The 71131-nt window shown below is 45.0% G+C and overlaps 1 protein-coding gene, 1 long non-coding RNA gene and 1 pseudogene across 6 annotated transcripts in view; 2 read left to right on the top strand and 1 right to left on the bottom strand.

Moving 5' to 3' along the window:
• LOC309621981 overlaps nucleotides 1-869 on the top strand; it is a 4246-nt gene extending 3377 nt beyond the window's left edge. For all 4 annotated transcript variants that reach the window (XR_014240393.1, XR_014240394.1, XR_014240395.1 and 1 more), the window contains one exon: nucleotides 1-869. This exon is cut by the window's left edge. This is a non-coding gene — a long non-coding RNA (uncharacterized lncRNA).
• Nucleotides 870-11734: 10865 nt separating this feature from the next.
• LOC309621980 (myosin-13-like) lies at nucleotides 11735-25019 on the bottom strand (the record flags this gene model as incomplete). Its single annotated transcript, XM_082409223.1, has 9 exons — nucleotides 11735-12553; nucleotides 14132-14235; nucleotides 14340-14438; nucleotides 14530-14593; nucleotides 17134-17245; nucleotides 18046-18073; nucleotides 19899-20055; nucleotides 20141-20284; nucleotides 24759-25019. The coding sequence occupies 9 exons, from the start codon at nucleotides 25017-25019 to the stop codon at nucleotides 12434-12436; spliced, it is 1089 nt and encodes a 362-aa protein (XP_082265349.1). The 3' UTR covers nucleotides 11735-12433.
• On the top strand, nucleotides 21541-24101 carry LOC309621979 (UBX domain-containing protein 4 pseudogene; annotated as a pseudogene). The gene has a single exon. The product of its transcript is annotated as a UBX domain-containing protein 4 pseudogene (transcript).
• Nucleotides 25020-71131: the final 46112 nt, after the last annotated feature.

Here is a 71131-nt window from a genome sequence, read left to right as displayed (position 1 = left end):
CCCTGGCCACAAGCAGCATACAGCAGACCGTGGCCCTGCAATCCTCTGGCCTTCGGGTTGTTGCAAACCTTTGACATTCATACTCATTAAAAATCAAAGGTATGGGAGCAAGTGGCTTCCCAGCTGGTGTTTTCACTCTGAGGCCACGTGGTCTCCAGGAGCCACGTGCATCCGGGCCCAGTCCCTGCGGCCTCCGGAAAGCCAGCCAACTGTGGATTCCACGGTATAGAATCATCCTTGAGACACTGCTCCGCTGAGTAACAGTTTCCTTACCACCTACCGTTTGGTTTCTGTTCTCTGTAAAGGAGAGAGCAGAGACTGGGAAATGAGCAAATGTGTTCTGTGGAGGTGGGTGATTAATATAGTCAGAGGGCAGGTGTGACTCCTGGGCTCCCACCTCCCAGGGACACGAATGAAGTCTGTGTGCCTTTTGAGGTACACTGGCAATCAGGGCCAGCCTCTGATGTGAGGCCCCGATGCCCAAAGCAAGAGTCTTGAGTTTACCACCAACAGCAAAGTTGCTATTTTAGCTAGTGGAAGAGCTTCCTGCCATCAAGGGAGGACAGCAAGAGCCCTGGATGGGTGACCACAGCCCCTGACCTTAACTGAACCTCTTCTTTTCTGTTAAAATGGACATTGAGTGGGTGTCGCCTGCAGTTTCTGGAAGCCCTGGATGCAGTGAGAGAGAGTGTTCCTGTGCATGGGGCCACCCAAAGGCATTTAGCAGCACAAAGGATTGGAGGGAGACCAGATCACACTGCAAGAGAGTGAGCCACCAGAACTGCCAGGTCCAAATCCACTCTTAAACCTGTCTCTTGCAGTTATTAATTTATTTCTATCGTTTAAAAATAATGTTTTATTTTACTTTAGTAGGTGTGTCCAGTCCATTGGAATCAAAAAAGTCATAGCTGATACATCAGAACGAATAATCCCTGAGACTCCCTTGGGTGCCCTACTGGATGGGGCATGGCTGGGAGAGATGAAGACACTGAGCAGGGTCCGAACTTAGGGGAACTGCCAGACTGCTGTGTCTCTGTTCCTTCCCTGTCCCAGGAGAGCGAAATCCCGGAACAATGGAAGGACAAGCAAAAGGGGGAAGAGGTCTTTTGGTGGCTTAACTGTTGTGTTTGTATTTTCCTTTGTTATGTTCCGTTTTGTTAATGTGTGTTTTTACTGGGAAGTTACCCATTTCCTCTAGATTTCTAGTGTGATGCAATAGGTTTCTCATTCTAGTTTTCATCTGAATTGTCACTTATTAACTGACATCCATATTTCATTTGGGTTTCCTTCATTCTAAGTTTTTCTCTTCCAGGATGCCATCCAGTGTATCATGTGACATTTAGTCATCATGTCTGTTTAGGCTCTTCTGGGCTTTCACAGTTTCTCAGACTGTCCTTGTTTCTATGACTTTGACATTGGTGAGGAGTACTGGTCAGATACTTTGTTGACTGTCCCGCATTGGAATTTACTTGGTGTTTTTCTCAGGATTAGGCTTGAGTTATGCGTTTTGAGTAAGCAGATCACAGAGGTAAAGTGCTTTCTCATCACTTTATATCAAGGGAACAGGCTCTCAGGGCAACTTATCACTGTTACTATTAACTTTGGTCACCTGGCTGAGGTAGTTTGTCAGATTTCCCCACAATGAAGTTAAGTTTTTCCCACTTCCGTACTGTGTGTCTTCTTCAGGAGGAAGCTACTTTGGGAAGCAGCACTTATGGAGACAGGAGTTATCTCCACCTCCACAATCCATGAATGGCTGAGTGTCCACATCAATTATTGGGACTTCCACATAGGAGATTTCTATTCAACCTTATTGATTAAAACAAACAAACAAACAAAACCCTATGCAGTTACTTATTTTTACCAGCATGGACACCTGTGGACAGGTTTTTTTGTTTGTTTTCTTTGTTTTTTTTAACTTTTTGTTATAATCCAGCAGTCCAGATTTTGTTGCTAAGTTCATTCCTACTTTGGCTATTGAGAGCTCTTTCCATTGGCTCCTGTTTTCCTTTGACACCATTCCACTCTGTGGATTTTTTTTTCTTGATACTTCCTTATTTTCTGATATAAGATTCAAGATTGTCCTGGCTCATATATTTACTGTGTCAGTCCTAGTGTCAGCCATAATTTCAAAGAGCTCTGGTTCCTTTTACTAGAGAATGTTATGAAAAAGTTACATATAGGAGCTGAAAGTGCTCAGCTGATAATGCAAGGAAATATATGCATGTATTCCCACCTCTGTGTATTGTTGGGTCTCAGGGAAGGGTGCTCCACAATGGCATATCAATTATTTTGAATTACAGTTCCTTAATAAATGGCTGATGCAAGAGGGACACTCTGACTCTCTATCTCCTTGAAAGCAGGAAATAAGTCTCTCATGTGAAAGGTGCAGAAGCCTATATGAACAACACTTGGTACTTCTTTAATTTACTGCTCCAAGCCCAAACTCTGTTTAGATTCTTCACTAATTGAGTATCCCAAACCTAAGTTTCTTTGGCCTGTAAATTCCTCATAACTTTATTCTATGATGAAATTAAGCCTCACTTTCTGTTACAGTTGGGGAGGGATCTGTAAAGCACCTTGGTTTTTAAAGCAAAGGTTTGTTACTGGAACAAAGTGTCCCCCCAAAATAGTCTGATGCTCAAGATGTCTGTGTTCCCTTCATGTGATAGTTCAGGGCAGGTGGGGGTCGGGGCCCAGGCTCTGTCCTCCTTGTTTCTCTTCCCTGCTTTCAGGTGGAGGGCTCCAACCAGCAGGGGATGGGGTGACCACATGGCACCATGCCCTCCATCCTAGGACACAGGCTGGCCAAGGTCCTCACCACCTCCATCACTTCCATTTGGAGCTGCAATGGGTGGGAAGGCTGGGAGGTGCAGGCTGGCTGTGAACAGGAGAAAGGGACGTGGGTTCTGGTGGACAGCTGGGCGGCTCTGCTGTGGCAGGGTCACCCGGAAGCTGGCGCACAGCCTCTGGTCCTGTGAAACATGATTACACAGCAGCATGCAGTCTCTGATGCTTTGTGGTTCTGGAAATCCTATAGGAGGTGGTTCAGAGCAGATTAAGGTAATGCTCTCAGTGGAGGTGGTGAAGACAAAGGTCTGCCCTTGAGACTGAAGGTGCTAATGTGGGTGTATATACAGGACAAAACCATCTCGTGTGAATGTAGATCAGGCTCGTTTAAGATCAGTGCAGTCATGGGGCTTCCCTGATGGTGTAGTGGTTGATAATCTGCCTGCGGATGCAGGGCACACGGGTTCGAGACCTGGTCCGGGAAAATCCCACATGCTGCAGAGCAGCTATGCCCGTGTGCCACAACTACTGAGCCCCCACGCCTAGAGCCCGTGCTCCGCAACAAGAGAAGCCACCGTAATGAGAAGCCCGCGCACCGCAGTGAAGAGAAGCCCCCCTCGCCGCAACTAGAGAAATCCCGTGTGCAGCAATGAAGACCTAACGCAGCCAAAAATAAATTAAATAAAGATTTTAAAAATCTTTAAAGAAGGAAAAAAAGATATCAGTGCAGTCGTGTTATGCCTAAAATCTCATATCTTGTGCCTTTCCTCGGGCACACCTTCCTCAGTTCCTGAGGCTACTGTAACTCACATACAGGGGAATGGAGAGTGGGCTATCTAGTGTGAGACCTTCTTTACCCTGTGTGTGAGTCTGCTCGGGGCTGCCATAACAAACACCACAGACCGGGGAGCTTGAACAACAGACCTACCTCCTAGTCCTGGATGCCGTCTGAGATCAAGGTGTCTGCAGGCTGGTTTTTCCTTGAGGCTTCTCTTCTTGGTGTGTAGACAGCCATCTTCTCACATGATCTTCTGTGTCCTAATCTCTTCTGGTAGGACATCAGTCTTATTGGATTAGGATCCACCCTAGTGACCTCATTTTACCTTGATCACCTCTTTAAAAACCCCATCTCCAAATACAGCCACATCCTGGGGTCCCAGGGTTTAGGGATTCAGCATGTGAATTTGGGGGGATGTGACTGAGCCTATCCCATCCTCCTTAGGAACCAAGTGTGCCTCAGTCCTTCCTTCCCTCAGGTCCCATGGGGATCATGCGATAGCTAAGGGAGAGGCCACTTGTGCAGTGTTTGTGTCCCAGTTGGGGAACCCTTCTCTGCTCTCTTTGATCAGGCAGCGGCCGTGCCAGCCCCATCCTGAGGTGAGCAGTTCTGGGGTTTCCTGCCGTGTCTCCTGGCCTGCTGAGGTGCTCAGTATCAGGGAACCCAGGAGCCACCAGCCCAGTAGGGATGCCGGGGACTCTCAGGGCCTTGGCAGATGTCTCTCCCAGCAGATACCCTAGCGAAAGTGGGGAAACATTTGGGGATTACATGTGGGAGAGAGTCACAGTCTCGTTTATGCTTCAGAAAGACCACGTTGGGGTGGGATGTGAGACGCACTGTGGGGGCAGGGAGATTTGCCAGGGCCTGATGGAGGAACCAGGCACTAGATCGGGCTTGGGCCAGGGCTGTGGGTGTAGAGGGGAATTAGTGTGAATTTGGAGGAGGGGGTCGCAGGGTATGAGATCAGCTGGTGCACAATTCTCTGGTTGGTTGATGGTGAGGTAACAGGGTGGTGAACAGTATCAATGCTTAGGTGCCAGTAGGTCTGGGGGCTCTTGATCATCAAGTACAGTAGTTAATGTCTTCCATCTGGTAGAAGTCTGTAAAACAACTCAGGAAGCGTGCATCAGATGCTGTTATCCAGGTACTTCAGAGAGGAGCTACAGCAGAGGATATGGGGGGGGGTGGGTCTGTCCTGGGAAGGCCCCGTAGGGTCCTGCTCGGTTACACCCGGTGTCTGGGCTCAGCAACCAGGGAAGGTGGGGCTGCTCCTGGGTGTGGGGAGCTGCAGGATCCCGGTCCCCTGAGGGCCCTGTTAGCCCCCAAGGTGAGATGGGGGTGCAGTGACTGGACAGAGGCGTCTGGCCTGGGAGAGGGGTCCGGGCTGGAAATGTCACGGGACTCATCGCAGGGAGGGAGAGGAAAGACCAGGCTGGGGGAGGTGGGTTACAGCAGACTCCACGGATGTGTCTGTGGGCCTGACAGAAGCAACTCAGAGCCAGAAGAAGTGGCCGTCAGGAGCTCAGCTTCATTCCCCTGTTCCTTTGTAAAACTGCTGTGTCAGTTTGAAACACCACCAGGAGACTTCTGGGCCCATTGCTGCCATGGTTTCATCAAAGGGGCCTGGGTGGAAAACAGAACCACTGCAGGCCCCACCCATGTCCCCACTGGGGGTGAATCCGATCAGGGCTCCAGGGCTCACAGACTTGAGGGAACCTCTGTCCTCCGGACTGGTCTTCCTCCTTCCTCTCACCTGCTGGTCAGGAGCCCAGGCACCCTCATCCTGGCTCCATCCCCCAGGGCCTGGATTCTGGGACGGCTTAGAGGTAATGCAAGACCCTCACGCTCCTTTATGTGCCTGGAGGCAAGAATGTCTAAAAAGGTGCAACTGGCTGATTACAGAGGGCTGAGTGTTTGCAGCAGGTATGGTTGGAAAGATGGGGTGTGAGTTTCCAATGTCTTCACAGCCTTCCCAGTGTAAAGATCTGTGCATGTCCTATGGCCAGTGAACTCCCCACACCATCCTCCCAGGAAGCTCAGCCAAGTATTATGAGGGCAGAGGCTCTCCCCTTGCTTATCTGTAACTTCCCACTCCCACAATGAGGAGCTTGGTGCCCACTATCTGCCGTTTACCTATGCATTGCTCCTTTCCAGATTACATGTGCAGAGGTTTCAGAATTGTTAGCTGCTACACCCTGGAAAGAACTCCATAAAATAAAGTCCACTGTTTGTGTACATTTTGCATTTAGTTTAGAGATTGCGTTCATTTCCACAGTTAACTTAGGTCAGCACCTTTTATCCCATCCCCTACAGTGAGATTTTTCCATGCATTTCTAATACAGTTAGATTCGGTCACCTTGAGTATTCCATCCTGTAATACCCCTACACTGTAAATAACTAAATTTGAATAGATTATGATTGGCCCCTTGGGCTACACACGTCTGTGGGCTTAGACAAATGCATAGTGACAGGTATCCATCCTAGAGTGTCACATGGAACGCTTCACACCCCCACCCCATGATCTGCTTATCATCTGTGTAGCTTTGCCTTTCCCAGAGTGTCACCAATGGGGTCATACTGTGTGCAGCCTCCTCAGCCTGGATGCTTTCACGTAGCAGTACATACTGAGGATTTATCCATGTCTTTCCATGGGCTGATGGTGCATTCCTTTCTGCTGCTGAGTAGTAGTCCACTGCACGTGTATGGGCGGAAAGACAATTTTCACTCTGTCCTTCTAGGTTCTTGGTTGAGCCCCACCCCCGCCGTCTAATAAAAGCCAGATTAACAGTAGAAAAACAGAAGTTTAACAGCATGTATACCTCCTGTATACAGGGGAGCTACCCAGAAAAATTGAGTCAGTCCCTGAAATGGCCAAAGCCATCACCTTAAATACCAAATACCATCTTCAGATAAAAACAAAAGACCTTGGGGAAGGGGGGAAGCCAATAGTGGCAGGTTATCATGCAAAGCACAGTAAACAAAGGTATTGTATGCAGATTTAAGTCGGGACTTCTCCGTTGATAAGAGTGACTTGAGATTTAATCATCCTTCTATTTCTGGTGCAAAGAGGGACACTCCGTTACAAATGGAGATTTCCTTATAAATGTCCTTCATAAAAGGTCAGTCTCTACTCAGTTTTTTCTACCTTTCTTTTTTTGAATGAGACTGAAATAATCCTTATGCCAGAGAGACATATATTGGCGTGGTGTATTCTGCTCGCCTTGACATGGATGTCCTCCACTTTGCTTATGCAGTCATCTAGTGAAGGATATCCCGATTTCTTCAGGTTTTTAGCCATTACGAATAGTGCTGCTGTGCATAATTGCATCCTTGTCTGCTTTTGGACATAGATTTTCAAAGCAGTTGCCTATATACTGGACGCATAATTGTTGGACCCCGAGGGGAGGCTTGATTAGTTGTGGAAAAAGCTGCGGAACTGTCTTGCCAGGTGGCTGTGCCTGCACCCCAGCCATGAGGAGGGGTTGCTCCTCACCCTCCAGCAGTCGGTGTTGCCATGGTTTTGTTGGAGTTTAGCCATCCTAGTAGGTGTGCTGTGATGGCTCACGATTTTAATTTGGAAATCCCTAATAGTATATGATTTTTTGTATAATTTTTGTATGATTTTTATTAGCTGTATATCTTTTTTGGCCAGGTGTGTGTTCAAATCCTTACCCATTTTTAAAATGGGGTTGTTCTAGAGGTCTGTGTCCATTTTGAGTCCAAGTCGTTTACTGGATATGTGGTTTACAAGTATTTTTCTCCCAGTTTGTGGCTTGTCTTTTTTATCTTGGAGAGGCGGCAGTGAGTGGTGGCATGAAGCGAGATCTTCATTCCCTGCCCAGGAATTGAACCTGGGGAGCCTGGATGAAAACCAGGAATCCTAGCCACCACCCCCACTAGCTCTTGCCCCCAGTGAAAAATGCATTTCTCATAGAGGTAAAAACTGTAAAAACAGGTACAAAGTTTATTATTAGAGACATAGCACAGCAACAAGTGGGAGAGCACACAGAGAAACAGTTTGTTTAGTTAAGACAGAAGCAAGGCAGAGATGCACACCCGGAGAGAAAGGGTGTGGACACCCTCCCTAATGAGGAAGAGTGCAGTAGAGAGGCGGTTAAGTCACTTATATAGGGCAGTTCTTCCGGGTCTCTGTTCACCTCTGGCCAATTATCTGGTTTCTTTTTCCACACCTTCCCTGCCCTAGGACCCTCCCCAACATGCGTGTGCAACTTTTTTCCAAGATGGATTACCACCCAGAGGCCTGTGGGACGACCTTAGCATCACCTATTTTGGGGTGGTGCCCCTTCCTTTTTGACCCCCAAGGAACCTTTCTGCACATGTGCAATGTTTCCCTTGCCCCAAGGATGAGAAATGTATGACCTCTTGATCTTTTAACAGGGTTTAGTCCCACTCTGTCCCTCCCATAAAAATGTCCAATGTCTGGTTATTTACCCTATTTCTGTTGCTGGTTTTCATATCGAGGTGCAGACCTCGAAATATAGACAGGAGTCCGGTCATAAATATGTAGTCCTAGAGCCCGTTTGTCTCTTGTTTCAGGAAAAGTAAACAGGGGGTTGGTAATGAATGTCCAGCCAGGAGCCCATTTTTTTCTCATCCCAGGAAGTGTGAACCGGAGGTCAGTTGTAAATGCGTAGGCTGGTGACCATTTATCTCCTGCCTCATTTTGACTTTGTGAATAAGGTCTTTGAGAGTAGAAATCTTTAATTTTATAAAGTCCACCATATTTTTTTCTTTTGTGATTGGCCTTGTATGTTAAAACTCAAAGCTCGTGATCTATAGACGAAATCCAAGGTCATGTAGATTTTCTTCTATGTTTCTCTGTAATTTTCATAGCCTTGCATTTGAAATGTCTGTGAATAAATTTGTGTGAATTTGGCATAAGTTTTAAAGTTTGTGTCTAGGGACTTCCCTGGTGGTCCTGTGGCTAAGGCTCCGTGCTCCCAGTGCAGGGGGCCTGGGTTCCATCCCTGGTCAGGGAACTAGATCCCACGTGCCTCAAATAAGAGTTCGCATGCTGCAACTTAAAAAAGAAAAAGGTCCCGTGTGACACAGCTAAGACCCAGCGAAGCTAAATAAATAAATATTAAAAAAAAATAAGTCTGTGTCTATAATCATTTCATTTCTTACGGTTTCTAGTTAATTGCTCCTTAACTATTTTGGAGAATTCATGGGTCATTTGGCTCTATTTCAATTTGAATTTCCACAGCAGAATGGATGTAGCAGAAGCCGGGTCTCTTCAGGACCCACTGGGGCTTTGGGACACTGTGGGGTCCAGTTCACGCTGACAGGAGGCAGGTCTCCTCTGGACCTGCTGGGAGGTGACGCTGCTAAAAGAAAAGGTGAGGAAAAGTGGGGGAGAAGGTTCTTGTGTCTAGTTGAGTGCTGAGGGTGTCTGTCCTCAGAGGACCCAGGAGAGGAAGGGCTTCATGTGGAACACTGGGTTTTTAGCCAGTTTTTGTGTGGTGTAAACAGAGTGCAGTGTTCTTTGGTGTGTGGTGTCCAGTTTTGCCAGCACCATTTATTGAGGGGACTGTTGTTTCCCCAGTGTATGTTCTTGGCTCTTTTCTTGTGAATTAACTTACCGCATAACCGTAGGTTTATTTCTTGGGTCTCTGTCCTGTTCCTCTGGTCTGTGTGCCTGTTTTTGTGCCAATTGCACACTTTTTGGTGACTGTAGCTTCGTAATGTAGTGTGAAGTCAGGGAGCGAGATGCCTCCAACCTGTTCTCCTTTCTCAAACTCCCTTTGGCTATTCAGGGGCCTTTGTGTTTCCACACAAATGTTAGGAACGTTTGCTGTATTTCTGTGAAGAATGCCATTGGAGTTCTGACCAGGCTTGCTTTGCATTTGAACATTGCTTTTGGTAGAATGGACATTTTAACAGTGTTCTTTGCATCCATGAGCACGGGATAGCTTTCCATTCATTTGTGTCTGTTCAGTTTGTTTTATCAGTGTTTTACAGTTTTCAGTGTGCTTTCACATCCTTGGTTCAATTTATTCCCAGGTATTTTTTAGATGCAATTGTAAATGGGATTGTTTTCTTCATTTCTCTTTCTGATGGCACATTATTAGTGTATAGAAAGACAAGTGATTTTTAGGGCTTCCTTTGTGGCTCAGTGGTTAAGAATCTGCCTGCCAATACAGGGAACACGGGTTCGAGCCCTGGTCTGGGAAGATCCCACATGCTTTGGAACAACTAAGCCCGTGCGCCACAGCTACTGAGCCTGTGCTCTGGAGCCCGCGAGCGACAACTGCTGAGGTCGTGTGCCACAACTACTGAAGCCTGCTGTCTTACAGCCCGTGCTCCACAACAAGAGAAGCCACCGCAATGAGAAGCCTGTGCACCGCAATGAAGAGTAGCCCCTGCTTGCTGCAGCTAGAGAAAGTCCGTGCACAGCAACGAAGACCCAATGCAGCCAAAGATAAATAAAGAAATAAATATTTTTTTAAAAATTTATAAAAAAAAAGAAAGAAAGAGAAGTGATTTTTGTGTACTGATTTTTTACCCTGCAGCTTTACTAAATTCGTTTATTAGTTCTAACAGGTTTTTGGTGGTTTGATGTGGGAGACTAGAATTCAGAAATCCCACTGTTTCTACTACAGCCAGGTCATCCACAGCACCCAAGACACAGTGGCTCCTAATATAACCTTCCCATGGTGCCTGTTAATAACGCGTGGACCCTACAAGAATGATGAGCGTCACCACTTTAGGTGAACCGCATCTGGTTAAGGCTTGGCCTCTATTATGAAGTTGGATGTCTTCTCTGCTTTTTTTGGGCATGGTTTTGACCTGGTTCTTTTGAAAAGTAATGTACTCCTCAGTAATTTCAAGTGTATAAAAAAACTATAAGTAGCAGTACAAAATACACCACCTCACATAAACTACTCCAGTGTGTTTTATGCAATACTGGGGTCCTCTCCCAGGGAACCAGAACATAAAGACCCAAAGACGAAATTTTATGGTTCTACCTTATAATCCTATCCACGGGCCCACTTCAACATTCACCATCTCCGCACATCTATGGAAATGTCTTTTCCCATTCTGATCCAGTTTTCTTTTTCTGAAACCATTATTGAGACTTTCCCTCATTTTCAAAACCTTTATGGATTTAAAACACACGAGCTAAGTATGACCTGGGTGACCTTTTCTGCATGAGCTCTTTGACTTAGAATGTTTTCAGTGTTCATCCATGTTCTAACATGTATCATCAGTGCTTCATTCATTCTTTTCATTGTGATTAAAAGTAACATTTACCATTTAAACCATTTTGAGTATACAGTTCTGTGGCATTAACTACATTCACATTGTTGTACAAATATTCTCACCATCCATCTCCTGGACCGATTCATTTTCCCCATGGGAAACTCTGTATCAATGTCTCTACATTTTTGCCAAAATTTGTTATTTTTAATTCTCTTGATTATAGGCCTTCTAGTGTTTGTGGAGGGGTATGGCGTTGTGGTATTAATGTGCATTTCCATCGTGACTAACGATGTTTAACATCTCTTCAGGTGTTTGTTGACCATTTGTATGTCTTATCTGGAGAAGGGTCTTTTCAAGTCCTTTTTCCATTTAAAAAACTGGGTTGTTTGTGGGGGCCTGCAGCTCCGCTGCCCGAGCCGGGTCCCGGCAAGCGCTCGTCCTGGCGGCCTTGGCCTCGCTGAGTCCAGCCTGGAGCGGTCTCCGCGCCGCAGGGGCCCGCGCGCCGGGGCATCGCTAGCGGCCTCGCAGGGGCGCCGCTTCCTGCCTCGCGCTCGCAGGAGAGGGGACGCCCGGCCCCAGGCGCCCGTGCCCGGAGTGCCGAGACCGTGCTGTGCCGCGCGGACGCGGTGCGGGCCGGGAACGACCCCTCCCGTGGGTCTTTGGCACCCCAGCGGCATCCAAGCGCGGAGCGGAGGGCCGCGGGCCTCAGGTAAGGGGACGGGGGCTCGTGGGGGTGGGTGGAGGAGGGAACCACGACTCACACCAGAGCTGTTCGGCACAGTCGCGGAGCCCCCTGACCTGGCGGCCGCAGGAAGGGCTCGCCTTTGAGTAGAGGCTTTGAGGACAGGCCCGAGCCTACCCCGTTCAATTTTACAAAACATCTGCTGGTGTAAAGCTCACTCCCGCGCGGTTTTCCCAAGTAGCCAAGTGCCCCATGCGAGGTATCTGCAAGGAGAACCTGAGAGGGCCCGTAGCCCTGAGAGACTTGCCCTTGGCTTATGGCAAGGCCAAGGGATTTATCCTGCATGGTGATTTCTCCTGCTGAGAACCCCCAAACCCCACTCTGGCCAGCTGGCCCAGCTCTGCTTCCTGCACGTCTCCAGCCCGGGCCGGCCCTTGGCCACCTGCTGGGATGGGAAAGGGAAGGGTCTCAGAATTGCACCTTAGAAACTTGCCAGGGGGCATGGATTGAAAAACATGGGGGCCATCCAGGCAGCAGAGAAGGGAGAAGGGCACCTTGCTGCCCTTTCATTGTGGAATCGGTGGCGCTTCTGCTGAGAGGGGCCTTTCCATGGGGACCGCATGCAGTGTGTTTGGTGTCTTGGAACTGAAGAATTAGAACCTGTACAATTTTCAAATGATGTGGTCCTTTAATTTAAAAACAAAACCCCTAGAACCTTTGCTTTATAAATTGAGGTCTGAAAATTGAAGGTCTGTTTTGCTTCCACTGTGACACTATATTAAGAAATGTGGATTTATTGAGAAAAGAGTCAGAATAGAGAAGGAAACAGAGAACTCAGAGGTACCACTGTAGTTTGGCAAAGGCTGGGGGGAGTTAATTTGTCAATGCTGCTGGCTTTCAGTAGCCTGCAGCCATTCTCCTCCTGCGGCTGAGGGGGTATAAAGCTGTACTGGGTTGCTCTACTCTTCTTTTGTAGAATTCCAGCTCAGAGCCATCTCTTGATGTATAAGTATTTCGCAGACTAGGTTCCCAGGCAACTCCTGGAGGGCCAGAGGGGTTCCTTCCTTCATTATACCTGTCTGTTTGAATGAAAACCAGCAATGACATATTTTTCTTTAAATCTGGTTTATGGTCTATCATCCAAAAACCAGATTAGCTATTTCCTCACTCTCTCAATAGGCTCGAGTTCCTGGAAACTGAAACCTAGAGAGGGTGGAAGAGTGCCCGAGGGAGAACGGGAGAGCCTGCAGGGAACCGTGACTCCTGGGTTTTTAATGAGCTTCCTAAACAGCATGGTCATTAATTGGCAAGTGATGACCTTAAGGAGAAACTACTGGTGCAAATGTAAAAGCCTTTTGTTAACAATGTGCCCATCAGGTGCGCACCTTATGGAGTATTTTCATTGCATTTCCAACACCTGGGAGGGTGTTGGGCAGAGGGCAGATGTTTAATAGATATATTGAATAAGTTCAATTACATACAATTATATCAATGGAAGGGTCAGCAACACTATGAGGTTAGGGTTAGGGTTAGGGCCAGGGCCAGGGTCAGGGTCAGGGTCGTTAGGGTTAGGGTTAGGGTTTAGGGTTTAGGGTTAGGGTTTAGGGTTAGGGTTTAGGGTTTAGGGTTAGGGTTAGGGTTTAGGGTTTAGGGTTTAGGGTTAGGGTTAGGGTTAGAGGGTTAGGGTTAGGGTTCGGGTTAGGGTTAAGGTTAGGGTTGTTAGGGTTAGGGTTAGGGTTTAGGGTTAGAGTTAGGGTTAGAGGGTTAGGGTTCGGGTTAAGGTTAGGGTTGTTAGGGTTAGGGTTTAGGGTTAGGGTTTAGGGTTAGGGTTTAGGGTTTAGGGTTTAGGGTTAGGGTTTAGGGTTTAGGGTTAGGGTTAGGGTTTAGGGTTAGGGTTAGGGTTAGGGGTTAGGGTTAGGGGTTAGGGGTTAGGGTTAGGGTTAAAAATGCAAGTTCTGGGGTTGGGCAGATCTGGGTTCAGACCGTCGTTTACATACTGTCTTCGTGCAAATCGTGTGTTATTTTTCTAAGACTCAGCTTCTACCTTTATGAAACGAGGGTAGCAGTGGTGCTGATCCCAGAGGTTTTGTTGAGGCAAAGCTCTTTTCTCAGTTCCTAGCATGCGTGAGTGCTCAATGCACTTAGTTAATATTACGGTTATTGACCCTGGAGATACTCCCCAAAGCTAAAGGCCAGAGGCCTGACAGGTGTATTGAGGAGGTGGGTGCCTACTGTGAGCCCGAGGTGACAGGTAACCGGAGGAATGGAACGGCTGCTGCAGAGCGGGACTGTTTTTCTCCTGCTTTAGACTTTTCTGTATTTTATAGATTTTCTTAAAAGAACCATGTAGATGGTTTTGTACCCTGAAAACTTCCAACAAAAACTTTAAAGACCTTATCCATGCAAACATTTACTCTAAAAAGCTGGAGAATGGAACTGAAGGCCTATTTTGGAGAACTTTCTGTATTCCCATTTCCTGGAATCTTCTGAAATGGAACCAAGTGGGGGAGGGGTGTGATCTGTACTAATTCTCTGAGATCTTGGGTCTAATCACTGAGCATCCCTGCATCCCAGCTTCCTCCTGAGATCATGGGTACCTCTCAGTTCATAAATTCAACAATTCCTTACGTAAGTAAATAAACACACAAAATACTTACATCAGTGGCCAACAATTCCTCACTGTCATCAATACTGGCCACGGTGACCTCTCCTTGGCTCACAAAGGGGAAGTCAAAGGGGTTGGTTGAAATGAGAAGCAGGTCTGTGAAGCAGAAGGATCCCTTTAGCATCTTATGCACAACTGACTCTGAGTTTTTTTCCAATGTGATCGATTTGGAAGATGAGAATGATAACCAAGGAACTTACCCATAAGTTCCGGCTTCTTGTTTGACATGATTTGGTAAAAAATATGATAGCCTCTCTCACGGGATAACTGAAATGCCACCCTGGATTTTTCTAAGAGATCTAAGATAACAAAAAACGATGTGATTTTAGGGTCCCCAGGAGATGCCTCTGTGGCCAAAGCCAAGGTGCCAGATAGAGTGTTTGGACTCACAGGTTTCAATGTCCGCTGACACCAGCTTTCCTGTGGCTCCAAAGTGAATGCGAATGAACGTCCCCTGTCCAAAGACAGATTGAAAAACACAGTTATTTTCTTTCTATGGTACTGTAGCCAGCTTCTGTTAGGTACTACTGAGGATGGGTGGGCTGTGTAGGCTCACGGAGGAGGTGATGCCAGAAGCATGAGGACCTTCCTCCTCTCTGTTTGCTTGGCATCTGGTCCCCACGCCAGCTCAGCCAAGACTCAGGTAGCTCTGCCCAAAGCACCTGGCCCTGTTCCCACAGCTCTGGGGATGCCTGCAGGCTCCCTCTCAAGTCTCTGTTTGGGACCACCTCACACCTGATTGTCTCCTTGGTCTTTATCCTGCTCAAACTCTTTGTAACACCTTTGAACTGATAACCTGGTTGGACTATCTGACTTCTTTTTTGCCTCTGGATGTTACTTCTGAGATTTCTTGCCTCAGTTTTCCTTACTACTTCCTACATGCAAACCTAGCCCCCAGGCCAGGCCTCCTGGCTCCCCAAAGACCCACTCAGCACTTGGGTTCCCCCAATCTTGGGGAGTGAGGGGTGAAATTATATATAGTATATATGTGTGTGTGTATACTCCCTTCTTACATCATCTGCTTAATTGGTCGCTACCACTCTGTGAGCCAATTGGAGCGCAAAAATATTGCCTTGCTTGTTCACCCACAGACCCTGGAATGTAGTACATCCTCAGTAGTATTCTCAGTATTCTCTGAATGAAGCCTAAGAAGAGTTAATGAAGGACCAGTGTAGGTTTATGTGAATTATGTGTTCGCTCTTCAAGAGTTCTAGCTGCTGAATGCAAGTGCCTCTGGGTACTTGCTCTACTGGCCAGTGAAATTAGATAGGAGACTGGATACTTGTTTATTTGCCAGTGTCAGAAGTAAATGCCTCTTTGGTTGAGCTAATCCTAAGTGAAACATTGAAGGATGGGACATATCCTTCAGTATCTTCAATATCAACTTCTTCCCAATTTTTGAGCTCTGCTGCCTCCACCAGGTTTTCCCTCCTCCCAGCACCTCCTGACTTGGAGAAGGTCAGATCTGCTAACTAACTTCACACTAAGGTTTTCATGGCTAATAAGTCAGTGGATACTGTTCAATGGACTTATGTATTTTAAAATGCTTCCACCTGAAGAGACCAATTTTAGCATAGAGAAGTCATTTTGTACTTGTGGAATTTGAATCTTGAATCATTGTGACTTCAGGAGGCTCTGAGGTGATGCTGATTAGTTAGGGAAGGACAGCTAAATCTTCCTTCGGCTGGGAATAAGACAAAATGTTCTTTGAAGGGTTATCAGAATATCCCGGTTGGGCAGCTTGATCTGAAGCGCTTGGGGGTAGACTAAGGCCAGGTATATCCTAGTTTATGTGGCCATTTTTCATATTCAGCATTGGAGGAGAGGGTTTTCTTTCTGGGGGTCATTGACAATTGGACTGAGTCTTAACGAATCTCAAGGAGTTGTCATTCCTCACGGTCTTGACATTTCCAAAGGCCTCCAGGAGGGGGTTGGCCTGGATGATCTGGTCTTCCAGGGTTCCCTAATAATAAGTGAGAAGAGGAAAAGAGAGGACTTTGGACGTCTTCCGAAGTAACTTCCTAGTGACTCAAAAGTGTGGATGCTCTGGGAAGGTCCCAGGGAGAGATGTCGCCCAGCTCAGGCTGGTGGCAGGTACAGTTGTGCTGAGTACCCACAGGCCCATCCCCACCCCACCCAAGGAGGCTTCAAGGTCCCATCGTAGAAGGAGTCTTAGCACAGCATCAAAGTGGCTTCTGGCCACACCAGATTCCAGGTTGGAGCCCTACCCGCTACCTCTCAATCTCCCAGATGGCCTTTCTTCTCTGATAACATTTTATCATAAATTATGGATTTGTAAAATATAGACCTCTGTTCATGCATGCACCAGGACCCATTTATACAGATATTCGGGTTCAGAAGTAGAAACAGACTGTGAGCAATGAAAGTGACCCATATGATAGAAACAGTGGTTCTCAAAAAAAATGTTTAAGTTGCATAAAATATTTTGTGAGAATTATTACGTAGAAATCCACTTATAGAAAGCAGAGTTTTCACCTTTCCCCCTTCCCCACATGATTGCTTGCCTTTCTGACTTCAGAGCTGTTTGGAAACTACTGTCCAGCCCAGTGGTTCTCAAAGTGTGATCCCTGGACAGGGCATGAACAATGGGAACATGACAGAAATGCAACATGCCAGGATTTTGAATGTGAGACAGGAATTTCAGTCAGAAATTCTGGGCCTGGGGACCAGCAATCCGTTGTTAACGAACCCTCCTGGTGATTCTGACGTGCACTCCAGTTTGAGAACCACTGGCCTAAACCATTCCTTCTCCAAAGGAGGATGTGGAGTTGTTCAAGGTCACTCGGCTGTTGCTGATGGAGCTGGTGCTAGAGCCCGAGTCCACAAGGTGGAGCCATTTCCTGCCTTGCCCCGTAAACACCCCCTGGGGCAGGACCTCGTGCTGTGCACAAAGCCCTGCAGACACTTGGGGCTCACCTGGGGTTTCAGTTATACTCATTCCAGCAAGCCTTCCAGGTGCAGGAAGCTGCTCACCTGCATCTTGCCCGGCCGCTGCTCCTTCCTCTTCTCCCCAGTGACCGCAATTGCTGCAAAGTGCTGGATCACATGCTTGGTGTTCACTGTCTTCCCAGCCCCGGATTCTCCGCTGTTGATTTAAAAGTAAGTGAGAGGGACTTCCCTGGTGGTCCAGTGGTAAAGAACCCGCCTTGCAATGCAAGGGACGCGGGTTCAATCCCTGGTCAGGGAACTAAGATCCCACATGCCGCGGGGCAACCGAGCCCACACACCATAACTACTGAGCTTGCGCACCTCAATTAGAGCCCACGTGCCACAAACTACAGATCCCACGTGCTCTGGTGCCTGCGTGCCACAACTACAGAGCCCACGCACTCTGGAGCCTGCGTGCCACAACTAGAGAAGAGAAAACCCGCCCGCCACAACTAGAGAGAAGCCTGTACACCACAGCGAAGAGCCCACACGCCCCAACAAAAGATCCCGAGTGCTGCAACTAAGACCCGACACACCCAAAAATAAATAAAATATAATAAAGTAAAATAAAATAAAGTGAGATACACAGACATAGAGAGCAGACTTGTAATTGCCAAGGGGACCAAGGAAAGGGGGAATGGAGGACAAATGGATTGAGAGTTTGGGATGAGTAGATGCAAACTATTAGATATAGAATGCATAACCAACAAGGTCCTACTGCATTGCACAGGGAACTATATTCAATACCTTGTGATAAAACAAAATGGAAAAGAATATGAAAAGGAATATATATGTATAACTGAATCACTTTGCTGTACAGCAGACATTAATACAACATTGTAAATCAAGTATACTTCAATAAAATAAATTTTTTTAAAAAAGTAAGTGAGCTAAAGGAGAGCAGAAGGAATGGACAGCCCCTTCCAAGTCATCATGGCAACAACACAGGTTACTCACGCGATGAGGACGGACTGGTTGTCTCGATCTAGAAATGCAGAAGGAAGCAGGACAGAATAAATAAACAACATACAGGCAGGATATACAAATCAGGCAACATTGGGGGTAGACAGAGCCCATGAGTTCTAGTTCTGGCTTTGCCATTCACTAGTGGTGTGATGATTTGGGCATGTCGAATCTTCTTGGAGACAATTTGTGCAGATTTCCCAAATGCTGGATGTGTAACGTGGGCAGCATGGGAAGTGAACAGTGAGTCCCACAGTGTGGAAGTTATTCGTGTTCACAGATCTTTACCTCCTCAATAGCGCTTTCTTATCTCCCTTTTCAAAAAAGAGAGCAAGTCTCAGACTTAGAACTTGAAAGAAGCCACAGCTTCTAATTAGAATTTATGGACACTGATTTGTTGTCATTGCCTTTTTCTTTCACCTTTACTTTCTACTTGTGGACAGTGACCGTGGTTTTCCATTTACAAGAGTGTTATAGGTTGAATTGTGTTCCCCCCAACAAACTAATATGTTGAGGCCCTAACTAACCCCCAGTACCTCAAAATGTGACCTTATTTGGAAATAGGGTCATTGCAGATGTAATTAGTGAAGATGAGGTCATACTGGAGTAGGTGGGCCCCTAATCCAATATGACTGGTGTCCTTATAAAAAGAGAAATTTGGAGACAGATGAGAACAGAATGTGAAGATTAAAGTGCAGATCAAGGTGATGATTCTATAAGCCAAGGGATGGCAAGGATGGCCAGCAAACCACCGGAAGCTGGGAGAGTGGCCTGGACCACATTCTCCCTCTCGGCCCTCAGAGGGAACCAACCCTGCTGACACCTTGATCTCAGACTTCCAGGCTCCAGAGCTGTGACACAATGCATTTCTGTTGCTTAGGCCACCCAGTGTGTAGTACTTGGTTATGGCAGTCCTAAGAAACTAATACTAATAGTGATATTATTCTTCCTTTTTTAAAAAAATAGTTTTCCTCCAGATCAAAGGGCAGATTTGTTCGGTTCCTATTTTGTTTTTATTTTTGGCCACGCCACGTGGCATGTGGGATCTTAGTTCCCTGACCAGGTATCGAATCCGTGTCCCCTGCAGTGGAAGCACAGAGTCTTAACCATTGGACCACCAGGGAATTCCCTATTCTTCCTTTTTGAAATGGACGGAACTTCAGTCACTATAAGGAAAGATTTTAAATATGCAGAAATGGCCAGGATTGCGAATGTGACATTGGAATGGCTGAAGTTTGGGCAACATTGTCCTGGATGACTTTTAAGCATCTTCAGATCTCAGATGCTTGCTTCTACTTCTTCTCTCTGCACCAAGTCAAATCAGGTGAAAGTGGAACAGACCGAAGTGATGTTAGGCATGACAAGGGTGACAGTATTACCACATCTCTGCTATTTCATCTGCTATTCTGGAAATTTAAGGAGGAGAAAGAGGGAGCCTGAGAAAACAGGTGAAGGGAAGTTGCTGTGCCCATTTCTCCAACTTTGCATTCCTAAGTGGCTACTAATATAGTCTCTCTTCCAAGTGTGCTCCTGTTGGGGGTTTCTTTGGAGTTGGGGGCAGCGCATCTCCTTGTGCTTCACATCCACCCCCAGAGAAGCATGTACTTAGTGTGGCTTCAGTCCCAAGCTCTGGCTTAAGAACCGTGACTGGTAATGGAAGATACTGCGCCCCTGGTTTTCCATCCTGACATCCTCTGAATCTACTGAGGTCACTTTGGTCATTGCACCATTTGGATGACCAAAGCCTGTGAAGGGCTCGAGTAATTAACTAAGAACCAGTGCAGTTAAAGGACTTGAATACTTCACTAAAACTATTTTTTAAAATATGGATTAAAGAAATTACTCACCAGTCAACATGAACTGATAGGCGTTGTCAGAGATGGAGAAGATGCGGGGCGGGGCCTCCTGGTGCTTTTTGCCTCTGTAGGCCGTCACCACCTCAGGGTTGTACACCGGCAGCCACTGGTAGGGGTTGACGGTGACACAGAAGAGGCCTGAGTAGGTCTGAGAAAATCAGAAAATTCAACCTATGGATCTTGACTTTACTAAGAGAAGGAAATGGAATAAAGAGAGGTTGAAGGGTACTCACGTAGATCATCCAGGCTGCGTAACGCTCTTTGAGGTTGTACAGCACTCCTGGCTCGTGTAGGTGGGTCATCATGGCCATGTCCTCGATCTTGTCAAATTTGGGAGGGTTCATGGGGAAGACTTGGTCACTGTTCGGAGTGAGTGTCTGGATATTGAGAGGAAAATCACATGATGAGTGGGAGAGCCGATGTGGTGACCTACCAGTGGGGTGAAAATGGTGAGATATTGTGGTGAGATTACCCCATTACCGTGGTTAACTTTATGGATCATTTCTGTGCCCAGAGATGATCTGTAAATAACTGTTCTTGATAAATCTAAGACTGGTCAAACTGTATAACCAATTCTGGTCTGATGCCTCCAAGTCAGCATGCCATTCTGTGTGCCAGAAGAGGGTTACAGGTGTGCAAAGTTATAGAGCCCTTCAGCCTCAGGGTGGCCAGGTGGAACTCAGGATGGCCAAGGCCACAGCAGCTTGCCTCTGTTTACCCCATTTGCTATGAGTGCTGCAATGAGATCAAGCTTGGAAGATTGGAAAAAACTCTTCCAGTGTATTCTGTAAATCTCCACCTCAATACCTCTGCTCATGTGGGTCCCTTTGTCTGGAATATATCTACATTGAAATTACATCTAGCAACCTTCAAAGCTCTTCTGAAGTGCCATCTCTTCCATGACCTGTTTCTTCTCTCCCCTGTCTTTTCAAGGCTTCCAGAATTCCTTGCACCGCTGCCCTAATAGTTAAAACATTTGGACTTGAAGCATGGTCCATGCCTGAACAGTATTTTGAGACTATTACCTAATTTTCCCCTCTCTGTTTTCCCTCCCCTTTAAGCATACAACTGGCACTCCATTACTCAGGAAAGGTAGAAAATAGGGCATAAAAGCAAGAGAGCCTGTAAGCCTTTCTAGCGTTTGTTTTCCAAAAGCCCGAATCCTCAGAAGAGCTTTGAGGGTTTTACCAAAAAGATAAAAGGGAGGAGATTTGTTGATATAGACCAAATTTCTTGAGGAAAGGAAGCCCTTCTGCCCCACCGCCCTAAACTAGAGAGAGAGGGACATCCAAAATAGCATAAGGAAGATGGAAAAATCTGTGTGTCCTGAAGGTTCAGAAACTGGGGCGCTCCTTCCACTTCCGGGACTGCAGGGCCTGCGGTCTCCCGGGCTCCCACACGCACCGACTTGCCAACGAGACAAAGGACGGGGTCGCGCTGCCAATGGCGACGCGTAGCGTCATGCGTCACAGGGCGCGCCGCGGCCTGCGCGCTTCATGCGTCCTGGGAGCCGCTGATGGGCCCGCGTGCCGGTGCAGAGCCGGAGGCGGTCCACGGGGGCCCAAAGACAGAGAAGGCGGGGCCGGCTCCGGGACCGAGGCGGCAACACGCCGAGCGAGCGCCTGTGCCGAGGGCAGCGATGCTGTGGTTCCAGGGCGCCATTCCGGCCGCCATCGCGTCGGCCAAGAGGAGCGGCGCGGTCTTCGTGGTGTTCGTGGCAGGTGATGATGAACAGGCTACACAGATGGCTGCAAGTTGGGAAGATGAGAAAGTGACAGAAGCATCTTCAAACAGTTTTGTTGCTGTGAAAATCGATACCAAAAGTGAAGCCTGCCTACAGTTTTCACAGATCTATCCTGTAGTGTGTGTTCCATCCAGTTTCTTTATTGGAGACATTGGAATTCCCTTGGAAGTAATAGCAGGAAGTGTTCCTGCAGATGAACTTGTTACCAGAATCCACAAAGTCCGGCAGATGCACTCATTAAAAGGTGAAATATCAGTGGCAAATAGTGGCCAGTGAGAAAGTTCAGTCTCTACTCCATCCACCTCATTTGATCAGAACAACACTTCTGAAAACTGTCAGTCCAGAAATGTAGAGCTCTGTGAGACACCACCCACTTCTGATACAAAGTCAGATTCTGCAACAGGAGGAGAAATTTCAGGCCAGGCCACTGTGTCTCCAGAGCCTGGTGGATGTTCAAATCAGAGACCTACAGAGGAGCTCACCGTCAGAGTGGAAAGACTAACCAAAAAACTTGAAGAAAAGAGAGAAGAGAAAAGGAAAGAGGAAGAACAGAGAGAGATTAAGGAGGAAATTGAGAGGAGGAAAACTGGAAAAGAAATGTTGGATTATAAAAGAAAGCAAGAAGAAGAATTAACAAAAGGAATGTTAGAGGAAAGGAACAGAGAAAAGGCAGAAGATAGGGCAGCTCGAGAGCGTATAAAACAGAAGATTGCACTGGACCGTGCAGAGAGAGCTGCTCATTTTGCAAAGACAAAGGAAGAAGTAGAAGCTGCTAAAGCTGCTGCCCTGCTGGCCAAACAGGCAGAAATGGAAGTCAAGAGAGACTCTTCCACAACAGAAAGAAGCAGTGTTGCGAGAATTCAATTCCGTCTTCCTGATGGTTCTTCCTTCACAAATCAGTTCCCTTCTGATGCTCCTCTAGAAGCAGCAAGGCAGTTTGCTGCACAGACTGTTGGCAACACTTACGGTAATTTTTCATTAGCGACAATGTTTCCCAGGAGGGAATTTACCAAAGAAGATTATAAAAAGAAATTACTGGATTTGGAACTTGCCCCAAGTGCTTCAGTGGTACTGTTGCCAGCAGGAAGACCAACTGCATCCATGGTACATTCTTCCAGTGGCGACTTTTGGACATTCTTGGGGACAGTACTTTACCCATTCCTTGCCATCTGGAGATTGTTTAGCAACTTCTTATTTAGTAATCCTCCTCCTGCACAGACCTCGGTGAGAGCAGCATCATTGGAATCCTCAAACCTTGCATCCTCTAGCAACTCAGAAAAAAGGGAACCAGTCAGAAAAAGAGTGCTGGAGAAACGGGGGGAAGACTTTAAAAAGGAGGGCAAGATATACAGATTGAGGACTCAAGACGATGGTGAAGATGAAAACAACACTTGGAATGGAAATTCTACTCAACAGATGCAGTGTGACAAGGACAATATGTGCAGTAATCATTGTTTCTCTTATGATTTAATTCAACTAAAATTGTACTGGAGAAGTGGGACTGCTTTATGTTTTCCAACTCATCTACAAAGTGTCTCTTTATTCCTGCTTAGTGGGTTAAAGTTGTTTAACCTCAGATAAGTCAAGAGATAAAATAACTGGCTGCTAGGTCCTTGTATATGGTAACCAACTGCTAGAAGCCTAAAATAGCAAAAGGTCTGCGACAGCCTCCCTTTATCAGCTTTCTTGTTTAGTATTTCATATGCCCATTAGCCCTGTGCTCTCAGATGATATGTTTTGTTTAGGGCTGTTTTGCTCCAGAACTCCTCAGCCCACACAAAGTAACTGGTGTGTCACTGAATAATTTGATCTTGAGTCAGAGCGTTTTAACTAGCCAATCAGATGATAATTTGGGTTTAACTTTTCTCTTCTTGCTCATCAACTGCAAGCAAAATCTTGTAGTTTTTAATCTTACTTAAACACTGGATAAAAAAAATCTTTTCCAAAAAAAAAAAAAAAAAAAGAAACTGGGGCTTGTTTCTTAGCAATCCTTCAGGGGGGCAGTGACACCCCATGCGGTATTACTGAAAATGTGGCATGGCTCTGGGGAGGGGACCCCAATAGTAACTCCAGAAAATTTATTTCCGGCCCTGTGAAAAGAGGCTGACACCAGAGGTTAAGTTTAATAATAACAATCATCATCATCATCATCGTCATCATCATCTGTCTTGTATGCTTGAATTTGTGAACTGCGATTCATACCTACCATGTACTCTTTTTTTAAAAAATTATTTTATTTATTTATTTTTGGCTGCGTTGGGTCTTCCTTACTGCACACGGGCTTTTCTCTAGTTGTGGCGAGTGGGGGCTACTCTTCGTTGTGGTGCACGGTCTTCTCATTGTCATGGCTTCTCTTGTTGCAGAGCACAGGCTCTAGGCACACGGGCTTCAGTAGTTGTGGCACACGGGCTGAGTAGTTGTGGCTCGCGGGCTCTAGAGTGCAGGCTCAGTAGTTGTGGCACACGGGCTTATTTGCTCCGCGGCATGTGGGATCTTCTGGGACCGGGGATTGACCCCGTGTCCCCTGCATCGGCAGGCGGATTCTTAACCTCTGTGCCACCAGGGAAGTCCCCATACCCACCATGTACTCTTGATTCCTACACTAGATGATAAACTTTGGGGAAGCGGGACTGAGATTTGCTCATATTTGCAGAGTGATAGACACTGTGACCTAGACATGGTGCGTGTCCAGTAAGGATTGAATTGAATGGTGCTCTGTAATTCTCTGCATTAAATTAGGCATTGCCTCTGGAGCTCCCTCTGTAAGTCACTCTGCAGCCTAGAGAGTTCTATTTGGTATATTCGCCCATCCAGCAGCAATCTGTATCAATCTCTCCCTTAAACAGTCCAAACTCTTCCACCACCACCTTCCCCTTTCTCCAAAGCAAACATCACAAAAACTCTCAAAGCCCAAGTCCTCGAAGGAAAGAGCCAGAGGAAAGGTATGTGCCATGGCAGTTTTTACCTGCGACTTCACTCAGAGTAGATCAATGTGAGTCTTGTTCTATCTTCAGATTCCTATGGGCCAGCATGCAATTTCTACTATTCTACTCCAAAGGCAAAGGGGGATGCCCATGTTAGCAAGGACATCTGAGATCAACACTTACCCGGTTGTCGAGGGTCTCGACTGTGACTTTGTCATTTTCCTTGCTCTGGATCATACCTTTCACGTAAAATTCCTTATCATCCACTGCAAAGCAAGCTTTCTTAGAATCAAATGGGCGATTTGGAGCCTCGATTCTCTCCTTCTCTGATTTCCACAGGTAGGGAGCTGCTTCTCCAAAAATGGCCATCTCTGCATCAGAGCTCATGACTGCAGGGGCTGGGAAGACCAGGGCTGCTGAATCTGGAGCTTTGGGGTGCTCCATCCTGTTATTTCCATTCAGACAGGGGGCCAGATTCAAAAGTTCCTGGGATTAACCTACGTTCTGAGGAATCCAGGACCTGGTATAGGGGCCTAGAGTGGGCAAGTGGGGGTGAGCTAAAGGAGATATTTTACTCCAAGAAAAAAGTTTGAGGGGACATCTCTTAGTCCAGCTCCAGGTGTGGAAGTCTAAACCAATTAGAGGAAGCCAAGCTGAGCCTAATAAAGGAGGCCTCAGAAAATACTTCCTTAATTACACATCACATTTGAGCCTCATGATCTCGGTGTCATTCCCAAATCTTAAGGGTGTCTGAAAAGAATTACTGGAATGTTGATAATTCCTAGTAGAAAGTTCAGATAGCCCAGTGAAAAGTAATGACTTGAACATAAAGTACTGCCACACTTGTTTAGCCAATTACAGGCAACAAGGTGATAGGAGACATTATGGCCTAGTGCAATGGTTCCAAACTTTAATATGCACCAGAATTACCTGGAGAGCTTGTTAAAACACAGATTTCTGGGCCTCACCCCCAGAGCTTCTGATTCAGTAGGTATGGGATGGGGCCTGAGAATATGCATTTCTAGCAAGTTCTTAGGCAATGCTGGTGGTGCATTCATCAGCTGATGGTGAATTCATCATTGTGGTCCAGGGACCACACTCTGAGAACTGCTGGTGTAGGGCCTTCTGACTCCAAGAGTGGTCCTTGAACATGTTGCATCAGCATCACCGAGGAGTTGTTAGACATTCAGAATCTCAGAACCACCCCGCATTACAAAACCAGAATCTGCACTTTAACAAGATCTCCAGGTGATTTCTAGGCATAGTAGAGTTGAGAAGTACTGGGCTTAAGGCAGGGGTCTCCAAACTTTAGTTATGTGTAGCAGTGTCGGGGTGTGACAAACAGTGTTTAATTAAATACCTGCTTTAGAACTCACTGCTTAGCGTGTGTGTGTGTGAGCATGTACGTATGGTGTGTTTATGTATCTTTCTGCCTCTCTCTCTCTGTCCACCCTCCCGCTCATCCCCCCCGTCACTTCTTTCCAAACCATCCCCTTTCACAGACCTTCTCTTTATGTGTTTTCCTTGCTTAGAAGCTAGAAAAATTTGGCTTAAAGTCCCGGCACTGAACTTGGTCAAACCACTTAACTTCTTTGGGCCACTAATTTCACTTAAAATGAAGAAGCAAGCCTAGCTCATTTCTAAGGCCCCTGCAGGTTGTGTGACTTTTCTGGTTCCTTTTCCTCATCTGCATTTGCTTTTCCTGTTCCCTCTGGACCTCTTCCCGTATCCTTCCTGACCCTCTACTTCTTTTCCCCACAACTCTTCCCCTTCTCCCTTTCTTTCTCTGCTTTTTCCTTTCCATACATTCTTCTGTAAGTGACCATAAAATGGAGTTCAATTACACACATGTATCCCCATATCTCTCTTAAGAAATAGGTCATATGTTTTGAATAAAGCCTTTTATGTTTCCTATTAAAAGTGGGAAAATTGAACATTTTATGGTTGTCTCTTGGAACTTCCCCCGCCCTCAATCTTACACTTTATGAAATTACTCTTCATTGGTAACTGACTGTTGTTTCAATATCCCTCCTTGAGACTCTGGGGGGATCTAGTCCTACAGAAAGAGGAGCAACTGCTTCCCTCTGGATCTTATTCAGGATAAGTTGCATTTCGATTTTACTTTGGCCAGCGGCTCTGCTGAACCATCTGTGTGCTCGTGGTTAAGTTTTCATAGTTAAGAGATTGGAACTCAATATAGCACCGCAAAGAGGACCTCTGGCTTGCAGGCTTCATGCGGTTTAAATTTTCTCAGTTACTGCCTGGTGGAGAGGAAGAATTCATCCATATTGTTTCCTCATCTGTGAAGATAGTCCCTACTTTTGTGGCTTAAGTGAGTTTTACGACAGCAGCAGTTCTCAAGCTTTGTTTTCTCAGAACCCCTTCACACTCTTAAAAACCATTGAGAACCCAGTGAGTTTGGTTTATGCAGGTCATATCTACCAATATTTATGGTATTAGAAGTCAAAATTGAGAAAATCTAATTCATTTAAAGTTCCTATCAAATTCATTGCATGTTAACATTAATGACATATTTTTATGAAAATGACTATATTTTCCAAAACAAAAAAATTAGTGGCAAGAGTACCATTGTTTTTCATTTTTGCAACTCACTTTAATGTCTGCTGAGTAGAAGATGGATGGGTTTTCATGCTTGCTTCTGTATTCTGTCTGTTGCTGTATGGTTTTTTGTTTTTTTGTTTTTTGTTTTTTGGTTAAAGTAGATATAGAAAATCTTTCACAGATATATAATTTGGAAAAGGAAAGAGTATTTTAATTGCCCTTTCACATAATTGTGGAAATTCTTTTTAGATACTATACCAAAACTTGACACGTGGTAGTTTCTGTGGTAGTTCCTTAAAGGCTAGTTGCAATGTGGAATCTGAAACCATATCAACAAACATTATGATCTGTTGGTCTGTGTTGAACTTTGAATGAAACTTTTACCCATGTGTAAACATCATACATTGATCATTTGGAAAATATTGTTCACTGAATTATACAGAACTTCCAAATATTGGCACGTTTCATTATACAGTATAAAAAATCACAATCATTAATATCAGTACTGATCTCATTAGAAAATTCAAATATTTGGACGTTGTCAAGCTAATGATAGTAGACACAAGTCTTACAAAATTTTAAGTTTTGCTTGAAAACTCAACTATATCATTAGTAAAAAATACTGTCAGTAGTTTTCCTTGAAAGGATAAACACACTTGACTGCTTTTTGAGAAACTGTGTGCCAGATATACAAGTCTGAGAAACAATAGTTTGTCCGCTAGTCATTCTTTCAAGTAAAAATGGTGCTTCATGAATCAAGTGGCCGGTTCATCTTGCAACTCAGACAACTGCACATGTGTTTTTCCTTGAGACAAATGTCAAAGTCCAGTGTGCAAAAGGAGTGCTTTTCATGAACTTCCTGTTTGATCATGTAGAATATTATAAAGATGTGGATACATTTGAGATGTAGTCAAATTAATACTTTCCATTGCTGCAAATTTTAGGTCATTTTTCAATGAAGCTGGCTTTTTAAAAAAATTATTTATTTATTTATATTTATTTTTGGCTGCGTTGGGTCTTTGTTGCTGCGTGCAGGCTTTCTCTAGTTGCGGCGAGTGCTACACTTCGTTGCGGAGCGCGGGCTTCTAATTGCGGTGGCTTCTCTTGTTGCGGAGCATGGGCTCTAGGCATGCGGGCTTTGATAGTTGTGGCACACGGGCTCAGTGGTTGTGGCTCACGGGCTTAGTTGCTCCGCAGCATGTGGGATCTTCCCAGACCAGGGCTCGAACCCGTCTCCCCTGCATTGGCAGGCAGATTCTTAGCCACTGTGCCACCAGGGAAGTCCTGAAGCTGGCTTTTTAAATTAAAAAAAATTCTTTTTCACTGTCAGTGTATGGCTGTGAAGAATACTATGACTATTAGTACAGCTTGGTGCCAAGTCTTGATTTGTAATAAAGTGTCAGATCGTCTATCCATCCTTGCTTTTGCATCATTAAGTCAACACAGTGAAGAAAGCACATGGCATCTGGGTATTATGAAAATTGTTTTGACCTCATGTACCTCTTGAAAAGTTCTTAGGAATCTCCAAGGATCCATGGGCCACAGTTTGAGAATGGTTGCACTATAGTGTGAGGGAATCTCATCAGGCTGCAAGTGTATGATCTGATGTCATTTAGCTTGACTTAGTATTCAGCCTGCTACCCGAAATGTCGAAAGTTGATCCACATCAAAATCATCTGCAACAGAATCTCTGTGGTTGGGACTGAGGAAACTGAATTGTTCTCAAGGGCCTCAAACACAGTGATGTTTGGGAGCATTATTTTGCTTTTATAAAGCCACTCTTTCCAAAACCATGGCATAGTCCCAATGGTCCAATACAAAATGATTTTAGGCAACTATTTCTTAATTTTAATAGTTATATTAAAGTCTATTACCTTATTTTAGCAAAATGTAAGATGCCATCGATTGTAAGATAACCTATTTTGTGTCCCACTAATAAAGGAAAACACCCTGCTAATTACAGTACTCCTTTCATTGATTATAAGATGCATCCCAAGTTTAGAGATAATATTTGTGAAAATGTGAAGAAAGTTAGAATAAAATAGAATAATATGTGCTAACGACTTAGAGACAGTGAAATATCTGTTTATAGTAGTGATATAAAGCAGTGTTTCTCAAACTTTGGTGGGCATAGGAATCCAACTGGGAATCTTGTTGAAATAGATATTCTGATTCAGCAGATCTGGAGTAGAGTTTGAGATTCTGAATATCTAAATGTCTCAGCTGATGCTGAGATAGACGGTCCAGACTTTCATAGCAAGCATATAGGCTAACTTTGAAAAACACATCTAAGAAGAAAAAGGAATCAAGGTAAATCAAAATATTAAGTGAATTAGCAGTACTGGTCTTAAATGGGTATTGCAAAATTTGTGATAGTAGTATAAGATTGAAGTCTGAAGTTGGGGAAAGACTACAATGACTCATGGCCAAACTATACCTTTAGGTCTCTTAGAAAAACAAGACTTTCCATCTGGGATTCAAGTCACTGCGTGTGTTGAGGGGAAGATTTTTCTTCTTCCACCCACAGCTCTAACCATGACTCAGAATCCAGTATCTCCTACTTTTACTGCCTAGATGATGCATGAGTTGTCTCAGCGATATTCTTGCAAATGTGTTGTCCAGCCTACTCAAATGCCTTCAAGATGACTTTTTTCCCTTTTGAAAATTTTGGAAAATCATTTGGGGTAGTTTCTGCAGGCCAAAGATACTTCTTGCTTTAAACTGAAATCTGGCTCTCTGTGACTTCAGGATGTTTGATCCTCCTTTCGGCTCTTGGTAACAACAGAAAGAGTTCAAACCTTCTCCCCACAAGACAACTCTTCACCCATTTGATGGCTGCTCTGGGTTCTCCTTAGCTTTTTTTTTTTTTTTTTTTAATGTGGACCATTTTTCAAGTCTTTATTGAATTTGTTACAGTATTGCTTCTGTTTTATGTTTTGGTTTTTTGGCTGCAAGGCATGTAGGATCTTAGCTCCCTGACCAGGGATTGAGCCTGGAAGGCGAAGTCTTAACCACTGGACCTCCAGGGAAGTCCCTCCTTAGCTTTTTCTTTTCCAGGCTAAGTAGCCCCAGTGCTGTCTTCATCTGTTTCTTCCGTGATGTGCTTCTGCATCTCCTTTACCATCACAGTGAGCTCACTCCTGTTAATCTCTTAAGTGTGACATCCAGACCACATGCTGTCCTCCATCAGCATGTGCCCTCACCTCTCCTGACCTAGGTGTCATGCCCGAGGTGGTGACTGCCCTCTGGCAGCCTCCTCACACCGATGGCTCACCACTCACTGTCAAGCGAAGCCCCTCAACGCACGCTGTGTGCGTCCGGTTGCTAAGTCAGATCTTGTCCCCATATTTATACAACTGTACTCTGGGACCCAGGGCTAAAACCATGTATTCTTGGCTGATAAAACTTTCCCTTGTTAGGTCTCATCCAACTCTCTTGGCATGACTCATGGTGTCCCTGGAAACTCTACCCCCAAAAAGTCCCCTAATTATCTGCTTCTTGGTTTTGAGAGCTTGACCTGCTTCCAGCCCTACACAGCTGTGTCCCTCCAACCATCCCCTCTGTTCCTGTCTTTAGGGGTCTTCCAATGGGGATGGCCATCCCAGTCTCCCTGACCTCCAGCACCACCTTCTGAGTGTTCCCCAACCCCTCTTACTGCTGTCAGTGCGCTATGACATTGCTCTCAACTTTCAGCCCTCTCCTGGGAATTTCTCAGCTACTGCATCTTGTCAGCAATGGTGTGGTCATGACCTAATTATACTTTGGTTTCCTTGGTCCTAGTTCATCTAGAATTACTTCCAATAAACACAAATTTTGAGGTGGGGGAGTAATTTTTTTTTATTACTACAGTGGACATAGGTTTGAATCCATTTCTCCTTATTCTCTCAGTATCATTTGTGAGTAAAGACACAGCTGAGGGAATTCACGGGTGCGGCCTCTGCTCAAAAAACAGCAAAGTTAGACTTGTGTGAAGACTGAATCTTGAGCCTACGAACATCATGTTTGGGGCCAACCTAAGTATATTGACCTGGAGCTTGTGTGTCAAAGTTCTGCAGTGTGTTTTATTCCTGTTAGTGTGATGAGCAAATTTGGGCAGACCTGCTTCCTTAGCTGCATATTTTGTAATCTGCCTTTAGAAATACTTAAGTAATGGATTTTAATTTCATCAGTTTCAGATTCCTATGAGTGTGGCAAGAATGAGAATGTGTAAAACACTGTTTGCGAATTTCAATTATTGTATTCCCAATCAAGATGAAAGTGACTCTTACCTTCTTGGTTTCCAAAGCAATGGTTAGTGTCCTTCAGGAATGAAGTGGCTTCTGAGAGAGTGATTCCGGAAATCAAAACTAAACAAAACAAAGAACAAATGAACTATGAAGAGTTTAAATAAATCTAGAAATTGAACTTTTCTAAGTTTAGCTACATTTAAATAGTACACAGTGGATGGTGTGGGATGGAAATACATTTTCCATTTTTCCCTTCGGTTAAGTCATCATTCTTTAAATAATTGGGTAATTACAGCACTGATTAACATTTTTTTTGAGTATCTTCTGTGTGTGCAAAGTACCATGTCAGCTCCATAAGGGGGTATAAAAAAGGATAAAGACAGTCTCTACCCTAAAGGAATGCAAAATTTAGGAACAGTTAAGAGAAATGCTCAAATAAATCTTTGAACAAGGAAGAATAATACAAATTCTGTAAGCGGCTAAATGAAGTGTTATGGGGACTTAGAGAGATGATGCTTCCGGCTGAGGGTAGGGGGCCGTGAAGGGTCAAAAAAGAAAGGAAGGAGGGAGGGGAATGATCCGGATTGTAACTTGGATGCTTTTAGACCAGAAGTTGAATTCTTTGGCAATGAGAGAAAAGTTGTGAATTATGGGCAAGACTTCTTTAAGAGGTCTAGGAAGGGCACTCTCTTAAATATCCTATATTCTCTTGGAGAAGATGAAGGTAGGGTAGCTGATAACTTATTTGGGACTAAGGAATCTCAGTCCAGAAGTTTATAACCTACATGAAGATCTCAGGATACCGTAAGAGTCTGAATAATTTTCAATATCAAATTTAACTTAAACTTCCCATTTACCACACAGTACTTTTATGGAACCTGGGGAACATGTCGTGAAATACCATTTAGGCAGGAAGAGACATTTCAACACTTGCTTTCCTACTTTGGTCGTGTACTCTTGGTCTCTTCCTTTTATGAGTCTCTAATAATCTCCAGCTATATCCTAAATTTCTCACAACTTTCTCAGGAAAAGATTAAATGATTAAGTGTCATATTCTGAATCCTTGGTTCAAACGAAATCACACTTGGAGGCAGAACCTCGGTTTTCTAATGCCAGCTCTGTAAAGTAGCTATTGTAATTTCCTTTAGCTTTGGTTTCCTTCTGTAAATGAGACAGATGGACCAGAAAATCCCCAAGGTTTCTCTTAACCCTGTGAATGTATGACAGAAGGTATTCTGGTGAAGATGGTGGCCAGAAATCGAAGCATCGCAAGCTCCTAGAGCTACAGAATCCCTCTGAGGGATGCTCCTGCAGTGTCAGACATGACCCAGCCCAAAGTCCACAAGGCATGCCATGAATGAGCAGTCTGGACACTGGTCATTAATAAGCAAACTAGGATGCATTCTGAGATGGATCAAATGCATGGGAGAATTTCTTCCCGCAATCATCTCCCAGAAATCCTGACATAAGAAAAAAATTTACATAACCAACCACAAAAATTTCAAATAATACTTCAAGGCAATCACAGAAGAGATATCACAAATTAGCACGTTTATTTGCTAACTGCAATTATAATACTGACCTAAACAATTAGAGGGGTAAGCACATATTATATTCAGCTTTATATCCTGCAGGTTAGTTTTTTTTTTTTTTGGTGTCATAATTGCTTATATTCTTGTCTTTTTACTCTTTGTAGAAGCTTCTTGAAAGGCCTCGCCATCTTGTCTCCCATATTGCCCTTAACACAGTTCCTTACGCTTAGTAGGCCCTCAGCAAAGGCTGCTGTGTTGCCTTCTCTCCTCTCCAGGTAACCTGATCAGGTATAATCACAGCTACATGGAGCAAAAAAGCGGGCACTTGTGAGCAGTTACCTTGCGATGCTGTGGTCGAAGCAGTTTCGAAAGTGTGGCCCCCCAGCTCCCTTTATACTCCCAAATGCACAAGCCCAGCACTCTAACGTGGCTGTATTGGGGGATCACCATTTACTCCTTAGATGTAAATGCATCGTAGCCCTGATCTTTCACTCTTGTTAAGTTACTTGGATAAATGACCAGCGGAGGCTGTATAATGCCAAGTCAGCTGCGTAGGGATTTTGACGTTGGACACAGATCTTGGAGACTTAGAGAGTTCTAGAGGCCGAGCAGAACTGGGGCAGAGCCACAGGGTGAATTGTCAAGCGATGGATGATCAATAGCATGGATACTAAGTACGTCTCCTTTACCCAGCATCGTAAACATGAGGTGGTGTGCGCCTCTTCTCAGAAATCTCCGGAAAACATAAGATTGGCCATTTAACACATCCATTCTTTTTTTTAAAACGTTATTTTTTAATTGAAGTATATTTGATTTACAATGTTGTGTTAGTTTCAGGTGTACAGCAAAGAGATTCATGTATGTGTGTGTGTATATATATATATATATATATATATATATATATATATATACACACACACAGACACACACACATATATATCTATATATTCTTTTTCAGATTCATTTCCCTTATAGGTTATTACAAAATACTGAGTATATAGTTCCCTGTGCTATACAGTAGGTCCTTGTTGTTTTTCTATTTTATATATAGTAGTGTGTATGTGTTAATCCCAAACTCCTAATTTATCCCCCACCTCCCTTTCCCCTTAGGTAACCATAAATTTGTTTTCTATATCTGTAGGTCTACTTCTGTTTTGTAAATAAGTTCATTTCTATCATGTTTTTTTTTAGATTCCACATATAAGCGATATCGTGTATTTGTCTTTGTCTGGCTTACTTCACTTAGTGTGATAATCTCTAGGTCCATCTAACCCATCTATTCTTATCCATTAATTTATTTTTTTAAAAAATCCATTGTAGATGGAAAACTTTCTAAAATGTATTATATATTATCTTGATTTATTTAATCTAGTATCTTGAATAGACTTCAACTTTTCCTTGATCACTCAGGGGCCTGGGAGGTGATGTAATAAAGTCGTCAGGGATATTATAGTTTCTTCGCGGATTTTACCCTGCACTAATTGTTCCTAGGTTGCAATGAATTTTTGTGTCACCTTTCTAGTTTTTATATCTACACCTTCACGGCAAGGTACTCAGCTGTATTCTGTCTGTGGTTAGTGTGTTTGCCTCTGTGAGCCCAATCTTCCTTTTTCTAATCTGCTATAGAATGGGAAACAGATGAGCAAGCTAAAGGAAAAAACAAACAAACAAAAGGAGTCATAAGTTCCATGGGAAGTTCTAATGAAAATACATGGTCTTTGTGACAACTCTTATGGTTGCTCGGGGTTGTTTTTTGGCTGAAACATAAGTAATGTTTGACTATGTAGGAATTACCATACATTTTAGAAGTTAGAGCCATTTACAGCAATACAGCCTGACTTGTTTATGTTGTATATGATCAATGTGTACTGAATTATACTCAATATTTTGTAGTAACCTATAATGGAATATAATCTGAAAACAATATAACTGAGTCACTTTTCTGTACAACTGAAGCTAACACAATATTGTAAATCAACTATACTTCAATTAAAAAGAAAAAAAAGATTCTCTAGTCTTCCAGTGGGTAGTCTCATATAGTTAGGCATTTCCAAGGACAGTTTGCATTAGTCAAAATGAAATTGTGGACAAAGGAGAAACAGATAAGAATAGGACTTCCACGTAGCATTTTCCAAAGTAGATTTGACAGAATGCTGATTCTGAGAGAAACTGTGAAATAAAAGGTCCCGTGGCTAAATGAGTTCAGGAAATGTGGCCAACTCTATTCCCTGTTGCTGGAGATTCACCATAAATACTAGCATGTTAAGGGGCCTGAGAAGCCTTTCAGTAAAAAAATATGAAGAACTTTTTTGTACCTGGTGATCTGATGTTGGAACACCATCTTACTCCCTGCTTGAGAAAACAAGAGGAGAAAGCTGAAGGCTGCAATCCACAGAGAACTTGTCTCATTCTTAGTACCATTTGGCCCAGGAGAAAGCAACAGAAAGTGATCCGGCATAAACACAGCTGCTTTTATCCAAGGGACAGTCTTTTGTATGTAACAGATGCTCAGTAGATTTTGTTCCTGTGTATAAATGAATAAGGATGATTCATGGGGAATCTGTGTTGAAAGAGGGCTGAAGTGATAAGGCAGAAAAGAATGGAATCAGACTCAGTCTCACTTAATAGTAATAGTTTATATTTATTAAGAACTCACTACGTGCCAGGCTTTATCCATATTGACTCACTTAAGCATCATAATAGTTTTGTGGGGTAGGTGCTAACTTCATTCCCATTTTATGGCTGAAGAAATTTGGGCCACTGAGAGTTTAAATAAACTGCCTAAGGCCACACAACTAGTAAGTGGCAGAAATGGGATTCAAATCCTCTCTGGCTCTAGAGCCAATGCCTATAACCTTTCACTTTTGCAAGCCCATCACTTTTGAGTGCTGGCAATGGGGAAAGGAGATATGAAATAGGGACATTGCTCCAAAGGAGGAGATAATGGACATGGGAAGAGAGTACATAGACACGAAAAGATAAATTACTTTTCCAAGGTTAAGTGCCAAGATGAGTGAGATGCACAGTGGACTAGATGTATGGACAAGGTATTTAAAACCCGTAAGGTATGTTGTTTATGTAAAATATTCTCAGAATTGTTATTAATGATAATGATACTGCTTTGGAGGAGAGAAGAGATCTGAAGGGGATGTGACGGTGGAGATAATAATAATAATAAAAAATAATAATAATAATGCTTTTTATAGTTCTTTCCTGTTTACATAGCACTTTTGTATATTTTATTATGTTTATTTTTCTCTGCAAGCCTTAGGGGGTTATACTGTTTATATTCTTATTATTCCCATTGTCCATATGGGGAACTGAGGCCTAAGGGAGTTAAGTGATTGACCAAAAGGCCCCACAGCTAGTAGGCAATGGAGCCAGAATTGGAACCCCAGGTTGCTGATTCCAAAGCCTCGTCTTTTCCTCTATCCTCTACTATCTCTTAAAGGAGGCAGATTTTAAGAGTACAGGGAGGAGGTTCCAGGCTTAGGGAACGTAGGGATTGTGGTTAGAAACAAGACCTCCCAGGGTGTGTTTCAGGAAGGTGGAATGGGCAAGCCTGGATGGAAGGGTTGGGGGTAACACGGAGGTGAGGCTGGAGAAGTGGGCTGGGCTTGTCCGTGATGGGCTCCCAATGCCCATGGAAGGAGTCAGGACATTATTCTGAGATCATTGGGGAACCTTTCAAGGTTTTAAGCAGAAGAGTGAACGTGTGTGTGTGTGTGTGTGTAGACACACACATATATCTGAAGATTAGTATAGAACTGATGGTAGGATATAATGGAGAGGGAGAACCTGAGGTCCTAGAACCACTTAGCAACTATTTAGAAAATCTTGGTGTACAACTTGCCAAGATGATTATACAGGCTTTGATATGATTTATGGGAGTAGGTGGGCAGTTAGAATTAACCCCTGGATGACCCTATAAATTCAGATGTGTGTTAAAATTCTCCATAGCACCAGAGGGCTGGCTTTCCCAGTGATTGTCCCCTGGTATCTCCGGGTCCATCCCGTAGGTTCAAGAAGAGTATTGTGTGGGCTTGAAGTTGTCTGCCTCACTGTCCCGTTTAGGCCTGGCAAAAAGAGAACCCCAGGAGGTGAAAGGAATATGTTTCTCTCATTTAAGACCTCTCTGAGCTCTAGACTTATTATTATTATTTTTAACATTTATTTATTTATTTAGGCTGCTCCAGGTCTTAGTTGCAGCATGTGAGATCCTCTTTGTGGCATGCGGGATCTTTAGTTGTGGCATGCACGTGGGATCTAGTTCCCCGACCAGGGATCGAACCTGGGCCCCCTGCATTGGGAGCACGCAGTCTTACCCACTGGACCACTGGGAAGTCCTCTAGACTTATTTTTCGAGGCCCTATCCCACATTAATATATTACAATCCTCTCAACATAATATTAAACATGCAAGTAATATCTATTTGCATTGAATATAAAAATAATCATGGTGTAAAACGAAGAGGGCCTTGATTAAGCAGTACAGAAATGAGATGTAAAAGGAAAGAGAAAACCCAAGGGTTACCCTGAAGGCAGGATCCACAAGACTTTGATGATGCTGAGTTTGAGGAGGAAAAAGGAATCAGAGGATCCTACCTTTCATCCAGCCCTCATTGCAGCCTAGAAATCTAGGGGCATGATACCTGCCCAGGAGAAATAGTGAAGGGGGGAAATAGGAATTTCGATTTTGGACAGATTGAGATTGAGATGATGGTGATATCCAGCTAAGTAGGTAGCGATAAGGATTCAAAGTTTACATACAGGAGACATTAAGACTGAAGATGTAGGTCTGTGAGTATGAGGGTGTCACCTGTATGCAGTTGATAGTTGAACTTATTAAGGAAGCTGGGTTCTCAGAGAAAGGCTGCATGTTGAGGAGGTGAGAGGCGGAAATGAAGACAAAAAGAGTGGAAAAATAAAAGGTTATTCTTCAGGTAAACAAATACCTGAGTGAGATCTTGCTGGAGTCAAAAGAGCCACGTGGATCCATATTTTACTTCTGTCATTTACTGCCATAAATGGCAAGTCCCATCACCTCTCTTCGCAGCTGTGATGTTTTCTCCTTCCGCTGCAAAATCAGAAACATAATTCTGTTTCTGCCCAAGTCATGAGGATAGTGTGGGGGTCAAATGAGATACTGTCAAGACGTGGCTGTCTCCGCAGGCAGTCTCTTTCCAGCCAGTGCCAAACAGTATGCTTCAATCTGTATCAACCTTGACACAGACCTTGGCAAATAATCCACTAGCACAAAAAACATAAGTGAGCAATGCAGGCTTTACTGAAGATTTTGTAGAGCAGACTAGAAGAGGATTATATTACATCCCCTAAAGTATTCAGTTTCCATCAGCAATGACTTCCACGAAGTCCATTTTCCGTCACACTGATGCAGGTGGTTGATTTCCTTTCTTCCCCTGAGGTGTCTGCCCGACCCCTACGGGTACTCAGTTGTTCCTCTGTTACATGGGGCCCTTTAGCTCTGCCATTGACCTGCATGCCTACTCATCTGGTTACTCAACAAAATAAAAGTCCTCAAGTAAAGAACACCACTTTTATCCTTAGCAAGTTTGGTGATCACCTATTTTTACTCACATATTCCCTTTGGGAGCTTCATCTTTATCCCACCACTATACCCTGTAGTCCCCAGCTCACACCCCACACCATCATTCCATCTCTCCCAACCCTGAGAGGAGTTCTGTCTATGAGGGTTTTCTCCAGTCTTGTTACAAAATCATTTTGTCAACTCTAAAGTGATGGGAACTTCATTATTAGTGTCAGAAGAAGTCAAGGGAGGTGGTATTTTCGAGAGGGTGGTATTTTCAAGAGAGAGGATATAGTAAAAAGCTCTACAGAGAAGATGGAGAAAAGGAGGACCATGAAAAGGGCATTGGGTCAGTCAGAGAGGTGATCCTGACATTAATGTCAGCAGGATGGTGGGGGTGGAAGCTTTGAAGCCAAGGATTAAGGAGTGAGCAGGTGTTAAGGAGGAGGAAAACGTTTTCCTGATCTCCCTGGGAGCAAATCTCTCCACCAATCACTATATAAGGCACATTCAGAGGAAATGCAGATTTGGATGGAGAAAGCAGCAGCAGGGCCAAATAGAGAGGCCCAGGAAACAAGTGTAATCAAGTTCATTCCGCAGAGGGCTACTTGAGAAGAAAGGGCAGTTAATTGTGCTGATAGGAGGATCATCCCTTACCCGTTACAACTATCTAAGAGCTATGTAACAGATGAAATTTCCAAAAGCAGCAAGAAGTTCCCCAGCCAGAAACAGAAATTTCTGGGCAAAAGTCACAGGACAGGTATATTAGTGAATGATACAAATTTATATTGAATCGCCTAATTAAAAATATTGAGTGAGAATATTAGATCCAGAACTAGAGGGCAACCTTGAATATTACCTAATCTAACCCTGATGTTACAGAATCAGAAACTGAGGTTCTGGACAGGTTACCTAATTAATGCTAATTAATTAGACAGACCCCCTTCCCATTCTACTCTCAGATCCAAGAGCGCTAGTTCAGAACTCTTTCAAGTGCAATACATAAACTTCTATACTGCTGGCATTTCTTTTTTTTTTTTTTTAATAAATGTATTTATTTATTTATTAAACTAATTACTTTATTTATTTTTGTCTGTGTTGGGTCTTCGTTTCTGTGCGAGGGCTTTCTCTAGTCACGGCGAGCGGGGGCCACTCTTCATCGTGGTGCGCAGGCCTCTCTTGTTGCGGAGCACAGGCTCCAGACGCGCAGGCTCAGTAGTTGTAGCTCACGGGCCCAGTTGCTCTGCGGCATGTGGGATCTTCCCAGACCAGGGCTCGAACCCGTGTCCCCTGCATTGGCAGGCAGACTCTCAACCACTGCGCCACCAGGGAAGCTCACTGCTGGCATTTCTACACTACAATTTTGCAAAGCAAAAAGTTGATGGGGGATTATCCAGAGAAATATTTAAACTGATTTTCCTTCAATCAGTGAGGACATAGATTTATCAGTTTTACAGGTTGGAAAACTGAGGCTTGGCAAGATTAAGTGACTAGTCATACAGCTAGTAAGTGGCAGAATGGGAGCTAGAACAAGTCTGGTTTGAATCCAAGTCCAGTTTGTGCTTTCACTACAAGACAGCTGTTTCTGGCTTTGCAAGATCCTGTTAAGACACTAACGCTCTCAGAATTATACATGCTTCTCAGAATTACACGCAAACGAGGCATCCTTCTCTGAAAATATCATGGAGAGAGTGTGTGCATGGCCTGGGAACATTGTGTTCAGAGAAGAAATTCTACCAGTTAGGTCTGTCCAGTAAACTGGAGACTTTCTTATCTGGCCTCATAATCTTGACTGATGCCTGTGAGACTTAGGGTCCATGTCATTTGCCCTTTTTTGTCTAGTAGTTGTATTTTTTTTGTTGGTTTCTTCAGTGCTTAAAGCCTCATTAGAACTAAGAAACGCGTGATCAGTTACTTTTAATTTCAACTGTTGGGGTATGAAACAACATAGCCTAAAAAAAAAAAAAAGATTTTATGCCCTTGGCTAGGCATAGCCCAAATGCATATTTACATTGTTAAGAGCTGCATGATAATGTAGTGACTAAGAGTGGACTTTGAGAGTCAGAATACTGAGGTTCAAATCCTGACTTCACTATTTAAACTATTTGAATTTGCGCAACTTATTCTACTTTTCTGAGCCTCAGTTTCTTCATCTGTAAAATGGGGATAATAACAATACCTAACTCATGGGGTTCTTGTGACAACTGAGTTAATAAATGCATGATAGGCTACTTTTTGAAAGTGACATGGAGTGGGTGAGGCCATGTCAACAGCAGAGCCTGAGACTTAGAAGCCAGGAACTTTCTCTAGAGAATGTACCAACCATTGCCTGTGCCAGAGGGCTCTGGAAGCCAGGACAGCATCTTCTATGTTGTTCTTTCATCTCTTTTTTGTTGCTGTTTGGTAAGGCCCATCAGCTGACCACAGCCTCACTACTGGCCATCCAGCCCTCCCATTCTACCCACTACATATAGCCAATTTCCTCTCCAGATGGCCCAGAACACTCTTAAGTCACCGCCACCCCCCACCCCCCACCCCCTCATTCCACACACTCACAACAATAAAACAAGACGAGGAAGATGGAGCCTAGATACCTCAAAGCAGGGTGACCAACCTTCCTAATTTGCTTGGAATTAAAGAGATTCCTGAGACTTCAGTTTTAAAATCAGGACAATCCTGGGCAAACCCAGATAAATTTATCACCCTACCCAAAAGGTGGTTGGGGGTACGATGGCAAAGTCCTCAAACTTGACCAAGATGGGGCTAGATGGAACCAGCTTGAGATCTCTCACAAAACCAGGATGGTGATGAAATTCACATATGGAATTGCTAATTTTGAAGCTGTAATGCACAGAGCCGGTAACAGGGAGCATGCACGTATTCAATTGTTTATTCATCAAACATTCATTGAGGGCTTACTACATGCTGGGAAGATTTTAAGCACTAGGGAACAGAACAGGCAAAGTCTCTGCCCTCATGGAAACTCTATTCTAGTGTGTGTGTATGTGGGGACAGACAACAAACAAACAGATATCAAATGTCAATTAGTGATAAATTCTCTGAAGGAAAGGAAAATTAGGATAAGGAAACAGTGGCTGTGTGGGTTTGAAATGGATCAATCAGGATAAGTTTCTCTAAAGAGATGATATTTGAGCACTTTGAGGAAGAGCAAGCCAGGAGAATATCAACGGGGCACAGTATTCCAGGCAGAGGAAACAAATGCAAAGGCTCTGGGAGGGGAACTTGCCTGCACAGGAACAGAATAAAGGCCAGTAGGGCAGGGATGAAAGGAGCCAGGGATACAGTAGCAAGGAATGAAGTGGCAGAAGCGGCTAGGGGCCAGATGCTTAGAGCCTTGCAAACTAAGGTAAGGATTTAGGGTTTTAAATGCCAGCTGTTATTATAAAGGTAACGCTATTCTTCCATATTCTCTGCTGAGCGTTGGCTCTGTTATCTGCTGTTTTTCTACGCAGCTTTGCTTCACTCTGTCAAACAAAACGTTTAGCTGCTCTTCATTTAGCAAATGGCTTATAAAGACACCGTTCCAGGCATTGGGGATTAGAAGTTGGTTCTCTCCAACAGCTTACCATCTAGTTCGGGGAGGGTGGGTGGATCACAGTATTGAAAACACGTGAAAAAATCAGCAGCCATGGACTTCCAAGGAAACAGCCGGTAACTACCGAGAAGAAAGGCGGTTTCAATTTCCCAGAGAGGTGAGGAGTTGCTTCCGGTGCGCCCCGGGGCATCATGGGAGGGGTGCGCCCCGGGGCATCATGGGAGGGGTGTGCCCCGGGGCATCATGGGAGGGGTGCGCCCCAGGGCATCATGGGAGGAGTGCGCCACCGGGGAAAGAAAGGCTGGAAGTGATTCCACCAGGGTTGGGACCAGCCTGGAGACTGTGAGGGGCCCTGGCCGGTGAGTGTACGTTTGGAGTTTGTGAGAGAGGCAGGCGTTTCTCGTCAGCTCCGCGATTCCAGAGCTTAACTGTGCGTGTGGTGGGAGGGTGTGAAGCCGGAAGTGGTGAGGGAATTCGAACTCCTGGCTCTTGACGTGACTGGGCCGCAAGGAAATTTCTGAAAAGTCTCAAGTCGCCAAATTCCATTTGAAGTTTTTCAGTACGTTTGTAGGCGTTTTATTACATTGCATAGACATGTACTTATGTAATATATAGGGCTAAATCCATTTTTGGGTACTAAAAACTGTGGACATCAATAGAATTATTTTTCAGAATATACCGGAAAAAAATATGATTCTGTTGCTCCAAAGATACCACCTTTCCCATCCATCCTCTTAACAACATTTTTCATAATTTGAGGGCTTCTCATTGCAGTGGCTTCTCTTGTTGCAGAGCACAGGCTCTAAGCACGTGGGCTTCAGCAGTTGTGGCTCGCGGGTTCTAGAGCGCAGGCTCAGTAGTTGTGGTGCACGGGCTTAGTTGCTCCACAGCATGTGGGATCTTCCCGGACCAGGGCTCAAACCCGTGTCCCGTGCATGGGCAGGTGGATTCTTAACCACTGCGCCACCAGGGAAGTCTGGTGTTGTGTTCGTGAGGGCTGGTGGGGCCCTCTTGGGACTGGGCGGATCCTTTGTTCCATCTGCACGGGTGTCCAAGCAGGTCTCAGGACAGCCCTTGGCCTCTGAGCATCCAGGCAGGCACCCACGTTCCTCCAGCTCAGGTTAGCCTTGGCCCCTCCAGCCCCCGTGGCCAATTACTGAGCTGATTGTGTCTTTACTCTTTCAAATTAAATCACTCTCTCCAGGTGGGCGAGAAGTTTACTTGTGAACTTGGTTAGGGTTAGGGGTTAGGGGTTAAGGGTTAGGGGTTAGGGTCAGAGTTAGGGCTAGGGCTAGGGGTCAGGGTTAGGCTTAGGGTTGGGTTAGGGTTAGGGTTTAGGTTTAGGGTTAGGGTTAGTGTTGGGTTAGGGTTAGGGTTAAGGTAGGGTTAGGGTTGGGTTAGGGTTTAGGGTTTAGGGTTAGGGTGTCCAGCCTTACGTCCCATTCAGCTGTGAGTGTAGATGTGGTCAGTCCAGTTGCATCACAGCCCCTGATTGAATTTTGTAAGAATTCCTCTCTCTCTGTCTTTCTTTTTTTATAATTAATTTTTATAATGGGGTGTAGCTGATTTGCAATGTTGTGTTTCTTGGTGCTGTACATCCACCTGAGTCACTTATAGAGAGACATCAATAAAATCTTTTGTAATTTCTAGTAGTCAGATATTTGTTTTTTCTGTGAATAGAGTGTGCTGAGTCCAGTTCCTTGAACAATGAGTATGTCTTGGCGATTACATTATTGGCGTATGGAACGGTATCTGTGCCAATTTCAACCTCCTGGTTTATGCATCAACGCACCACACTTTTCCCCTTAAGCAGCCATAAGTGTGTTTTGTAAATGTGTGATGGTGTTCTGTTTGTAATTCAGTTCATGGTTGGCGATTTTTAGATTCCCTTTATAAGTGATATCTTATGATAAGTTTCTCTTGCTGTCTAACTTATTTCACTCTCAATGACCATACATAAGTCCCCCTGAGTTGCTGCAACTGGCCTCATTTCATTGATTTCAGGGCTGAGTAATATTCCATTGTGCTTAAGTACCAAATGTTCTTTCACCATTTTTTCCTTCCAAGGACTATTAAGTTGTACCCAAGTCGAGGCTGTTGTAAACATAGCAGCAGTAAACGGGGTGCCTGCGTCCTGTGGATTTTTGGATTTTCCAACATATAGGCCCATGAGTGGAAGCGCCCTATGCTTTGTAGCTCTGTTTTTTAGATGTTTCAGGAAACACAGCACACTTCTCCAGAGTGGCCGTTGGCAATTTACCTTCCCCCCTTCAGCGTAACAAGGCTCCCTTTTCTCCTCTCCTTGTCCTGCATAGCTGGTTTTTACCCTTTGTGAGGATGGTCCTTTTTTCTGATTCGAAGTGATACCTCTTTGTAGTGTTGATTTGCATTGCCCGCTTCTTTGGTTGGCCAAAAAGGGCGTATGCGTTTTTCCTGAATATATTCTGGAAGTTAAATTTGAGAGACAGCTTTTTTTTTTTAATTGATTAATTAATTAATTTATTTTTGGCTGTGTTGGGTCTTCGTTTCTGTGCGAAGGCTTTCTCTAGTTGTGGCAAGCGGGGGCCACTCTTCATCGCGGTGCGCGGGCCTCTCACTATCGCGGCCTCTCTTGTTGCGGAGCACAGGCTCCAGACGCGCAGGCTCAGGAGTTGTGGTTCACGGGCCTAGTTGCTCCGCGGCATGTGGGATCTTCCCAGACCAGGGCTCGAACCCATGTCCCCTGCATTAGCAGGCAGATTCTCAACCACTGCGCCACCAGGGAAGCTCCTTGAATAGTTTTGTATTTAAAATTTGTCTGTGGGGACTTCCCTGGTGACGCAGTGGTTAAGAGTCCGCCTGCCAATGCAGGGGACACGGGCTCGAGCCCTGGTCCGGGAAGATCCCACATGCCGCAGAGCAACCAAGCCTGCGCAGCACAACTACTGAAGCCTGCGCGCCTAGAGCCTGTGCTCGCCCACAAGAGAAGCCACCGCAATGAGAAGCCCGTACACCGCAACGAAGAGTAGCCCCGCTCGACGCAACTAGAGAAAGCCCACATGCAGCAACGAAGACCCAACACAGCCAAAAATAAATTATAAACTAAAATAAAATTTGCCTCTGAATAACTTTGAGTGAATTTGGTATAAGTTGTAAAGTTTGCATCTACGTTCACTTCATTCCAAATGGTTTCCAATTAATTGTTCCTTAACTACTTTTAGAAAACTTTTGGGATAGAGACTCCATTTTCGTTTGAATTTCCAGTTGAATGGATTCAGCAGTCCTGTCAGTAGGGCACGCTGCCCCCAGTGACCTGTGAGGGAGGCGCGGCCTGCACTTCCTGCACTGCCCACAGGGTGGCGCCGAGTTCGCCTCTCTGACCCACCGCGCATGCTCGTTCCATGGAACTCCATTGTGAGGGCAGCTGAGAGGAGTTGAGCCGCCTCAGGCGCGGGGGCGGGGGCGGGGGCCTTCGGGTAGGACGCCCAGCTCAGCGTCTCTGCTGAGAGGAGCTCGGTCTCCGTCTCCTTAGGACTCGCTGGGGTTTCGGCTTCAGGACAAAGTGGGGCTGCGTCCACGCTGACTAGGGAACTAGGTTTCCTGAGGACCCAGGTGATGCCTGAGGAAAAGGTGAAGAGGCGGTGAGGAAAAGTGGGGAGAAGCTTCCTGTGGGCGACTGACCGTTGAGGGGGTCCGTCTTCGTGTGAGCGAGGGAGGGCTTGGCGTGGAAAGCTGTGTGTTTGGTCAGGTTTGTGTGCAGGGTAGCCAGCGTGAGTTACGGGGCGTCCAGTTTTCCCAGCACCATTTATCGTGGGGCGTGTCGTGCTCCTTGGTGTGTCCTTGGTCCCTGTGTCATAAATTCACCGACCCCGTCCGTGTGGGTTGAATTCTGGTCTCTCTGTCCTGTTCCTCTGGTCCCTGTGCCCGTTTTGAGCCAGTTCCACACTGTTTTGGTGACTGTAGCTTCTCAGCAGAGTGTGACGTCAGGGAGGGAGATGCCTCCAGCCCGTTCTCTTTTTTCAGGGTTTCTTTGGCTATTTGGGGTCCTTTGTGGTTCCCCACAGATATTAGGAGGATTTGCTCTATTTTGGGGGAAAATACCATGGAATTTTGGGAGGGATTGCATTCACTGTGTCCACTGCTTTGGGTAGCATGGATGTTTTAACAATATTAATTGTTCCATTCCATGAGAACAGGTTATCTTTCCATTTATTGGTGTGTTTTGCAATGTCTTCATCAATGTCTTAAAGTTTTCAGTGTGCAGGTCTTTCACCTCCTTGGTTGACTTTATTCCCAGGTATTTTGTTCTTTTTGATGCAGTTGTAAATAGGGTTGCTTTCTTTCTCTTTCTGATGGTTCATTATTAGTGTTTAGAAAGGCAACTGATTTCTGTGTATTGATTTTGCAACTTTACTGAACTTATTTATTAGTTCTAATAGTTTTTTTGTGGAATGAAGTGGAAAATTGGAATTCAAAAATCCCACTCTTTCTACCATACCCAGGTCGTCCACAACACGGAGGACAGCGGCTCCTTATATAACCTTCCCACAGTGCCTCTAAATGACATGTGGACTTTGGGTGAACTGGATCTGGGTAAGGCTTGGCTTCTGTATGGAAGTTTGATGTTTTCTCTGCTTTTCTGGCATGCTGTTGACATACATGATGTTTTGAAAAGTAATTGACTTCCCAGTAATTTCAAACATACAACTTTACATACATAAAAACAAGACTTGTACCTTGATTAAATATACTCCTAAATATTGATGTTGACATTATTAAAAATGGAATTGTTCTCATAAATTCTTTTTCAGATTATTTTTTGCCAGCGTATGCATATAAGATAGATTTTCATGAATTGATATTTTGTTCTGTAACTTTGCTTATTAATTAGTTGATTAGCTCAAATAATTTCTTTGCTGATTATAGGTAGTTTTATATATAAGATGATGTGACCTATGTTCTGTGAAGAGACACGGTTTTAATTTTTCCATTCACCCATGGATGCCTTTTATTTCTTTCCTCAAATTTTGGGTAGAACTTCCAGTACACTATTGAGTAACGGTGATGAAGGCCAGCTTCCTGGCCCTGTTCCTGATTTCAGGAGTAAATCTTTCAGTCTTTAACGTTGAGCATGATGTTTGCTGTGGCTTTTTGTACTACTCTTTTCCATATTGAACAAATTTCCTTTTATTCCTGCTTTCTTGAGTGTTTTTCATGAAATAACACTGAATTTTCATTGTAGATTTTTTGCATTAATTGATATGATTATGTGTTTTTACTTCACACCATTATTGTGGTTGAATACATTGCTTACTTTTCATATGTTGAGCAACCTGAAATTCCTGGTGTAGAGATACTTGCTTATGGCATTATCCATTTAAAGTTCTGTTGGTTTCATGTTGCTATTATTGTGTGATAGATTTTTACATTCATATTTATAAGTTGTACTGGGGTAGTTTTCTTGTATTTTCCTTTATTTTTAAAATCTTTTTTAAAATAGTTGTTTTATTTCATTTTAATTATTTATTAATTTTGGCCACGTCCTATGGCTTGTGGGATCTTAGTTACCCAGTCAGGGATGGAACCCGAGCCCTTGGCAGTGAAAGCACAGAGTCCTAACCACTGGGCCACCAGAGAATTCCCCAGTTTTCTTTTTCAAGATGTAGTTGTATAATCTGATTAGACTTGGCTTGGTGTAAGTGGTTTGGAGGGTTAGCATTAGGGCTGGGGCTGGTGTGAGGTTTGGGGCTGTGTATGGTTTATGGTTGCTGTTATGGTTTAAGTTTTATGGTTAATGAGTTTTTTATGGCTATGGTTAATGAATATATTTTATGGTTTGGTTATGGTTATGGTTTTGCTTATTGGTTAAGGTTTATGGTTTTGATCTCAGGGTGTTAGGGTTCTGTGTTAGAGTGGGTGTTAGGGTATGGGTTAGAATTGGGGTACAGGTAGGATGCGGGTAGAGCATGGGTTAGGGTAAGGTACAGGTTTAGGGTACGGGTTATGCTAAGGTTAGGTCAGGGCTTAGGATCAGGATCAGAGTTTAGGGTTAGGGTCCATGTCAGGATTAGCGTCAAGGTTGAGCGAGGCCATTGTTTGCTGCTCCTCCAGTGCTGGATTCTCATTGATAGATGAATGAAATGTCTGCTCTGGTCACCCACTGTTTCAAATTGAGCTCAGCCTTAGTCAAGGGTTCTTAGGGCCTCAGAGGTCATGCAGGGTTTCCCTCCACCCTCCCTCCTGGGAAGGGTGATGCAGGCCCCACTCTGTCTGGGCAGCCCCAGGTCCAGCATGGCCCTGACATGCAGGATACTAAGTAGACGTGATGGAAGACTTGGTGCCTCAGTCTGCCAGCCCCCAGGTGCTGCCTTTTTTTTTTTTCTTAATTAATTAATTAATTAATTTTTGGCTGTGTTGGGTCTGGATTGCTGCACGGAGGCTTTCTCTAGTTGCGGCGAGTGGGGGCTTCTCATTGCGGGGGCTTCTCTTGTTGCAGAGCACAGGCTCTAAGCGCGTGGGCTTCAGCAGTTGGGGCTCGCGGGTTCTAGAGCGCAGGCTCAGTAGTTGTGGTGCACGGGCTTAGTTGCTCCACAGCATGTGGGATCTTCCCGGACCAGGGCTCAAACCCGTGTCCCCTGCATGGGCAGGTGGATTCTTAACCACTGCGCCACCAGGGAAGTCTGTTGTTGCGTTCGTGAGGGCTGGTGGGGCCCTCTTGGGACTGGGCGGATCCTTTGTTCCATCTGCACGGGTGTCCAAGCAGGTCTCAGGACAGCCCTTGGCCTCTGAGCGTCCAGGCAGGCACCCACGTTCCTCCAGCTCAGGTTAGCCTTGGCCCCTCCAGCCCCCGTGGCCAATTACTGAGCTGATTGTGTCTTTACTCTTTCAAATTAAATCACTCTCTCCAGGTGGGCGAGAAGTTTACTTGTGAACTTGGTTAGGGTTAGGGGTTAGGGCTTAAGGGTTAGGGGTTAGGGTCAGGGTTAGGGCTAGGGCTAGGGCTAGGGGTTAGGGTTAGGCTTAGGGTTGGGTTAGGGTTAGGGGTTAGGGTTAGGGTTTAGGTTTAGGGTTAGGGTTAATGTTGGGTTAGGGTTAGGGTTAAGGTAGGGTTAGGGTTGGGTTAGGGTTAGGGTTTAGGGTTAGGGTGTCCAGCCTTACGTCCCATTCAGCTGTGAGTGTAGATGCGGTCAGTCCAGTTGCCTCACAGCCCCTGATTGAATTTTGTAAGAATTCCTCTCTCTCTCTCACTGTCTTTCTCTTTTTATATTTAATTTTTATAATGGGGTGTAGCTGATTTGCAATGTTGTGTTTCTTGGTGCTGTACATCCACTTGAGTCACTTAGAGAGAGATATCAATAAATTCTTTTCTAGTTTCTAGTAGTCAGATATATGTTTTTTCTGTGAATAGAGTGTGCTGAGTCCAGTTCCTTGAACAATGAGTATGTCTTGGCGATTACATTATTGGCGTATGGAACGGTTTCTGTGCCAATTTCAACCTCCTGGTTTATGCATCAACGCACCACACTTTTCCCCTTAAGCAGCCATAAGTGTGTTTTGTAAATGTGTGATGGTGTTCTGTTTGTAATTCAGTTCACGGTTGGCGATTTTTAGATCCCCTTTATAAGTGATATCTTATGATAAGTTTCTCTTGCTGTCTAACTGATTTCACTCTCAATGACCATACATAAGTCCCCCTGAGTCGCTGCAACTGGCCTCATTTCATTGATTTCAGCGCTGAGTAATATTCCGTTGTGCTTAAGTATCAAATTTTCTTTCACCATTTTTTCCTTCCAAGGACTATGAAGTTGTACCCAAGTCGAGGCTGTTGTAAACATAGCAGCAGTAAACGGGGTGCCTGCGTCCTGTGGATTTTTGGATTTTCCAACATATAGGCCCATGAGTGGAAGCGCCCTATGCTTTGTAGCTCTGTTTTTTAGATGTTTTAGGAAACACAGCACACTTCTCCAGAGTGGCCGTTGGCAATTTACATTCCCCCCTTCAGCGTAACGAGGCTCCCTTTTCTCCTCTCCTTGTCCTGCATCTCTGGTTTTTACCCTTTGTGAGGATGGTCCTTTTTTCTGATTCGAAGTGATACCTCTTTGTAGTGTTGATTTGCATTGCCCGCTTCTTTGGTTGGCCAAAAAGGGCGTATGCGTTTTTCCTGAATATATTCTGGAAGTTAAATTTGAGAGACAGCTTTTCTTTTTAATTGATTAATTAATTAATTTATTTTTGGCTGTGTTGGGTCTTCGTTTCTGTGCGAAGGCTTTCTCTAGTTGTGGCAAGCGGGGGCCCCTCTTCATCGCGGTGCGCGGGCCTCTCGCTATCGCGGCCTCTCTTGTTGCGGAGCACAGGCTCCAGACGCGCAGGCTCAGGAGTTGTGGCTCACGGGCCTAGTTGCTCCGCGGCATGTGGGATCTTCCCAGACCAGGGCTCGAACCCGTGTCCCCTGCATTAGCAGGCAGATTCTCAACCACTGCGCCACCAGGGAAGCCCCTTGAATAGTTTTGTATTTAAAGTTTGTCTGTGGGGACTTCCCTGGTGACGCAGTGGTTAAGAGTCCGCCTGCCAATGCAGGGGACACGGGCTCGAGCCCTGGTCCGGGAAGATCCCACATGCCGCAGAGCAACCAAGCCTGCACGGCACAACTACTGAAGCCTGCGCGCCTAGAGCCCGTGCTCGCCCACAAGAGAAGCCACCGCAATGAGAAGCCCGTGCACCGCAACGAAGAGTAGCCCCGCTCGACGCAACTAGAGGAAGCCCACATGCAGCGACGAAGACCCAACGCAGCCAAACATAAATTATAAACTAAAATAAAATTTGCCTCTGAATAACTTTGAGTGAATTTGGTATCAGTTGTAAAGTTTGCATCTACATTCACTTCATTCCAAATGGTTTCCAATTAATTGTTCCTTAACTACTTTTAGAAAACTTTTGGGATAGAGACTCCATTTCAGTTTGAATTTCCAGTTGAATGGATTCAGCAGTCCTGTCAGTAGGGCACGCTGCCCCCAGTGACCTGTGAGGGAGGCGCGGCCTGCACTTCCTGCACTGCCCACAGGGTGGCGCCGAGTTCGCCTCTCTGACCCACAGCGCATGCTCGTTCCATGGAACTCGATTGTGAGGGCAGCTGAGAGGAGTTGAGCCGCCTCAGGCGTGGGGGCCGGGGCGGGGGCCTTCGGGTAGGATGCCAGGCTCAGCGTCTCTGCTGAGAGGAACTCGGTCTCCGTCTCCTTAGGCCTCACTTCGGTTTCGGCTTCAGGACAAAGTGGGGCTGCGTCCACGCTGACTAGGGAACTAGGTTTCCTGAGGACCCAGGTGATGCCTGAGGAAAAGGTGAAGAGACGGTGAGGAAAAGTGGGGAGAAGCTTCCTGTGGGCGACTGACCGTTGAGGGGGTCCGTCTTCGTGTGAGCGAGGGAGGGCTTGGCGTGGAAAGCTGGGTGTTTGGTCAGGTTTGTGTGCAGGGTAGCCAGCGTGAGTTATGGGGCGTCCAGTTTTCCCAGCACCATTTATCGTGGGGAGTGTCGAGCTCCTTGGTGTGTCCTTGGTCCCTGTGTCATAAATTCACCGACCCCGTCCGTGTGGGTTGAATTCTGATCTCTCTGTCCTGTTCCTCTGGTCCCTGTGCCCGTTTTGAGCCAGTTCCACACTGTTTTGGTGACTGTAGCTTCTGAGCAGAGTGTGACGTCAGGGAGGGAGATGCCTCCAGCCCGTTCTCTTTTTTCAGGGTTTCTTTGGCTATTTGGGGTCCTTTGTGGTTCCCCACAGATATTAGGAGGATTTGCTCTATTTGGGGGGAAAATACCATGGAATTTTGGGAGGGATTGCATTCACTGTGTCCACTGCTTTGGGTAGCATGGATATTTTAACAATATTAATTGTTCCATTCCATGAGAACAGGATATCTTTCCATTTATTGGTGTGTTTTGCAATGTCTTCATCAATGTCTTCAAGTTTTCAGTGTGCAGGTCTTTCACCTCCTTGGTTGACTTTATTCCCAGGTATTTTGTTCTTTTGGATGCAGTTGTAAATAGGGTTGCTTTCTTTCTCTTTCTGATGGTTCATTATTAGTGTTTAGAAAGGCAACTGATTTCTGTGTATTGATTTTGCAACTTTACTGAATTGATTTATTAGTTCTCATAGTTTTTTTGTGGAATGAAGTGGAAAATTGGAATTCAAAAATCCCACTGTTTCTACCATATCCAGGTCGTCCACAACACGGAGGACAGCGGCTCCTAATATAACCTTCCCACAGTGCCTCTAAATGACATGTGGACTTTGGGTGAACTGGATCTGGGTAAGGCTTGGCTTCTATATGGAAGTTTGATGTTTTCTCTGCTTTTCTGGCATGCTGTTGACATACATGATGTTTTGAAAAGTAATTGACTTTCCAGTAATTTCAAACATACAACTTTACATACATAAAAACAAGTCTTGTTCCTTGATTAAATATACTCCTAAATATTGATGTTGACATTATTAAAAATGGAATTGTTCTCATAAATTCTTTTTCAGATTATTTTTTTCCCAGCGTATGCATATAAGATAGATTTTCATGAATTGATATTTTGTTCTGGAACTTTGCTTATTAATGAGTTGATTAGCTCAAATAATTTCTTTGCTGATTATAGGTAGTTTTATATATAAGATGATGTGACCTATGTTCTGTGAAGAGACCCGGTTTTCATTTTTCCATTCACCCATGGATGCCTTTTCTTTCTTTCCTCAAGATTCTGGGTAGAACTTCCAGTACACTATTGAGTAACGGTGATGAAGGCCAGCTTCCTGGCCCTGTTCCTGATTTCAGGAGTAAATCTTTCAGTCTTTAACGTTGAGCATGATGTTTGCTGTGGCTTTTTGTACTACTCTTTTCCATATTGAACAACTTTCCTTTTATTCCTGCTTTCTTGAGTGTTTGTCATGAAATAACACTGGATTTTCATTGTAGATTTTTTGCATTAATTGATATGATTATGTGTTTTTACTTCACACCATTATTGTGGTTGAATACATTGCTTACTTTTCATATGTTGAGCAACCTGAAATTCCTGGTGTAGAGATACTTGGCTTATGGCATTATCCATTTAAAGTTCTGTTGGTTTCATGTTGCTATTATTGTGTGATAGAGTTTTACATTCCTATTTATAAGTTGTACTGGGGTAGTTTTCTTGTTTTTTTCCTTTATTTTTAAAATCTTTTTTAAAATAGTGGTTTTATTTCATTTTAATTATTTATTTACTTTGGCCACATCCCATGGCTTGTGGGATCTTAGTTCCCCAGTCAGGGATGGAACCCGAGCCCTTGGCAGTGAAAGCACAGAGTCCTAACCACTGGGCCACCAGAGTATTCCCCAGTTTTCTTTTTCAAGATGTATTTGTATAATCTGATTAGACTTGGCTTGGTGTAAGTGGTTTGGAGGGTTAGCATTAGGGCTGGGGCTGGTGTGAGGCTTGGGGCTGTGTATGGTTTATGGTTGCTGTTATGGTTTAAGTTTTATGGTTAATGAGTTATTTATGGGTATGGTTAATGACTATATTTTATGGTTTGGTTATGGTTATGGTTTTGCTTATTGGTTAAGGTTTATGGTTTTGGTCTCAGGGTGTTAGGGTTCTGTGTTCGAGTGGGTGTTAGGGTATGGGTTAGAATTGGGGTACAGGTAGGATACGGGTAGAGCATGGGTTAGGGTAAGGTACAGGTTTAGGGTACGGGTTAGGCTAAGGTTAGGTCAGGGCTTAGGGTCAGGATCAGAGTTTAGGGTTAGGGTCCATGTCAGGATTAGCGTCAAGGTTGAGCGAGGCCATTGTTTTCTGCTCCTCCAGTGCTGGATTCTCATTGATAGATGAATGAAATGTCTGCTCTGGTCACCCACTGTTTCAAATTGAGCTCAGCCTTAGTCAAGGGTTCTTAGGGCCTCAGAGGTCATGCAGGGTTTCCCTCCACCCTCCCTCCTGGGAAGGGTGATGCAGGCCCCACTCTGTCTGGGCAGCCCCAGGTCCAGCATGGCCCTGACATGCAGGATACTAAGTAGACGTGATGGAAGACTTGGTGCATCAGTCTGCCATCCCCCAGGTGCTGCCTTTTTTTTTTTTCTTAATTAATTAATTAATTAATTTTGGGCTGTGTTGGGTCTGCATTGCTGCCCGGAGGCTTTCTCTAGTTGCGGCGAGTGGGGGCTTCTCATTGAGGTGGCTTCTCTTGTTGCAGAGCCCAGGCTCTAAGCGCGTGGGCTTCAGCAGTTGGGGCTCGCGGGTTCTAGAGCGCAGGCTCAGTAGTTGTGGTGCACGGGCTTAGTTGCTCCACAGCATGTGGGATCTTCCCGGACCAGGGCTCAAACCCGTGTCCCCTGCATGGGCAGGTGGATTCTTAACCACTGCGCCACCAGGGAAGTCTGTTGTTGCGTTCGTGAGGGCTGGTGGGGCCCTCTTGGGACTGGGCGGATCCTTTGTTCCATCTGCACGGGTGTCCAAGCAGGTCTCAGGACAGCCCTTGGCCTCTGAGCGTCCAGGCAGGCACCCACGTTCCTCCAGCTCAGGTTAGCCTTGGCCCCTCCAGCCCCCGTGGCCAATTACTGAGCTGATTGTGTCTTTACTCTTTCAAATTAAATCACTCTCTCCAGGTGGGCGAGAAGTTTACTTGTGAACTTGGTTAGGGTTAGGGGTTAGGGCTTAAGGGTTAGGGGTTAGGGTCAGGGTTAGGGCTAGGGCTAGGGCTAGGGGTTAGGGTTAGGCTTAGGGTTGGGTTAGGGTTAGGGGTTAGGGTTAGGGTTTAGGTTTAGGGTTAGGGTTAATGTTGGGTTAGGGTTAGGGTTAAGGTAGGGTTAGGGTTGGGTTAGGGTTAGGGTTTAGGGTTAGGGTGTCCAGCCTTACGTCCCATTCAGCTGTGAGTGTAGATGCGGTCAGTCCAGTTGCCTCACAGCCCCTGATTGAATTTTGTAAGAATTCCTCTCTCTCTCTCACTGTCTTTCTCTTTTTATATTTAATTTTTATAATGGGGTGTAGCTGATTTGCAATGTTGTGTTTCTTGGTGCTGTACATCCACTTGAGTCACTTAGAGAGAGATATCAATAAATTCTTTTCTAGTTTCTAGTAGTCAGATATATGTTTTTTCTGTGAATAGAGTGTGCTGAGTCCAGTTCCTTGAACAATGAGTATGTCTTGGCGATTACATTATTGGCGTATGGAACGGTTTCTGTGCCAATTTCAACCTCCTGGTTTATGCATCAACGCACCACACTTTTCCCCTTAAGCAGCCATAAGTGTGTTTTGTAAATGTGTGATGGTGTTCTGTTTGTAATTCAGTTCACGGTTGGCGATTTTTAGATCCCCTTTATAAGTGATATCTTATGATAAGTTTCTCTTGCTGTCTAACTGATTTCACTCTCAATGACCATACATAAGTCCCCCTGAGTCGCTGCAACTGGCCTCATTTCATTGATTTCAGCGCTGAGTAATATTCCGTTGTGCTTAAGTATGAAATTTTCTTTCACCATTTTTTCCTTCCAAGGACTATGAAGTTGTACCCAAGTCGAGGCTGTTGTAAACATAGCAGCAGTAAACGGGGTGCCTGCGTCCTGTGGATTTTTGGATTTTCCAACATATAGGCCCATGAGTGGAAGCGCCCTATGCTTTGTAGCTCTGTTTTTTAGATGTTTTAGGAAACACAGCACACTTCTCCAGAGTGGCCGTTGGCAATTTACATTCCCCCCTTCAGCGTAACGAGGCTCCCTTTTCTCCTCTCCTTGTCCTGCATCTCTGGTTTTTACCCTTTGTGAGGATGGTCCTTTTTTCTGATTCGAAGTGATACCTCTTTGTAGTGTTGATTTGCATTGCCCGCTTCTTTGGTTGGCCAAAAAGGGCGTATGCGTTTTTCCTGAATATATTCTGGAAGTTAAATTTGAGAGACAGCTTTTCTTTTTAATTGATTAATTAATTAATTTATTTTTGGCTGTGTTGGGTCTTCGTTTCTGTGCGAAGGCTTTCTCTAGTTGTGGCAAGCGGGGGCCCCTCTTCATCGCGGTACGCGGGCCTCTCGCTATCGCGGCCTCTCTTGTTGCGGAGCACAGGCTCCAGACGCGCAGGCTCAGGAGTTGTGGCTCACGGGCCTAGTTGCTCCGCGGCATGTGGGATCTTCCCAGACCAGGGCTCGAACCCGTGTCCCCTGCATTAGCAGGCAGATTCTCAACCACTGCGCCACCAGGGAAGCCCCTTGAATAGTTTTGTATTTAAAGTTTGTCTGTGGGGACTTCCCTGGTGACGCAGTGGTTAAGAGTCCGCCTGCCAATGCAGGGGACACGGGCTCGAGCCCTGGTCCGGGAAGATCCCACATGCCGCAGAGCAACCAAGCCTGCACGGCACAACTACTGAAGCCTGCGCGCCTAGAGCCCGTGCTCGCCCACAAGAGAAGCCACCGCAATGAGAAGCCCGTGCACCGCAACGAAGAGTAGCCCCGCTCGACGCAACTAGAGGAAGCCCACATGCAGCGACGAAGACCCAACGCAGCCAAACATAAATTATAAACTAAAATAAAATTTGCCTCTGAATAACTTTGAGTGAATTTGGTATCAGTTGTAAAGTTTGCATCTACATTCACTTCATTCCAAATGGTTTCCAATTAATTGTTCCTTAACTACTTTTAGAAAACTTTTGGGATAGAGACTCCATTTCAGTTTGAATTTCCAGTTGAATGGATTCAGCAGTCCTGTCAGTAGGGCACGCTGCCCCCAGTGACCTGTGAGGGAGGCGCGGCCTGCACTTCCTGCACTGCCCACAGGGTGGCGCCGAGTTCGCCTCTCTGACCCACAGCGCATGCTCGTTCCATGGAACTCGATTGTGAGGGCAGCTGAGAGGAGTTGAGCCGCCTCAGGCGTGGGGGCCGGGGCGGGGGCCTTCGGGTAGGATGCCAGGCTCAGCGTCTCTGCTGAGAGGAACTCGGTCTCCGTCTCCTTAGGCCTCACTTCGGTTTCGGCTTCAGGACAAAGTGGGGCTGCGTCCACGCTGACTAGGGAACTAGGTTTCCTGAGGACCCAGGTGATGCCTGAGGAAAAGGTGAAGAGACGGTGAGGAAAAGTGGGGAGAAGCTTCCTGTGGGCGACTGACCGTTGAGGGGGTCCGTCTTCGTGTGAGCGAGGGAGGGCTTGGCGTGGAAAGCTGGGTGTTTGGTCAGGTTTGTGTGCAGGGTAGCCAGCGTGAGTTATGGGGCGTCCAGTTTTCCCAGCACCATTTATCGTGGGGAGTGTCGAGCTCCTTGGTGTGTCCTTGGTCCCTGTGTCATAAATTCACCGACCCCGTCCGTGTGGGTTGAATTCTGGTCTCTCTGTCCTGTTCCTCTGGTCCCTGTGCCCGTTTTGAGCCAGTTCCACACTGTTTTGGTGACTGTAGCTTCTGAGCAGAGTGTGACGTCAGGGAGGGAGATGCCTCCAGCCCGTTCTCTTTTTTCAGGGTTTCTTTGGCTATTTGGGGTCCTTTGTGGTTCCCCACAGATATTAGGAGGATTTGCTCTATTTGGGGGGAAAATACCATGGAATTTTGGGAGGGATTGCATTCACTGTGTCCACTGCTTTGGGTAGCATGGATATTTTAACAATATTAATTGTTCCATTCCATGAGAACAGGATATCTTTCCATTTATTGGTGTGTTTTGCAATGTCTTCATCAATGTCTTCAAGTTTTCAGTGTGCAGGTCTTTCACCTCCTTGGTTGACTTTATTCCCAGGTATTTTGTTCTTTTGGATGCAGTTGTAAATAGGGTTGCTTTCTTTCTCTTTCTGATGGTTCATTATTAGTGTTTAGAAAGGCAACTGATTTCTGTGTATTGATTTTGCAACTTTACTGAATTGATTTATTAGTTCTCATAGTTTTTTTGTGGAATGAAGTGGAAAATTGGAATTCAAAAATCCCACTGTTTCTACCATATCCAGGTCGTCCACAACACGGAGGACAGCGGCTCCTAATATAACCTTCCCACAGTGCCTCTAAATGACATGTGGACTTTGGGTGAACTGGATCTGGGTAAGGCTTGGCTTCTATATGGAAGTTTGATGTTTTCTCTGCTTTTCTGGCATGCTGTTGACATACATGATGTTTTGAAAAGTAATTGACTTTCCAGTAATTTCAAACATACAACTTTACATACATAAAAACAAGTCTTGTTCCTTGATTAAATATACTCCTAAATATTGATGTTGACATTATTAAAAATGGAATTGTTCTCATAAATTCTTTTTCAGATTATTTTTTTCCCAGCGTATGCATATAAGATAGATTTTCATGAATTGATATTTTGTTCTGGAACTTTGCTTATTAATGAGTTGATTAGCTCAAATAATTTCTTTGCTGATTATAGGTAGTTTTATATATAAGATGATGTGACCTATGTTCTGTGAAGAGACCCGGTTTTCATTTTTCCATTCACCCATGGATGCCTTTTCTTTCTTTCCTCAAGATTCTGGGTAGAACTTCCAGTACACTATTGAGTAACGGTGATGAAGGCCAGCTTCCTGGCCCTGTTCCTGATTTCAGGAGTAAATCTTTCAGTCTTTAACGTTGAGCATGATGTTTGCTGTGGCTTTTTGTACTACTCTTTTCCATATTGAACAACTTTCCTTTTATTCCTGCTTTCTTGAGTGTTTGTCATGAAATAACACTGGATTTTCATTGTAGATTTTTTGCATTAATTGATATGATTATGTGTTTTTACTTCACACCATTATTGTGGTTGAATACATTGCTTACTTTTCATATGTTGAGCAACCTGAAATTCCTGGTGTAGAGATACTTGGCTTATGGCATTATCCATTTAAAGTTCTGTTGGTTTCATGTTGCTATTATTGTGTGATAGAGTTTTACATTCCTATTTATAAGTTGTACTGGGGTAGTTTTCTTGTTTTTTTCCTTTATTTTTAAAATCTTTTTTAAAATAGTGGTTTTATTTCATTTTAATTATTTATTTACTTTGGCCACATCCCATGGCTTGTGGGATCTTAGTTCCCCAGTCAGGGATGGAACCCGAGCCCTTGGCAGTGAAAGCACAGAGTCCTAACCACTGGGCCACCAGAGTATTCCCCAGTTTTCTTTTTCAAGATGTATTTGTATAATCTGATTAGACTTGGCTTGGTGTAAGTGGTTTGGAGGGTTAGCATTAGGGCTGGGGCTGGTGTGAGGCTTGGGGCTGTGTATGGTTTATGGTTGCTGTTATGGTTTAAGTTTTATGGTTAATGAGTTATTTATGGGTATGGTTAATGACTATATTTTATGGTTTGGTTATGGTTATGGTTTTGCTTATTGGTTAAGGTTTATGGTTTTGGTCTCAGGGTGTTAGGGTTCTGTGTTCGAGTGGGTGTTAGGGTATGGGTTAGAATTGGGGTACAGGTAGGATACGGGTAGAGCATGGGTTAGGGTAAGGTACAGGTTTAGGGTACGGGTTAGGCTAAGGTTAGGTCAGGGCTTAGGGTCAGGATCAGAGTTTAGGGTTAGGGTCCATGTCAGGATTAGCGTCAAGGTTGAGCGAGGCCATTGTTTTCTGCTCCTCCAGTGCTGGATTCTCATTGATAGATGAATGAAATGTCTGCTCTGGTCACCCACTGTTTCAAATTGAGCTCAGCCTTAGTCAAGGGTTCTTAGGGCCTCAGAGGTCATGCAGGGTTTCCCTCCACCCTCCCTCCTGGGAAGGGTGATGCAGGCCCCACTCTGTCTGGGCAGCCCCAGGTCCAGCATGGCCCTGACATGCAGGATACTAAGTAGACGTGATGGAAGACTTGGTGCATCAGTCTGCCAGCCCCCAGGTGCTGCCTTTTTTTTTTTTTTCTTAATTAATTAATTAATTAATTTTGGGCTGTGTTGGGTCTGCATTGCTGCCCGGAGGCTTTCTCTAGTTGCGGCGAGTGGGGGCTTCTCATTGAGGTGGCTTCTCTTGTTGCAGAGCCCAGGCTCTAAGCGCGTGGGCTTCAGCAGTTGGGGCTCGCGGGTTCTAGAGCGCAGGCTCAGTAGTTGTGGTGCACGGGCTTAGTTGCTCCACAGCATGTGGGATCTTCCCGGACCAGGGCTCAAACCCGTGTCCCCTGCATGGGCAGGTGGATTCTTAACCACTGCGCCACCAGGGAAGTCTGTTGTTGCGTTCGTGAGGGCTGGTGGGGCCCTCTTGGGACTGGGCGGATCCTTTGTTCCATCTGCACGGGTGTCCAAGCAGGTCTCAGGACAGCCCTTGGCCTCTGAGCGTCCAGGCAGGCACCCACGTTCCTCCAGCTCAGGTTAGCCTTGGCCCCTCCAGCCCCCGTGGCCAATTACTGAGCTGATTGTGTCTTTACTCTTTCAAATTAAATCACTCTCTCCAGGTGGGCGAGAAGTTTACTTGTGAACTTGGTTAGGGTTAGGGGTTAGGGCTTAAGGGTTAGGGGTTAGGGTCAGGGTTAGGGCTAGGGCTAGGGCTAGGGGTTAGGGTTAGGCTTAGGGTTGGGTTAGGGTTAGGGGTTAGGGTTAGGGTTTAGGTTTAGGGTTAGGGTTAATGTTGGGTTAGGGTTAGGGTTAAGGTAGGGTTAGGGTTGGGTTAGGGTTAGGGTTTAGGGTTAGGGTGTCCAGCCTTACGTCCCATTCAGCTGTGAGTGTAGATGCGGTCAGTCCAGTTGCCTCACAGCCCCTGATTGAATTTTGTAAGAATTCCTCTCTCTCTCTCACTGTCTTTCTCTTTTTATATTTAATTTTTATAATGGGGTGTAGCTGATTTGCAATGTTGTGTTTCTTGGTGCTGTACATCCACTTGAGTCACTTAGAGAGAGATATCAATAAATTCTTTTCTAGTTTCTAGTAGTCAGATATATGTTTTTTCTGTGAATAGAGTGTGCTGAGTCCAGTTCCTTGAACAATGAGTATGTCTTGGCGATTACATTATTGGCGTATGGAACGGTTTCTGTGCCAATTTCAACCTCCTGGTTTATGCATCAACGCACCACACTTTTCCCCTTAAGCAGCCATAAGTGTGTTTTGTAAATGTGTGATGGTGTTCTGTTTGTAATTCAGTTCACGGTTGGCGATTTTTAGATCCCCTTTATAAGTGATATCTTATGATAAGTTTCTCTTGCTGTCTAACTGATTTCACTCTCAATGACCATACATAAGTCCCCCTGAGTCGCTGCAACTGGCCTCATTTCATTGATTTCAGCGCTGAGTAATATTCCGTTGTGCTTAAGTATCAAATTTTCTTTCACCATTTTTTCCTTCCAAGGACTATGAAGTTGTACCCAAGTCGAGGCTGTTGTAAACATAGCAGCAGTAAACGGGGTGCCTGCGTCCTGTGGATTTTTGGATTTTCCAACATATAGGCCCATGAGTGGAAGCGCCCTATGCTTTGTAGCTCTGTTTTTTAGATGTTTTAGGAAACACAGCACACTTCTCCAGAGTGGCCGTTGGCAATTTACATTCCCCCCTTCAGCGTAACGAGGCTCCCTTTTCTCCTCTCCTTGTCCTGCATCTCTGGTTTTTACCCTTTGTGAGGATGGTCCTTTTTTCTGATTCGAAGTGATACCTCTTTGTAGTGTTGATTTGCATTGCCCGCTTCTTTGGTTGGCCAAAAAGGGCGTATGCGTTTTTCCTGAATATATTCTGGAAGTTAAATTTGAGAGACAGCTTTTCTTTTTAATTGATTAATTAATTAATTTATTTTTGGCTGTGTTGGGTCTTCGTTTCTGTGCGAAGGCTTTCTCTAGTTGTGGCAAGCGGGGGCCCCTCTTCATCGCGGTGCGCGGGCCTCTCGCTATCGCGGCCTCTCTTGTTGCGGAGCACAGGCTCCAGACGCGCAGGCTCAGGAGTTGTGGCTCACGGGCCTAGTTGCTCCGCGGCATGTGGGATCTTCCCAGACCAGGGCTCGAACCCGTGTCCCCTGCATTAGCAGGCAGATTCTCAACCACTGCGCCACCAGGGAAGCCCCTTGAATAGTTTTGTATTTAAAGTTTGTCTGTGGGGACTTCCCTGGTGACGCAGTGGTTAAGAGTCCGCCTGCCAATGCAGGGGACACGGGCTCGAGCCCTGGTCCGGGAAGATCCCACATGCCGCAGAGCAACCAAGCCTGCACGGCACAACTACTGAAGCCTGCGCGCCTAGAGCCCGTGCTCGCCCACAAGAGAAGCCACCGCAATGAGAAGCCCGTGCACCGCAACGAAGAGTAGCCCCGCTCGACGCAACTAGAGGAAGCCCACATGCAGCGACGAAGACCCAACGCAGCCAAACATAAATTATAAACTAAAATAAAATTTGCCTCTGAATAACTTTGAGTGAATTTGGTATCAGTTGTAAAGTTTGCATCTACATTCACTTCATTCCAAATGGTTTCCAATTAATTGTTCCTTAACTACTTTTAGAAAACTTTTGGGATAGAGACTCCATTTCAGTTTGAATTTCCAGTTGAATGGATTCAGCAGTCCTGTCAGTAGGGCACGCTGCCCCCAGTGACCTGTGAGGGAGGCGCGGCCTGCACTTCCTGCACTGCCCACAGGGTGGCGCCGAGTTCGCCTCTCTGACCCACAGCGCATGCTCGTTCCATGGAACTCGATTGTGAGGGCAGCTGAGAGGAGTTGAGCCGCCTCAGGCGTGGGGGCCGGGGCGGGGGCCTTCGGGTAGGATGCCAGGCTCAGCGTCTCTGCTGAGAGGAACTCGGTCTCCGTCTCCTTAGGCCTCACTTCGGTTTCGGCTTCAGGACAAAGTGGGGCTGCGTCCACGCTGACTAGGGAACTAGGTTTCCTGAGGACCCAGGTGATGCCTGAGGAAAAGGTGAAGAGACGGTGAGGAAAAGTGGGGAGAAGCTTCCTGTGGGCGACTGACCGTTGAGGGGGTCCGTCTTCGTGTGAGCGAGGGAGGGCTTGGCGTGGAAAGCTGGGTGTTTGGTCAGGTTTGTGTGCAGGGTAGCCAGCGTGAGTTATGGGGCGTCCAGTTTTCCCAGCACCATTTATCGTGGGGAGTGTCGAGCTCCTTGGTGTGTCCTTGGTCCCTGTGTCATAAATTCACCGACCCCGTCCGTGTGGGTTGAATTCTGGTCTCTCTGTCCTGTTCCTCTGGTCCCTGTGCCCGTTTTGAGCCAGTTCCACACTGTTTTGGTGACTGTAGCTTCTGAGCAGAGTGTGACGTCAGGGAGGGAGATGCCTCCAGCCCGTTCTCTTTTTTCAGGGTTTCTTTGGCTATTTGGGGTCCTTTGTGGTTCCCCACAGATATTAGGAGGATTTGCTCTATTTGGGGGGAAAATACCATGGAATTTTGGGAGGGATTGCATTCACTGTGTCCACTGCTTTGGGTAGCATGGATATTTTAACAATATTAATTGTTCCATTCCATGAGAACAGGATATCTTTCCATTTATTGGTGTGTTTTGCAATGTCTTCATCAATGTCTTCAAGTTTTCAGTGTGCAGGTCTTTCACCTCCTTGGTTGACTTTATTCCCAGGTATTTTGTTCTTTTGGATGCAGTTGTAAATAGGGTTGCTTTCTTTCTCTTTCTGATGGTTCATTATTAGTGTTTAGAAAGGCAACTGATTTCTGTGTATTGATTTTGCAACTTTACTGAATTGATTTATTAGTTCTCATAGTTTTTTTGTGGAATGAAGTGGAAAATTGGAATTCAAAAATCCCACTGTTTCTACCATATCCAGGTCGTCCACAACACGGAGGACAGCGGCTCCTAATATAACCTTCCCACAGTGCCTCTAAATGACATGTGGACTTTGGGTGAACTGGATCTGGGTAAGGCTTGGCTTCTATATGGAAGTTTGATGTTTTCTCTGCTTTTCTGGCATGCTGTTGACATACATGATGTTTTGAAAAGTAATTGACTTTCCAGTAATTTCAAACATACAACTTTACATACATAAAAACAAGTCTTGTTCCTTGATTAAATATACTCCTAAATATTGATGTTGACATTATTAAAAATGGAATTGTTCTCATAAATTCTTTTTCAGATTATTTTTTTCCCAGCGTATGCATATAAGATAGATTTTCATGAATTGATATTTTGTTCTGTAACTTTGCTTATTAATGAGTTGATTAGCTCAAATAATTTCTTTGCTGATTATAGGTAGTTTTATATATAAGATGATGTGACCTATGTTCTGTGAAGAGACCCGGTTTTCATTTTTCCATTCACCCATGGATGCCTTTTCTTTCTTTCCTCAAGATTCTGGGTAGAACTTCCAGTACACTATTGAGTAACGGTGATGAAGGCCAGCTTCCTGGCCCTGTTCCTGATTTCAGGAGTAAATCTTTCAGTCTTTAACGTTGAGCATGATGTTTGCTGTGGCTTTTTGTACTACTCTTTTCCATATTGAACAACTTTCCTTTTATTCCTGCTTTCTTGAGTGTTTGTCATGAAATAACACTGGATTTTCATTGTAGATTTTTTGCATTAATTGATATGATTATATGTTTTTACTTCACACCATTATTGTGGTTGAATACATTGCTTACTTTTCATATGTTGAGCAACCTGAAATTCCTGGTGTAGGGATACTTGGCTTATGGCATTATCCATTTAAAGTTCTGTTGGTTTCATGTTGCTATTATTGTGTGATAGAGTTTTACATTCCTATTTATAAGTTGTACTGGGGTAGTTTTCTTGTTTTTTTCCTTTATTTTTAAAATCTTTTTTAAAATAGTGGTTTTATTTCATTTTAATTATTTATTTACTTTGGCCACATCCCATGGCTTGTGGGATCTTAGTTCCCCAGTCAGGGATGGAACCCGAGCCCTTGGCAGTGAAAGCACAGAGTCCTAACCACTGGGCCACCAGAGTATTCCCCAGTTTCCTTTTTCAAGATGTATTTGTATAATCTGATTAGACTTGGCTTGGTGTAAGTGGTTTGGAGGGTTAGCATTAGGGCTGGGGCTGGTGTGAGGCTTGGGGCTGTGTATGGTTTATGGTTGCTGTTATGGTTTAAGTTTTATGGTTAATGAGTTATTTATGGGTATGGTTAATGACTATATTTTATGGTTTGGTTATGGTTATGGTTTTGCTTATTGGTTAAGGTTTATGGTTTTGGTCTCAGGGTGTTAGGGTTCTGTGTTCGAGTGGGTGTTAGGGTATGGGTTAGAATTGGGGTACAGGTAGGATACGGGTAGAGCATGGGTTAGGGTAAGGTACAGGTTTAGGGTACGGGTTAGGCTAAGGTTAGGTCAGGGCTTAGGGTCAGGATCAGAGTTTAGGGTTAGGGTCCATGTCAGGATTAGCGTCAAGGTTGAGCGAGGCCATTGTTTTCTGCTCCTCCAGTGCTGGATTCTCATTGATAGATGAATGAAATGTCTGCTCTGGTCACCCACTGTTTCAAATTGAGCTCAGCCTTAGTCAAGGGTTCTTAGGGCCTCAGAGGTCATGCAGGGTTTCCCTCCACCCTCCCTCCTGGGAAGGGTGATGCAGGCCCCACTCTGTCTGGGCAGCCCCAGGTCCAGCATGGCCCTGACATGCAGGATACTAAGTAGACGTGATGGAAGACTTGGTGCATCAGTCTGCCATCCCCCAGGTGCTGCCTTTTTTTTTTTTCTTAATTAATTAATTAATTAATTTTGGGCTGTGTTGGGTCTGCATTGCTGCCCGGAGGCTTTCTCTAGTTGCGGCGAGTGGGGGCTTCTCATTGAGGTGGCTTCTCTTGTTGCAGAGCCCAGGCTCTAAGCGCGTGGGCTTCAGCAGTTGGGGCTCGCGGGTTCTAGAGCGCAGGCTCAGTAGTTGTGGTGCACGGGCTTAGTTGCTCCACAGCATGTGGGATCTTCCCGGACCAGGGCTCAAACCCGTGTCCCCTGCATTGGCAGGTGGATTCTTAACCACTGCGCCACCAGGGAAGTCTGGTGTTGCGTTCGTGAGGGCTGGTGGGGCCCTCTTGGGACTGGGCGGATCCTTTGTTCCATCTGCACGGGTGTCCAAGCAGGTCTCAGGACAGCCCTTGGCCTCTGAGCATCCAGGCAGGCACCCACGTTCCTCCAGCTCAGGGTAGCCTTGGCCCCTCCAGCCCCCGTGGCCAATTACTGAGCTGATTGTGTCTTTACTCTTTCAAATTAAATCACTCTCTCCAGGTGGGCGAGAAGTTTACTTGTGAACTTGGTTAGGGTTAGGGGTTAGGGGTTAAGGGTTAGGGTCAGGGTCAGGGTTAGGGCTAGGGCTAGGGGTTAGTGTTAGGCTTAGGGTTGGGTTAGGGTTAGGGGTTAGGGTTAGGGTTTAGGTTTAGGGTTAGGGTTAATGTTGGGTTAGGGTTAGGGTTAAGGTAGGGTTAGGGTTGGGTTAGGGTTAGGGTTTAGGTTTAGGGTGTCCAGCCTTACGTCCCATTCAGCTGTGAGTGTAGATGTGGTCAGTCCAGTTGCCTCACAGCCCCTGATTGAATTTTGTAAGAATTCCTCTCTCTCTCTCACTGTCTTTCTCTTTTTATATTTAATTTTTATAATGGGGTGTAGCTGATTTGCAATGTTGTGTTTCTTGGTGCTGTACATCCACTTGAGTCACTTAGAGAGAGATATCAATAAATTCTTTTCTAGTTTCTAGTAGTCAGATATATGTTTTTTCTGTGAATAGAGTGTGCTGAGTCCAGTTCCTTGAACAATGAGTATGTCTTGGCGATTACATTATTGGCGTATGGAACGGTTTCTGTGCCAATTTCAACCTCCTGGTTTATGCATCAACACACCACACTTTTCCCCTTAAGCAGCCATAAGTGTGTTTTGTAAATGTGTGATGGTGTTCTGTTTGTAATTCAGTTCACGGTTGGCGATTTTTAGATCCCCTTTATAAGTGATATCTTATGATAAGTTTCTCTTGCTGTCTAACTGATTTCACTCTCAATGACCATACATAAGTCCCCCTGAGTCGCTGCAACTGGCCTCATTTCATTGATTTCAGCGCTGAGTAATATTCCGTTGTGCTTAAGTATGAAATTTTCTTTCACCATTTTTTCCTTCCAAGGACTATGAAGTTGTACCCAAGTCGAGGCTGTTGTAAACATAGCAGCAGTAAACGGGGTGCCTGCGTCCTGTGGATTTTTGGATTTTCCAACATATAGGCCCATGAGTGGAAGCGCCCTATGCTTTGTAGCTCTGTTTTTTAGATGTTTTAGGAAACACAGCACACTTCTCCAGAGTGGCCGTTGGCAATTTACATTCCCCCCTTCAGCGTAACGAGGCTCCCTTTTCTCCTCTCCTTGTCCTGCATCTCTGGTTTTTACCCTTTGTGAGGATGGTCCTTTTTTCTGATTCGAAGTGATACCTCTTTGTAGTGTTGATTTGCATTGCCCGCTTCTTTGGTTGGCCAAAAAGGGCGTATGCGTTTTTCCTGAATATATTCTGGAAGTTAAATTTGAGAGACAGCTTTTCTTTTTAATTGATTAATTAATTAATTTATTTTTGGCTGTGTTGGGTCTTCGTTTCTGTGCGAAGGCTTTCTCTAGTTGTGGCAAGCGGGGGCCCCTCTTCATCGCGGTGCGCGGGCCTCTCGCTATCGCGGCCTCTCTTGTTGCGGAGCACAGGCTCCAGACGCGCAGGCTCAGGAGTTGTGGCTCATGGGCCTAGTTGCTCCGCGGCATGTGGGATCTTCCCAGACCAGGGCTCGAACCCGTGTCCCCTGCATTAGCAGGCAGATTCTCAACCACTGCGCCACCAGGGAAGCCCCTTGAATAGTTTTGTATTTAAAGTTTGTCTGTGGGGACTTCCCTGGTGACGCAGTGGTTAAGAGTCCGCCTGCCAATGCAGGGGACACGGGCTCGAGCCCTGGTCCGGGAAGATCCCACATGCCGCAGAGCAACCAAGCCTGCACGGCACAACTACTGAAGCCTGCGCGCCTAGAGCCCGTGCTCGCCCACAAGAGAAGCCACCGCAATGAGAAGCCCGTGCACCGCAACGAAGAGTAGCCCCGCTCGACGCAACTAGAGGAAGCCCACATGCAGCGACGAAGACCCAACGCAGCCAAACATAAATTATAAACTAAAATAAAATTTGCCTCTGAATAACTTTGAGTGAATTTGGTATCAGTTGTAAAGTTTGCATCTACATTCACTTCATTCCAAATGGTTTCCAATTAATTGTTCCTTAACTACTTTTAGAAAACTTTTGGGATAGAGACTCCATTTCAGTTTGAATTTCCAGTTGAATGGATTCAGCAGTCCTGTCAGTAGGGCACGCTGCCCCCAGTGACCTGTGAGGGAGGCGCGGCCTGCACTTCCTGCACTGCCCACAGGGTGGCGCCGAGTTCGCCTCTCTGACCCACAGCGCATGCTCGTTCCATGGAACTCGATTGTGAGGGCAGCTGAGAGGAGTTGAGCCGCCTCAGGCGTGGGGGCCGGGGCGGGGGCCTTCGGGTAGGATGCCAGGCTCAGCGTCTCTGCTGAGAGGAACTCGGTCTCCGTCTCCTTAGGCCTCACTTCGGTTTCGGCTTCAGGACAAAGTGGGGCTGCGTCCACGCTGACTAGGGAACTAGGTTTCCTGAGGACCCAGGTGATGCCTGAGGAAAAGGTGAAGAGACGGTGAGGAAAAGTGGGGAGAAGCTTCCTGTGGGCGACTGACCGTTGAGGGGGTCCGTCTTCGTGTGAGCGAGGGAGGGCTTGGCGTGGAAAGCTGGGTGTTTGGTCAGGTTTGTGTGCAGGGTAGCCAGCGTGAGTTATGGGGCGTCCAGTTTTCCCAGCACCATTTATCGTGGGGAGTGTCGAGCTCCTTGGTGTGTCCTTGGTCCCTGTGTCATAAATTCACCGACCCCGTCCGTGTGGGTTGAATTCTGGTCTCTCTGTCCTGTTCCTCTGGTCCCTGTGCCCGTTTTGAGCCAGTTCCACACTGTTTTGGTGACTGTAGCTTCTGAGCAGAGTGTGACGTCAGGGAGGGAGATGCCTCCAGCCCGTTCTCTTTTTTCAGGGTTTCTTTGGCTATTTGGGGTCCTTTGTGGTTCCCCACAGATATTAGGAGGATTTGCTCTATTTGGGGGGAAAATACCATGGAATTTTGGGAGGGATTGCATTCACTGTGTCCACTGCTTTGGGTAGCATGGATATTTTAACAATATTAATTGTTCCATTCCATGAGAACAGGATATCTTTCCATTTATTGGTGTGTTTTGCAATGTCTTCATCAATGTCTTCAAGTTTTCAGTGTGCAGGTCTTTCACCTCCTTGGTTGACTTTATTCCCAGGTATTTTGTTCTTTTGGATGCAGTTGTAAATAGGGTTGCTTTCTTTCTCTTTCTGATGGTTCATTATTAGTGTTTAGAAAGGCAACTGATTTCTGTGTATTGATTTTGCAACTTTACTGAATTGATTTATTAGTTCTCATAGTTTTTTTGTGGAATGAAGTGGAAAATTGGAATTCAAAAATCCCACTGTTTCTACCATATCCAGGTCGTCCACAACACGGAGGACAGCGGCTCCTAATATAACCTTCCCACAGTGCCTCTAAATGACATGTGGACTTTGGGTGAACTGGATCTGGGTAAGGCTTGGCTTCTATATGGAAGTTTGATGTTTTCTCTGCTTTTCTGGCATGCTGTTGACATACATGATGTTTTGAAAAGTAATTGACTTTCCAGTAATTTCAAACATACAACTTTACATACATAAAAACAAGTCTTGTTCCTTGATTAAATATACTCCTAAATATTGATGTTGACATTATTAAAAATGGAATTGTTCTCATAAATTCTTTTTCAGATTATTTTTTTCCCAGCGTATGCATATAAGATAGATTTTCATGAATTGATATTTTGTTCTGTAACTTTGCTTATTAATGAGTTGATTAGCTCAAATAATTTCTTTGCTGATTATAGGTAGTTTTATATATAAGATGATGTGACCTATGTTCTGTGAAGAGACCCGGTTTTCATTTTTCCATTCACCCATGGATGCCTTTTCTTTCTTTCCTCAAGATTCTGGGTAGAACTTCCAGTACACTATTGAGTAACGGTGATGAAGGCCAGCTTCCTGGCCCTGTTCCTGATTTCAGGAGTAAATCTTTCAGTCTTTAACGTTGAGCATGATGTTTGCTGTGGCTTTTTGTACTACTCTTTTCCATATTGAACAACTTTCCTTTTATTCCTGCTTTCTTGAGTGTTTGTCATGAAATAACACTGGATTTTCATTGTAGATTTTTTGCATTAATTGATATGATTATATGTTTTTACTTCACACCATTATTGTGGTTGAATACATTGCTTACTTTTCATATGTTGAGCAACCTGAAATTCCTGGTGTAGGGATACTTGGCTTATGGCATTATCCATTTAAAGTTCTGTTGGTTTCATGTTGCTATTATTGTGTGATAGAGTTTTACATTCCTATTTATAAGTTGTACTGGGGTAGTTTTCTTGTTTTTTTCCTTTATTTTTAAAATCTTTTTTAAAATAGTGGTTTTATTTCATTTTAATTATTTATTTACTTTGGCCACATCCCATGGCTTGTGGGATCTTAGTTCCCCAGTCAGGGATGGAACCCGAGCCCTTGGCAGTGAAAGCACAGAGTCCTAACCACTGGGCCACCAGAGTATTCCCCAGTTTCCTTTTTCAAGATGTATTTGTATAATCTGATTAGACTTGGCTTGGTGTAAGTGGTTTGGAGGGTTAGCATTAGGGCTGGGGCTGGTGTGAGGCTTGGGGCTGTGTATGGTTTATGGTTGCTGTTATGGTTTAAGTTTTATGGTTAATGAGTTATTTATGGGTATGGTTAATGACTATATTTTATGGTTTGGTTATGGTTATGGTTTTGCTTATTGGTTAAGGTTTATGGTTTTGGTCTCAGGGTGTTAGGGTTCTGTGTTCGAGTGGGTGTTAGGGTATGGGTTAGAATTGGGGTACAGGTAGGATACGGGTAGAGCATGGGTTAGGGTAAGGTACAGGTTTAGGGTACGGGTTAGGCTAAGGTTAGGTCAGGGCTTAGGGTCAGGATCAGAGTTTAGGGTTAGGGTCCATGTCAGGATTAGCGTCAAGGTTGAGCGAGGCCATTGTTTGCTGCTCCTCCAGTGCTGGATTCTCATTGATAGATGAATGAAATGTCTGCTCTGGTCACCCACTGTTTCAAATTGAGCTCAGCCTTAGTCAAGGGTTCTTAGGGCCTCAGAGGTCATGCAGGGTTTCCCTCCACCCTCCCTCCTGGGAAGGGTGATGCAGGCCCCACTCTGTCTGGGCAGCCCCAGGTCCAGCATGGCCCTGACATGCAGGATACTAAGTA

Source organism: Balaenoptera borealis, assembly GCF_965194805.1.
Source record: "Balaenoptera borealis genome assembly, contig: HAP1_SCAFFOLD_1330, whole genome shotgun sequence".
NCBI classification, from domain to species: Eukaryota; Metazoa; Chordata; class Mammalia; order Artiodactyla; family Balaenopteridae; genus Balaenoptera; species Balaenoptera borealis.
This window is presented reverse-complemented; position numbering and strand designations above follow the sequence as displayed.